The sequence below is a fragment of the Triticum urartu genome, chromosome 5A (assembly GCF_056163025.1).
Source record: "Triticum urartu cultivar PI428250 chromosome 5A, HENAU_Tu73, whole genome shotgun sequence".
Lineage (NCBI taxonomy): Eukaryota > Viridiplantae > Streptophyta > Magnoliopsida > Poales > Poaceae > Triticum > Triticum urartu.
Genome location: NC_141877.1, coordinates 599,613,431 through 599,685,519, shown reverse-complemented (window position 1 = coordinate 599,685,519; position 72,089 = coordinate 599,613,431). Strand labels below are relative to the sequence as shown.

The following is a 72,089-nucleotide window of genomic DNA, read 5'->3' as shown; positions in this document are numbered from 1 at the left end:
ACGAAGGAGCTTGTTGCTTTTGGTGGCATTTCGGATCCGTCTACGGCTGGCAGGCGTGTCAGCAGCCGGATCTAGGGTCAGCCAGATGATGATGACTTGCAGCTAGCGCGCGCCAAGAGGGCGGCCATGCTTCGCGATGTCAAGGCAACTACAGGTATGTCTGTTGATAAGAGTTGTTCTATTATGCATTTTTCCGAACTTGAAATTATTGATAAGGCAAAAGACTTAGGAGTTACTTTGGGTTCAACGAAAAAGAGATATCGAAATTTGTCAATGATCTTTTAGATTTAGAAGCCAAGCAGGCTTCTGAAATAATTCAAAATCTTGCATCAGTTAAGCCTTTGAATGATGATGACATTGCTACCTCTTGAGCACTGCGTTGGTTTTCCCTTGAAGAGGAAAGGGTGATGCAGTAAAGCAGCGTAAGTATTTCCCTCAGTTTTTGAGAACCAAGGTATCAATCCAGTAGGAGACCACGCGCGAGTCACCTCGTACCTACACAAACAAATAAGAACCTCACAACCAACGCGATAAAGGGGTTGTCAATCCCTTCACGGCCACTTGCAAGAGTGAGATCTGATAGAGATGATAATAATAAGATAAATATTTTTGGTATTTTTATGATATAGATTGGAAGTAAAGATTGCAAAATAAAGTAGATCAGAAACTTGTATGATGGAAAATAGACCCGAGGGCCATAGGTTTCACTAGTGGCTTCTCTCAAGATATCATAAGTATTACGGTGGGTGAACAAATTACTGTCGAGCAATTGATAGAAAAGCGAATAATTATGAGAATATCTAGGTATGATCATGTATATAGGCATCACGTCCATGACAAGTAGACCAAAACGATTCTTCATCTACTACTATTACTCCACACATCGACCGCTATCCAGCATGCATCTAGAGTATTAAGTTCATAAGAACAGAGTAACGCCTTAAGCAAGATGACATAATGTAGAGGGATAAACTCATGCAATATGATATAAACCCCATCTTTTTATCCTTGATGGCAACAATACAATACGTGTTGGTTCCCTTTCTGTCACTGGGATCGAGCACCGCAAGATTGAACCCAAAGCTAAGCACTTCTCCCATTGCAAGAAAGATCAATCTAGTAGGCCAAACCAAACTGATAATTCGAAGAGACTTGCAAAGATAAGCCAATCATACATAAAAGAATTCGGAGAAGATTCAAATATTGTTTATAGATAATCTGGATCATAAACACACAATTCATCACATCTTGACAAACACACCGCAAAAAGAAGAGTTACATCGACTAGATCTCCAAGAGAATTGAGAAGAACTTTGTATTGTGATCCAAAGAGAGATAAGAAGCCATCTAGCTACTAGCTATGGACCCGAAGGTCTGAGGTAAACTACTCACACATCATCGGAGAGGCCATGGAGTTGATGTAGAGGCCCTCCGTGATCAATGCCCCCTCTGGCGGAGCTCCGGAAAAGGCCCCAAGATGGGATCTCTTGGGTACAGAAGGTTGCGGCGGTGGAAATAGGGTTTCGTGGTGCCCTTGGATGTTTGTGGGGTATATGGATATATATAGGAGGAAGAAGTAGGTCGGTGGAGCAACGAGGTGGCGCGCCCAGGGGGGTAGGCGCGCCCCCTGCCTCGTGGCCGCCTCGTTGATTTCTTGACGTCCACTCCAAGTCCTTTGGTTCACGTTTGTTCCAAAAATCACGCTCCCGAAGGTTTCATTCCGTTTGGACTCCGTTTGATATTCCTTTTCTACGAAACACTGAAATAGGCAAAAAACAGCAATTTGGGTTAGGCCTCCGGTTAATAGGTTAGTCCCAAAAATAATATAAATGTGTAAAATAAATCCCATTAACATCCAAAACAGATAATATAATAGCATGTAACAATAAAAAATTATAGATACGTTGGAGACGTATCAAGCATCCCAAGCTTAATTCCTGCTCGTCCTCGAGTAGGTAAATGATAAAACAGAATTTTTGATGTGGAATGCTTCCTAACATATTTCTCAATTTTCTTTATTGTGGCATGAATGTTCAAATCCGAAATATTCAAGATAAAAGTTTAATATTGACATAAAAATAATAATACTTCAAGCGTACTAACTAAGCAATCATGTCTTCTCAAAATAACATGGCCAAAGAAAGTTTATCCCTACAAAATTATATAGTTTGGTCATGCTCCATTTTCGTCACACAAGAATGCTCTCATCATGCACAACCTCGATGACAAGCCAAGAAATTGTTTCATACTTTAGTAATCTAAAAAAAATTCAACCTTCACGCAATACATGAGCGTGAGCCATGGATATAGCACTATGGGTGGAATAGAATATAATGAAGGGGGTTATGTGGAGAAGACAAAAAAGGAGAAAGTCTCACATCGACGCGGCTAATCAATGGTCTAGGGAGATGCCCATCAATTGATGTCAATGCAAGGAGTAGGGATTTCCATGCAACGGATGCACTAGAGCTATAAATGTATGAAAGCTCAACAAAAGAAACTAAGTGGGTGTGCATCCAACTTGCTTGCTCACGAAGACCTAGGGCACTTGAGGAGGCCCATTGTTGGAATATACAATCCAAGTTCTATAATGAATTCCCACTAGTATATAAAAATGAGAAAACTAGAGACTCTCTATCATAAAGATCATGGTGCTACTTTGAAGCACAAGTGTGGAAAAAGGATAGTAGCATTGCCCCTTTTTTTTGGGCCTTCCTTTTTTGACCTTTCTCTTTTTTGGGGGACAATGCTCTATTAATGATGATCATCACACTTCTATTTATTTACAACTCAATGATTACAACTCGATACTAGAACAAGATATGACTCTATATGAATGCCTCTGGCGGTGTACCGGGATGTGCAATGACTCATGAGTGACATGTATGAAAGAATTATGAATGGTGGCTTTGCCACAAATGCGATGTCAACTACATGATCATGCAAGGCAATACGACAATGATGATGCGTGTCATAATAAACAGAACGGTGGAAAGTTGCATGGCAATATATCTCAGAATGGCTATGGAAATGCCATAATAGGTAGGTATGGTGGCTGTTTTGAGGAAGATATAAGGAGGTTTATGTGTGATAGAGCGTATCGTATCATGGGGTTTGGATGCACCGACGAAGTTTGCACCAACTCTCAAGGTGAGAAAGGGCAATGCACAGTACCGAAGAGGCTAGCAATGATGGAAGGGTGAGAGTGCGTATAATCCACGGACTCAACATTAGTCATAAAGAACTCACATACTTATTGCAAAAATCTACAAGTCATCAAAAACCAAGTATTACGCGCATGCTCCTAGGGGGATAGATTGGTAGGAAAAGACCATCGCTCGTCCCCGACCGCCACTCATAAGGAAGACAATCAAATAACACCTCATGTTTCAAATTTGTTACACAACATTTACCATACGTGCATGGTATGGAACTTGCAAACTTCAATACATGTATTTTTCAAATTCACAACTACTCAACTAGCACAACTTTGATATCACTATCTCCATATCTCAAAACAATCATCAAGTATCAAACTTCTCTTAGTATTCAATGCACTTATATGAAAGATTCTATTATGCCTAAAAGCAAATTGCCATGTTGTTCTAAAGGACTCTCAAAATAATATAAGTGAAGCATGAGAGATCAATTATTTCTATAAAATAAAACCACCATGCTCTAAAAGATATAAGTGAAGCACTAGAGCAAAAACTATATAGCTCAAAAGATATAAGTGAAGCACATAGAGTATTCTAATAAATTCCAATTCATGTGTGTCTCTCTCAAAAGGTGTGTACAGCAAGGATGATTGTGGTAAACTAAAAGTCAAAGACTCTAATCATACAAGACTCTCCAAGCAAAACACATATCATGTGGTGAATAAAAATATAGCTCCAAGTAAGGTTACCGATGAACGAAGACGAAAGAGGGGATGCCTTCCAGGGCATCCCCAAGCTTAGGCTTTTTGGTGTACTTGTATTTTACCTTGGTGTGCCTTGGGCATCCCCAATCTTAGGATCTTTCCACTCCTGTTTGCATAATCCATCAAATCTTTACCCAAAATTTGAAAACTTCACAACACAAAACTTAAAAGAAAATCTTCGTGAGCTCCGTTAGTAAAAGAAAACAAACCAACACTTCAAGGTATTGTAATGAACTCATTATTTATTTATATTGGTGTTAAACCTACTGTATTCCAACTTCTCTATGGTTTATAAACTCTATTACTAGCCATAGATTCATCAAAATAAGCAAACAACACACGAAAAAACAGAATCTGTCAAAAACAGAACAGTCTGTAGTAATCTGTAGGTTTAGAATACTTCTGGAACCCCAAAAATTATAAAATAATTTGCTGGACGTGAGGAATTTATCTATTAATCATCTTCACAAATAATGAACTAAATATCACTCTCCAATAAAAAATGGCAACAATTCTCGTGAGGGCTAAAGTTTCTGTTTTTTACAGCAAGATCAACAAGACTTTCCCCAAGTCTTCCCAACGGTTCTACTTGGCACAAACACTAATTAAACACAAAAAACACAACCAAAACAGAGGCTAAATAAATTATTTATTACTAAACAGGAGCAAAAGGCAAGGAATAAAAATAAAATTGGGTTGCCTACCAACAAGCGCTATCGTTTAACGCCCCTAGCTAGGCATAAAAGCAAGGATAGATCTAGGTATTGCCATCTTTGGTAGGCAATCCATAAGTGGCTCTCATAATAGATTCATAGGGTAATTTAATTTTCTTTCTAGGGAAGTGTTCCATGCCTTTCCTTAACGGAAATTGGAATCTAATATTCCCTTCCTTCATATTAATAATTGCACCAATCGTTCTAAGGAAAGGTCTACCAAGAATAATAGGACATGTAGGATTGCATTCTATATCAAGAACAATGAAATCTACGGGCACATAATTCCTATTTGCAACAATAAGAACATCATTAATGTTTCCCATAGGTTTATTAATAGTGGAATCCGCAAGGTGCAAGTTTAAAGAACAATCATCAAATTCACGGAAACCTAGCAAATCACACAAAGTTTTTGGAATCGTGGAAACATTAGCACCCAAATCACACAAAGCATAGCATTCATGATCTTTAATTTTAATTTTAATAGTAGTTTCCCACTCATCATAAAGTTTTTTAGGGATAGAAACTTCCAACTCAAGTTTTTCTTCATAAGATTGCATCAAAGCATCAACGATATGTTTAGTAAAAGCTTTATTTTGACTATAAGCATGAGGAGAATTTAACACGGATTGCAACAAGGAAGTACAATGTATCAAAGATCTATTATCATAATTAAATTCCTTGAAATCCAAGATAGTGGGTTCATTGCTATTTAAAGTTTTAACCTCTTCAATCCCACTTTTAACAATTTTTGCATCAAGATCTAAAGACTCCGAATTTTTGGGACACCTTCTAACCAAAGTTGACTCATCCCTAGTCCCATCATTATCAAGATTCATATTGCAAAACAAGGATTTAATAGGGGACACATCAATTACTTTTAGATCTTCATCTTTATTGTCATGAAAACTAGAAGAACACGCTTTCACAAAGCAATCTTTCTTAGCACGCATCCTAGCGGTTCTTTCTTTGCACTCATCAATGGAAATTCTCATGGCTTTGAGAGACTCATTGATATCATGCTTAGGTGGAATAGATCTAAGTTTCAAAGAATCAACATCAAGAGAAATTCTATCCACGTTCCTAGCCAACTCATCAATCTTGAGTAATTTTTCTTCACTCAAAGCATTGAAACTCTTTTGCGAAGTAATAAATTCTTTAATACTAGATTCAAAATCACAGGGCATCTTATTATAATTTCCATAAGAATTGTTGTAGGAATTACCATAATTATTAGAGGAATTACTAGGAAACGGCCTAGAATTAAAATTACCTCTATACGCATTATTACCAAAATTGGTCCTACCAACAAAATTCACATCCATAGATTCATTATTATTCTCAATCAAAGTAGACAAAGTGAAAGATCGTGGATGTCGCCTAGAGGGGGGGGGTGAATAGGCGCTTTAAAATAATTACGTTTAGGCTTGAACAAATGCGGAATAAACCTGGTGGTTAATTTGTCAAACACAAAACCTACAACAACTAGGCTCACCTATGTGCACCAACAACTTATACTAAGCAAGATAAACAACTATGTGATAGCAAGATATATGACAAGAAACAATATGGCTATCACAAAGTAAAGTGCATAAGTAAAGGGCTCGGGTAAGAGATAACCGAGGTACGCGGAGACGACGATGTATCCCGAAGTTCACACCCTTGCGGATGCTAATCTCCGTTTGGAGCGGTGTGGAGGCACAATGCTCCCCAAGAAGCCACTAGGGCCACCGTAATCTCCTCACACCCTCGCACAATGCAAGATGCCGTGATTCCACTAAGGGACCCTTGAGGGAGGTCACCAAACCCGTACAAATGGCAACCCTTGGGGGCGGTCACCGAACCCGTACACTTTGGCAACCCTTGGGGGCGGTCACCGGTACCCGTCAAATTGCTCGGGGCGATCTCCACAACCTAATTGGAGATCCCGACGCTTGCCCGGAGCTTTACACCACAATGATTGAGCTTCGAACACCACCAACCATCTAGGGCGCCCAAGCACCCGAGAGGAACAAGCTCAAAGGTACCAAGCACCCAAGAGTAATAAGCTTCTCAACTTGTAACTTCCACGTATCACGTGGAGAACTCAAACCGATGCACCAAATGCAATGGCAAGGGCACACGGAGTGCCCAAGTCCTTCTCTCTCAAATCCCACCGAAGCAACTAATGCTAGGGAGGAAAATGAGAGGAAGAACAATAAGGAGAACACCAAGAACTCCAAGATCTAGATCCAAGGGGTTCCCCTCACCTAGAGGAGAAAGTGATTGGTGGAAATGTGGATCTAGATCTCCTCTCTATTTTCCCTCAAAAACTAGCAAGAATCCATGGAGGGATTGAGAGTTAGCAAGCTCGAAGAAGGTCAACAATGGGGGAAGAACACTAGCTCAAAGGATAAGGTTCACTTGGGAAGAAGACCCCCTTTTATAGGGCCTCCCGAATCCAACCGTTACGTGCTCAGCCTGCACACGAGCGGTACTACCGCTCCACGAGCGGTACTACCGCTTAGCACGGTCAAAACAACCCAACGAGAGAGAAAAACGCGAGCTGAAAATCTGCCAGAGAGGTAGTAACGCTCTAGGGAGAGTAGTACCGCTTACTGCTTATAAGAGGTACTACCGCTCGGGTGGAGAGGTAGTACTGCTTACCGCTTATAAGAGGTACTACCGCTCTACTACCGTGAAACTCGACACGAAAGAGAAAAACACGAGCTGAAAATCTGCCAGAGAGGTAGTACCACTCTAGGGAGAGGTAGTACCGCTTACTGCTTATAAGAGGTACTACCGCTCGGGTGGAGAGGTAGTACCGCTTACCGCATAAGAGGTACTAGCGCTCGGGTGGAGAGGTAGTACCGCTTACCGCTTATAAGAGGTACTACCGCTCGGGTGGAGAGGTAGTACCGCTTGCCGCATATAAGAGGTACTACCGCTCGGGTGGAGAGGTAGTACTGCTTACCGCTTATAAGAGGTACTACCGCTCTACTACCGCAAAACTCAACACGAAAAAGGCGCATGCCCAGAAGAAGCGGTACTACACGCGGCATAGGGCCGCGGTACTGCTGCTTACAAGCGGTACTACCGCTCTAGAGAGCAGTACTACCGCTTGAGGCTTTCAAGAACACAACAGAGAAAACAAAGGAAGCAAAAGAGCCTAAACTGCCACAACTTCTGCATATGAGCTCTGAATTGAGCAAACTCAAGCTTGTTGGAAACAAGACGACGAGGAGCATCAAAACAGAGACTGGTTAGGAAGAAGAGGCAAGGGAGGTATGCCTAACAAATGGAGGAGTGAAACCTCAAACAGAGAAGAACGGGCATAACCTCCAACATCGAAAACATCGTAGAAGATGCGAGTGAGCTTTGTTTTTGATGAACTCGAGCTTGTCATCAAGATGACCATAAGCTCTAAGACTCACAAAGAGAACCAAACAAGAACCAAGAAATATGATGCAAGGATGCAATGGTTTGAGCTCTCTACGAATGATACAGTCAAGCTACTCATCGAGAGCCCTCCTTGATAGTACGGCAATCGATCCTATAACCCGGTCTCCCAACTACCATCATGAGACCGGTAAAATAGAAAACCTATCAAGGGCAAACCTTTGCCTTGCACATGGTCCACTTGAGCTAGATGATGACGATCTTGACTCCCTCAAGTTGGACCACCTTTCTTGATTGCGTTGGCTCGATGAAGACTAGTTGACTGCTCCCCCATACTCCACTATGGGTGAGCCACTCTTCCGCACATCTTCACAAGTCCATTGTCACCACAATGGATGGCAAGCTTCAAGCATTTGATCTCTTTGTGATGCTTCACTTGAATTTGCACACCGCAACCATGGGATCGCTTGATCCCTCTCGGTACATCTTCTACGCTTTGTGGGTTGATCAACTTGATTCACTCTTTGACTTAGTCTTGATCAACCTCTCACAAGACCAACCTTTAGGTAATTCCTTGAATAGCACCTTGGTCGACACAAACTCTCCTTGAAACCAACACATGTACTCCAAGAAAAGCCTATGGACAAAACCTTCAAATATAACTCAAGGCAACCATTACTCCATAGAGATTGTCATCAATTACCAAAACCAAACATGGGGGCACCGCATGTTCTTACAATCTCCCCCATTTTGGTAATTGATGACAATCACTTTCAAGAGAGTTTATACAAGGAATTATGCATCACCATGCAATGCAACAACCAATAATGCATGCGTATGGGATGAAATTGCTTAGGAACAAAACCAAGCAAGGAGAAAACACTGAAGACTTCTCCACAAAACTCTCTGAAACTTCTCCCCCATTGGCATCGATTGCCAAAATGGGTGAAAAGCTAAGAAGACCAATATCAAAGGTGTTCCTCCAAAAGTTGTGTATTTCTGAACAAGAGAGAGGAATGCCATACACATATCCAAAGGTAATACTTGGAGGAAGACCAACTATATTGAGGCACCAAGATTGCTAAAGGAATGATATGCCACAATGACATAACAAAGAGAGACACAAGCAATCAAGCAATCAAAAGATACCAATTGAAGCAAGCAATCAACAGATATCAATTGAACCAACTACACCAGATATCCTAAGAGCCACAAGAATAAAGGATATTATGAAATGAGCATAGGAGTGTTCTAGAGAAACTAGAGAAGCTCCCCATGATTTGTCCATGCATAAGAATATTTGTATTTGGATACAAGGTGCACAAAATAGGATCATAGCTCCCCCAAAATCAATAGAAACTAACAAGTGCAAGTGAGCATATAGGAAACAAAGCCTAGTAGTTGCAACAAACACATGGTTGAGCAACAAGTAAAAGAGGCAACTTAAGAATGGGATCAACCAAAATGATGTGTGTGAGTCAGGGCAATGCACTTAAGAAGACTAATTTATGGATGAGCATTAAGCATCAATAAAGTCTTGAAAGAATGAGGCACACGGTGCAAGGACTATCATTCCCACACACAACTAGCAAATGGGTTCACAAGCTTACTAATAAGCATATAAAGAACTTGTGCTTGTGACAACCCATGGTGAAGATAGAAGATGAAAGCCTCATCAAGACGGGGGATACCAATTAAGATGGAAAAAGCCTTATAAAGATAAGCATGAGGAAAATAATCTTCACCACACAAGAGTGCATCAAGATGCAACGATAAAAGGCATGCACTCAAGGCAAAAGCTTTCACGGAGCCACCAAAGAAAAAACATAAGAAAGACAAGGTGGACGAGAAAGAAAGGATATCATCTAGATATGCAACTTCTCTCAAGTGTATAAGATTCTAGGTAGATGAAATCATGATGATATATATATCTACAAAGAAGGATGTACACCCGAAATAGTCACAACACGAAGGAACAAGATATCCAAAAGGAAGTCATACATATACCAATAAGATATTTGCTTGAGAGCATAGCACATGGCTAGATATGGTCTTATTGTATATAAATGAATTCCAACCACACGAACATCAAAGACATCACAACTAGCAACAAGACATCATTGTTTGGATGCTTTGAGAAAGGAAACAAGTATCACAAGAAAGAATGGATAACATGCCATGATACAACCTACACAAGGTTGATGCAAGAAATGTGTGCATGAAGTATATGAAGATACTTGTTACCGAGATAACATTGGAAGGATGTAGTAGATACCAATTAAAGGTACAAAGTAGTTCATTGATCATCCTAGCTTGACTCCAATAAGCACATGGTGACAACACCTTCCTTGTGAGTGAGCCGAGCATCCAATGCATCTCCACTTGTTCCTAGCACAACAACACAAACAAAATGGTGCCCAAACTCATTGGGACCAAAGAGTTAGAGAACCAACAACACATAGGACAAACTCCACATAAATATGTGCATATAGATATACGAAAATGAATTTCATGCACATCTCATCCAATTTGAGACTTGGTGGAGTTTCCCCTATATATTGGGTCAAACAAAGAAAGCATGCCAAAGATACTACACGAAGTTAAAATGCATGCTCAAGACTTTCAAGAACCGATACCAAAGGACAAAGAAATACCAAGAGAAGAAAAGATACCAAATGAATAAATCATCACTTGGAGGATATCAATAAAAGATACATCAAGGAATGAGATATCCATTGATACCCACTAAATAAAGGATATCAAACCACCAAAAGAGAGGATGGTTCCAAACAAACCAAGCTCTCTACAAAGTTTCATGATGGCACAAAGTACCCAAAAGAAACGACTTGCCTTCCACCGACACACACTTGATAAGGATCACAAGATGAGTGTTTTATAGAAAACAGGATAGCTCCCCGAAGACTAGTGCATTATAGAGAAATTGCATTTGAATACAAAATGCACAAGGTGGGATCACCACTTTCACTATATCTAGAAAACACTAGACAAGATCAAGAAATAAACAAGATCCACAAGTGGTATGGAAGACAAAGGGAGTTGATACAATCCTTGGCAAGAGAAAAGGCAAATAAAAAGCAAAAGCCAATGTAAAGATGATCAAAAATTTCTACCACACATAAGTGAGTACCAATTGTCAAAAGTGTTGGGGAACGTAGTAATTTCAAAAAAATTCCTAAGCACACGCAAGATCATGGTGATGTATAGCAACGAGAGGGGAGAGTGTGATCTACGTACCCTTGTAGACCGACAGCGGAAGCGTTACCACAACGCGGTTGATGTATTCGTACGTCTTCACGGCCCGACCGATCAAGCACCGAAACTACGGCACCTCCGAGTTTTAGCACACGTTCAGCTCGATGACGATCCCCGGACTCTGATCCAGCAAAGTGTCGGGGAAGAGTTCCGTCAGCACGACGGTGTGGTGACGATCTTGATGTACCACCGTAGCAGGGCTTCGCCTAAGCACCGCTACAATATTATCGAGGATTATGGTGGAAGGGGGCACCGCACACGGCTAAGAATATGATCACGTGGATCAACTTGTGTGTCTAGGGGTGCCCCCTGCCCCCGTATATAAAGGATCAAAGGGAGGAGGCCGGCCGGTTCCTATGGCGCGCCAAGGAGGAGTCCTCCTCCTAGTAGGAGTAGGACTCCTACTAGGAGGGGGAAAGAAGTGGGGAGGGAGAAGGAAAGGGGGGCGCCGCCCCCCCTCTCCTAGTCCAATTCGGACCAGGGGGGAGGAGGCGCGCGACCCACCTTTGGCTGCCCCTCTCTCTCTCGACTAAGGCCCATATGGCCCATTGCTTCTCCCGGGGGGGTTCCGGTAATCCTCCGGCTCTCCGGTTTTCTCCGAAATCACCCGGAACACTTCTGGTGTCCGAATATAGCCGTCCAATATATCAATCTTTATGTCTCGACCATTTCGAGACTCCTCGTCATGTCCGTGATCACATCTGGGACTCCAAACTAACTTCGGTACATCAAAACTCATAAACTCATAATATAACTGTCATCGAAACCTTAAGCGTGCGGACCCTACGGGTTCGAGAACAATGTAGACATGATCGAGACACGTCTCTGGTCAATAACCAATAGCGGAACCTGGATGCTCATATTGGCTCCTACATATTCTACGAAGATCTTTATCGGTCAGACCGCATAACAACATACGGTGTTCCCTTTGTCATCGGTATGTTACTTGCCCGAGATTCGATCGTCGGTATCTTAATACCTAGTTCAATATCGTTACCGGCAAGTCTCTTTACTCGTTCCGTAATACATCATCTCACAACTAACTCATTAGTTGCAATGCTTGCAAGGCTTATGTGATGTGCATTACCAAGAGGTTCCAGAGATACCTCTCCGACAATCGGAGTGACAAATCCTAATCTCGAAATACGCCAACCCAACATTCACCTTTGGAGACACCTGTAGAGCTCCTTTATAATCACCCAGTTACGTTGTGACGTTTGGTAGCACACAAAGTGTTCCTCCGGTAAACGGGAGTTGCATAATCTCATAGTCATAGGAACATGTATAAGTCATGAAGAAAGCAATAGCAACATACTAAACAATCGGGTGCTAAGCTAATGGAATGGGTCATGTCAATCACATTATTCTCCTAATAATGCGATCCCGTTAATCAAATAACAACTCTTTTGTTCATGGTTAGGAAACATAACCATCTTCGATTAACGAGCTAGTCAAGTAGAGGCATACTAGTGACACTCTGTTTGTCTATGTATTCACACATGTATTATGTTTCCGGTTAATACAATTCTAGCATGAATAATAAACATTTATCATGATATAAGGAAATAAATAATAACTTTATTATTGCCTCTAGGGCATATTTCCTTCAGTCTCCCACTTGCACTAGAGTCAATAATCTAGATTACACAGTGATGATTCTAACACCCATGGAGCTTTGGTGCTGATCATTTTTTGCTCGTGGAAGAGGCTTAGTCAACGAGTCTGCAACATTCAGATCCGTATGTATCTTGCAAATCTCTATGTCTCCCACCTGGACTAGATCCCTGATGGAGTTGAAGCGTCTCTTGATGTGTTTGGTTCTCTTGTGAAATCTGGATTCCTTTGCCAAGGCAATTGCACCAGTATTATCACAAAAGATTTTCATTGGACCCGATGCACTAGGTATGACACCTAGATCGGATATGAACTCCTTCATCCAGACTCCTTCGTTTGCTGCTTTCGAAGCAGCTATGTACTCCGCTTCACATGTAGATCCCGCCACAACTCTTTGTTTAGAACTGCACCAACTGACAGCTCCACCGTTTAATGTAAACACATATCCGGTTTGCGATTTAGAATCGTCCGAATCAGTGTCAAAGCTTGCATCAACGTAACCATTTACGATGAGCTCTTTGTCACCTCCATATATGAGAAACATATCCTTAGTCCTTTTCAGGTATTTCAGGATGTTCTTGACCGCTGTCCAGTGATCCACTCCTGGATTACTTTGGTACCTCCCTGCTAGACTTATAGCAAGACACACATCAGGTCTGGTACACAACATTGCATACATGATAGAGCCTATGGCTGAAGCATAGGGAACATCTTTCATTTTCTCTCTATCTTCTGCATTGGTCGGACTTTGAGTCTTACTCAATTTCACACCTTGTAACACAGGCAAGAATCCTTTCTTTGCTTGATCCATTTTGAACTTTTTTAAAACTTTGTCAAGGTATGTGCTTTGTGACAGTCCAATTAAGCGTCTTGATCTGTCTCTATAGATCTTGATGCCCAATATGTAGGCAGCTTCACCGAGGTCTTTCATCGAAAAACTTTTATTCAAGTATCCCTTCATGCTATCCAGAAATTCTATATCATTTCTGATTAGTAATATGTCATCTACATATAATATCAGAAATGCTATAGAGCTCCCACTCACTTTCTTGTAAATACAGGCTTCTCCAAAAGTCTGTATAAAACCAAATTCTTTGATCACACTATCAAAGCGTTTATTCCAACTCCGAGAGGCTTGCAACAGTCCATAAATGGATCGCTGGAGCTTGCACACTTTGTTAGCTCCCTTTGGATCGACAAAACCTTCCGGCTGCATCATATACAACTCTTCTTACAGAAATCCATTCAGGAATGCAGTTTTGACATCCATTTGCCAAATTTCATAATCATAAAATGCGGCAATTGCTAACATGATTCAGACAGACTTAAGCATCGCTACGGGTGAGAAGGTCTCATCATAGTCAATCCCTTGAACTTGCCGAAAACCTTTTGCGACAAGTCGAGCTTTGTAGACAGTAACATTATCGTCAGCATCAATCTTCTTCTTGAAGATCCATTTATTCTCAATTGCTTGCCGATCATTGGGCAAGTCAACCAAAGTCCATACTTTGTTCTCATACATGGATCCCATCTCAGATTTCATGGCTTCAAGCCATTTTGCGGAATCTGGGCTCACCGTCGCTTCTTCATAGTTCGTAGGTTCATCATGATCTAGTAGCATGACTTCTAGAACAGGATTACCGTACCACTCTGGCGCGGATCTTACTCTGGTTGATCTACGAGGTTCAGTAGTATCTTGTTCTGAAGTTTCATGATCATTATCGTTAGCTTCCTCACTAATTGGTGTAGGTGTCACAGAAACTGGTTTCTGTGATGTACTACTTTCCAATAAGGGAGCAGGTACAGTTACCTCGTCAAGTTCTACTTTCCTCCCACTTACTTCTTTCGAGAGAAACTCCTTCTCTAGAAAGTTTCCGAATTTAGCAACAAAATTTTTGCCTTCGGATCTGTGATAGAAGGTGTATCCAATAGTTTCCTTTGGATATCCTATGAAGACACATTTCTCCGATTTGGGTTCGAGCTTATCAGGTTGAAGCTTTTTCACATAAGCATCACAACCCCAAACTTTCAGAAACGACAACTTTGGTTTCTTGCCAAACCATAGTTCATAAGGCGTTGTCTCAACGGATTTTGATGGTGCCCTATTTAACATGAATGCGGCCGTCTCTAGAGCATATCCCCAAAATGATAGCGGTAAATCAGTAAGAGACATCATAGATCGCACCATATCTAGTAAAGTACGATTACGACGTTCGGACACACCATTACGCTGTGGTGTTCCGGGTGGCGTGAGTTGCGAAACTATTCCACATTGTTTCAAATGTACACCAAACTCGTAACTCAAATATTCTCCTCCACGATCAGATCGTAGGAATTTTATTTTCTTGTTACGATGATTTTCAACTTCACTCTGAAATTCTTTGAACTTTTCAAACATTTCAGACTTATGTTTCATTAAGTAGATATACCCATATCTGCTCAAGTCATTTGTGAAGGTGAGAAAATAACGATATCCGCCACGAGCCTCAACATTCATCGGACCACATACATCTGTATGTATGATTTCCAACAAATCTGTTGCTCTCTCCATAGTACCGGAGAACGGTGTTTTTGTCATCTTACCCATAAGGCATGGTTCGCAAGTACCAAGTGATTCATAATCAAGTGGTTCCAAAAGCCCATCAGTATGGAGTTTCTTCATGCGCTTTACACTGATATGACCCAAATGGCAGTGCCACAAATAAGTTGCACTATCATTATCAACTCTGCATCTTTTGGTTTCAACATTATGAATATGTGTGTCACTACTATCGAGATTTAATAAGAATATACCACTCTTTAAGGGTGCATGACCATAAAAGATATTACTCATATAAATAGAACAACCATTATTCTCTGATTTAAATGAATAACCGTCTTGCATCAAACAAGATCCAGATATAATGTTCATGCTTAACGCTGGCACCAAATAACAATTATTTAGGTCTAATACTAATCCCGAAGGTAGATGTAGAGGTAGCGTGCCGACTGCGATCACATCGACTTTGGAACCATTTCCCACGCGCATCGTCACCTCGTCCTTAGCCAATCTTCGCTTAATCCGTAGTCCCTGTTTCGAGTTGTAAATGTTAGCAACTGAACCAGTATCAAATACCCAGGTGCTACTGCGAGCATTAGTAAGGTACACATCAATAACATGTATATCACATATACCTTTGTTCACCTTGCCATCCTTCTTATCCGCCAAATACTTGGGGCAGTTCCGCTTCCAGTGACCAGTCTGCTTGCAGTAGAAGCACTCAGTTTCAGGCTTAGGTCCAGATTTGGGTTTCTTCTCTTGAGCAGCAACTTGCTTGCTGTTCTTTTTGAAGTTCCCCTTCTTCTTCCCTTTGCCCTTTTTCTTGAAACTAGTGGTCTTGCTGACCATCAACACTTGATGCTCCTTTTTGATATCTACCTCTACAGCTTTCAGCATTGCAAAGAGGTCGGGAATAGTCTTATTCATCCCTTGCATATTATGGTTCATCACGAAGCTCTTGTAGCTAGGTGGCAGTGATTGGAGAATTCTATCAATGACGCAATCATCTGGAAGATTAACTCCCAATTGAATCAAGTGATTATTATACCCAGACATTTTGAGTATATGCTCACTGACAGAACTGTTCTCCTCCATCTTGCAGCTATAGAACTTATTGGAGACTTCATATCTCTCAATCCGGGCATTTGCTTGAAATATTAACTTCAACTCCTGGAACATCTCATATGCTCCATGACGTTCAAAACGTCGTTGAAGTCCCGATTCTAAGCCGTAAAGCATGGCACACTGAACTATCGAGTAGTCATCAGCTTTGCTCTGCCAGACGTTCATAACATCTGGTGTTGCTCCAGCAGCAGGCCTGGCACCCAGCGGTGCTTCTTGGACGTAATTCTTCTGTGCAGCAATGAGGATAATCCTTAAGTTACGGACCCAGTCCGTGTAATTGCTACCATCATCTTTCAACTTTGCTTTCTCAAGGAACGCATTAAAATTCAATCGGAACAACAGCACGGGCCATCTATCTACAATCAAGCATAAACAAGCAAGATACTATCAGGTACTAAGTTCATGATAAATTTAGGTTCAATTAATCATATTACTAAAGAACTCCCACTTAGATAGACATCCCTCTAATCCTCTAAGTGATTACGTGATCCAAATCAACTTAAACCATGTCCGATCATCACGTGAGATGGAGTAGTTTCATTGGTGAACATCGCTATGTTGATCATATCTACTATATGATTCACGCTCGACCTTTCGGTCTCTGTGTTCCGAGGCCATATCTGTATATGCTTGGCTCGTCAAGTATAACCTGAGTATTCTGCGTGTGCAACTATTTTGCACCCGTTGTATTTGAACGTAGAGCCTATCACACCCGATCATCACGTGGTGTCTCAGCACGAAGAACTTTCGCAACGGTGCATACTCAGGGAGAACACTTCTTGATAATTAATGAGAGATCATCTTAAAATGCTACCATCAATCAAAGCAAGATAAGATGCATAAAAGATAAACATCACATGCAATCAATATAAGTGATATGATATGGCCATCATCATCTTGTGCTTGTGATCTCCATCTTTGAAGCACCGTCGTGATCACCATCGTCACCGGCGCGACACCTTGATCGCCATCGTAGCATCGTTGTCGTCTCGCCAATCTTATGCTTCCATGACTATCGCTACCGCTTAGTGATAAAGTAAAGCATTACAGCGCAATTGCATTGCATACAATAAAGCGACAACCATATGGCTCCTGCCAGTTGCCGATAACTTGGTTACAAAACATGATCATCTCATACAATAAAATTTAGCATCATGTCTTGACCATATCACATCACAACATGCCCTGCAAAAACAAGTTAGACGTCCTCTACTTTGTTGTTGCAAGTTTTACGTGGCTGCTACAGGCTTAAGCAAAAACCAATCTTACCTACGCATCAAAACCACAACGATAGTTTGTCAAGTTGGTGTTGTTTTAACCTTCGCAAGGACCGGGCGTAGCCACACTCGATTCAACTAAAGTTGGAGAAACTTTCACCCGCTAGCCACCTTTGTGGAAAGCACGTCGAGAGAACCGGTCTCGCGTAAGCGTACGCGTAATGTCGGTCCGGGCCGCTTCGTCCAACAATACCGCCGAACCAAAGTATGACATGCTGGTAAGCAGTATGACTTATATCGCCCACAACTCACTTGTGTTCTACTCGTGCATATAACATCAACACATAAAACCTAGGCTCTGATACCACTGTTGGGGAACGTATTAATTTCAAAAAAATTCCTACGCACACGCAAGATCATGGTGATGTATAGCAACGAGAGGGGAGAGTGTGATCTACGTACCCTTGTAGACCGACAGCGGAAGCGTTAGCACAACGCGGTTGATGTAGTCGTACGTCTTCACGGCCCGACCGATCAAGCACCGAAACTATGGCACCTTCGAGTTTTAGCACACGTTCAGCTCGATGACGATCCCCGGACTCCGATCCAGCAAAGTGTCGGGGAAGAGTTCCGTCAGCACGACGGTGTGGTGACGATCTTGATGTACTACCGTAGCAGGGCTTCGCCTAAGCACCGCTACAATATTATCGAGGATTATGGTGGAAGGGGGCACCGCACACGGCTAAGAATATGATCACGTGGATCAACTTGTGTGTCTAGGGGTGCCCCCTGCCCCCGTATATAAAGGATCAAGGGGAGGAGGCCGGCCGGCTCCTATGGCGTGCCAAGGAGGAGTCCTCCTCCTAGTAGGAGTAGGACTCCTACTAGGAGGGGGAAAGAAGTGGGGAGGGAGAAGGAAAGGGGGGCGCCGCCCCCCCCCCTCTCCTAGTCCAATTCGGACCAGGGGGGAGGAGGCGCGCGGCCCACCTTTGGCTGCCCCCCTCTCTCTCCACTAAGGCCCATATGGCCCATTGCTTCTCCCGGGGGGGTTCCGGTAACCCTCTGGCTCTCCGGTTTTCTCCGAAATCACCCGGAACACTTCCGGTGTCCGAATATAGTCGTCCAATATATCAATCTTTATGTCTCGACCATTTCGAGACTCCTCGTCATGTCCGTGATCACATCCGGGACTCCGAACTAACTTCGGTACATCAAAACTCATAAACTCATAATATAACTGTCATCGAAACCTTAAGCGTGCGGACCCTACGGGTTCGAGAACAATGTAGACATGACCGAGACACGTCTCTGGTCAATAACCAATAGCGGAACATGGATGCTCATATTGGCTCCTACATATTCTACGAAGATCTTTATCGGTCAGACCGCATAACAACATACGGTGTTCCCTTTGTCATCGGTATGTTACTTGCCCGAGATTCGATCGTTGGTATCTTAATACCTAGTTCAATCTCGTTACCGGCAAGTCTCTTTACTCGTTCCGTAATACATCATCTCACAACTAACTCATTAGTTGCAATGCTTGCAAGGCTTATGTGATGTGCATTACCGAGAGGGCCCAGAGATACCTCTCCGACAATCGGAGTGACAAATCCTAATCTCGAAATACGCCAACCCAACATTCACCTTTCGAGAAACCTGTAGAGCTCCTTTATAATCACCCAGTTACGTTGTGACGTTTGGTAGCACACAAAGTGTTCCTCCGGTAAACGGGAGTTGCATAATCTCATAGTCATAGGAACATGTATAAGTCATGAAGAAAGCAATAGCAACATACTAAACGATCGGGTGTTAAGCTAATGTAATGGGTCATGTCAATCACATTATTCTCCTAATAATGTGATCCTGTTAATCAAATAACAACTCTTTTGTTCATGGTTAGGAAACATAACCATCTTCGATTAACGAGCTAGTCAAGTAGAGGCATACTAGTGACACTCTGTTTGTCTATGTATTCACACATGTATTATGTTTCCGGTTAATACAATTCTAGCATGAATAATAAACATTTATCATGATATAAGGAAATAAATAATAACTTTATTATTGCCTCTAGGACATATTTCCTTCAAAAAGACAAGAAGTATTTTTGGAAATAATTCCCGGTGGTAGATAGCAAGGATATCCGACATCATCTTCACACCAAACAAAAAGCAAATTGCAACTTGTAGAGCTAACATGCCACCTAGGAATAAGATAATTTACAATATCAACTCTAGATGACAATATCTCAAATGTACACATTTTCTAGGCTAGTAATATACACATAGCATATCACTCCCCCATAATGTGATACCAATTAAAGATAGACAAGAGGCAATTAAAGGATCCAACAAGAGATAATTAATGGACTATTTAGAATTTGAATTTCTCATGAGAAGACATACCACATAGCGACTAGATAATCTTGTAATATCAATACTAGATGGTATTACTCATGTACACACATTTATAGGATTGTGAGGTGCACAAAGCACATCACTCCCCCACAATGGGATATTCCATTAATCTCTCACAAGAGCCAACTAAGATAAGACCAAGATGCACAAAGGCTCAACGAATGACACACATGTACATGATGTGCAAACCAACACACACATACTTGATTGCTCAATATAATCAAGTTGGAAGCACAACATATACAAACACATGCAAGGAACGAAACCAAACATGCAAAGGGGCAAGTAACTATCAATGTAGACACTTTAAGCACGACTTACCGCAAGGAGGAACATTGGATACAAGATAGAAACTTGATCATCCGAATGACTTGGCTTGAGACAATAAGAATGATGAAGTCCCCTTAATTCTTCATAATGTAGCCAAGTCTCCAATGACCTCCTATATCACCTATTGATCAAGTTTGAGCTTGTTGGTCCCCAAACAAGTTGGGTCCTAAGAGGTTAGTCACAATAGGCTTGGCTACCCAAATGGTTCTTTTCTCGACACCACTTTGAGCACCAACAAATTTGGCAAACACATTGCCAACATTATCCTTCCCAAGAGAATAGATATCATCAATAATAATTAGGTTGGATAAGTTACCACTAGTGCATGAAGAGGCGAGGTGACCTTTCTCGCGACATAGGTAGCAGCGTCTACTCTTCACTTTCTTCTCACTTGATTTCTCAACTTGAGAAGCATAAGCTTGAGTCTTCTTGGGAAGAGGCTTTTATTCAACTTGAGGTTGAGCATGAGAATGAACTTGTGGCCGCTTCCCTTGTTGCTTGTCACTAATGGGTTTCTTCTTCAATGGGCAAGATCTAACATGATTCCCTTCAATCTTGCACTTGAAGCAAATAATCTTGGCCGAATTCTTGACTTGTTCTTGGCCCTTCTTCTTGATCATCTTGGACTTCTTCTTCTTATTGGAGTTGAATCCAAGTCCACCTTTGTCATTGGGGGATTTTTGCACACTCAAGATATTGTTGAGTGTGGATTTCCCTTCATGACTCTTTTCCAAGTCTTTCTTCAAAGAAGTGACTTGGGCCTTGAGCTCTTTGATTTCCTCTACATGGTTAGTCTCAACACAAGTACTAGAGGAAGTATAAGCTTCATCGTTAGAGCAACAAGGCAAGGAAAGCAATTCATCACAAGATGTACCAACATTGTGAGTAGATGAATTACAAGGACTAGCACATGGCAATATAGCATTTTGACTAGAAGTAGTGCTAGTATCCACATGAGGCTCACTAGATGTTACCTTAGCAATCATGGCTGAGGGAGTCCTGGATTAGGGGGTGTTCGGGTAGCCGGACTCCAGGACTATGAAGATACAAGATTGAAGACTTCGTCCCGTGTCCGGATGGGACTTTCCTTGGCGTGGAAGGCAAGCTTGGCGATGCGGATATTCAAGATCTCCTACCATTGTAACCGACTTTGTGTAACCCTAACCCTCTCCGGTGTCTATATAAACCAGAGGGTTTTAGTCCGTAGGACAACATACACATCAACAATCATACCATAGGCTAGCTTCTAGGGTTTAGCCTCCTTGATCTCGTGGTAGATCTACTCTTGTACTACCCATATCATCAATATTAATCAAGCAGGACGTAGGGTTTTACCTCCATCAAGAGGGCCCGAACCTGGGTAAAACATCGTGTTCCTTGCCTCCTGTTACCATCCGGCCTAGACGCACAGTTCGGGACCCCCTACCCGAGATCCGCCGGTTTTGACACCGACATTGGTGCTTCGATGAGAGTTCCTCTGTGTCGTCGCTTTTAGGCCCGATGGCTCCTTCGATCATCAACAACGATGCAGTCCAGGGTGAGACTTTTCTCCCCGGACATATCTTCGTCTTCGGCGGCTTCGCACTGCGGGCCAATTCGCTTGGCCACCTTGAGAAGATCGAAAGCTACGCCCCTGGCCATCAGGTCAGGTTTGGAGGCCTAAACTACACGGCTGACATCCGTGGGGACTTGATCTTCGACGGATTCGAGCCACAGCCAAGCGCGCCGCACTGTCTCGATGGGCATGATATAGCTCTACCGCCGAACAGCGCCTTGGAGGCTGCACACGCATCGGTTCCGACCATTGATTCGGAGCCTACTACACCGATCGAGGATCAACGGTTGAACGCTGCCTCAGGGGCTGCGATCTCAGAGGCGATCGAGCCGAACTCCAGCCCCGCACTCCGCATGGCCCGTGACTCCAAGGAGCCGGATTCCTCTCCGAACTCCGAGCCCCCCGCGCCCCTGCCGATCGAATCCGATTGGGCACCGATAATGGAGTTCACCGCCGCGGACATCTTTCAGCACTCACCCTCCGGCGACATCCTGAATTCTCTAAAGTCTCTCTCTTTATCAGGAGAGCCCTGGCCGGACTACGGTCAGCAAGGTTGGGATACGGACGATGAAGAAATTCAAAACCCACCCACCACCCACTTGGTAGCCACTGTCGACGACTTAACCGGCATGCTTGACTTTGACTCCAAAGACATCGACGGCATGGACGACGATGCAGGAGACGAACAAGAACCAGCACCTGTAGGGCGCTGGAAGGCCACCTCGTCATATGACATATATATGGTGGACACTCCAAAGGATGGAGATGGCGATGGAACAGCGGGGGACGATACCTCTAAGAAACAGCCCAAGCGCCGGCGTCAGCGGCACCGCTCTAAATCCCGCCAAAGAAAAAATGGTGATTCCGGCACGGGAGATAATACTGCTCCGGATAGCGCCGAAGAACACCCCCTCTAGCAAGATTCAGCACAGGAGGACAGAGAAGCCAGCCCTCACGAGAGGGCGGCGGACTAAGAGGTTGAGGACGATAATCATACGCCTCCCTCCGAAGACGAGGCAAGCCTCGACGACGACGAGTTCATCGTGCCAGAGGATCTCGCCGAACAAGAGCGTTTTAAACGCAGGCTTATGGCCACGACAAGCAGCCTCAAGAAAAAGCAGCAACAGCTTAGAGCTAATCAGGATTTGCTAGCTGACAGATGGACTGAAGTCCTTGCGGCCGAAGAGTATGAACTCGAACGCCCCTCCAAGAGTTACCCAAAGCGCAGGCTGCTACCCCGACTAGAGGAGGAAGCACCTACATCACCAGCGCATGACATGGCCGACCGGCCACCTCGTGGCCGCGACAGAGAGGCCTCTTGGCCCTCCACTCAAGCCATGCCCCGACGCTACGTCAAGCATACTAAGGCACGGGAAAATGCGCCTGACCTGCGCGACATACTGGAGGACAAGGCAAGGCAAACAAGATCGATCTACGGATCACGCAGGCGCCCCACGGCACGTGACGGTGATCGTCACTCCGGATGCAATAAATCCGGCCGGGCCGAACTCAACAGACAAAGCTCCTTCGAGTTGCGTCATGATATAGCCCAATACAGAGGCGCCGCACACCCACTATGCTTCACAGATGAAGTAATGGATCATAAAATCCCTGAGGGCTTCAAACCCGTAAACATCGAATCGTACGATGGCACAACAGATCCTGTGGTATGGATCAAGGATTATCTCCTTCATATCCACATGGCCCGCGATGATGATCTACACGCCATCAAATACCTCCCACTCAAACTTAAGGGACCGGCCCGGCATTGGCTTAACAGCTTGCCAGCAGACTCAATCGGTTCTTGGGAGGACCTGGAAGCCGCATTCCTTGACAACTTCCAGGACACTTATGTGCGACCACCGGACGCCGATGACCTAAGCCACATAATTTAGCAGCCAGAGGAATCGGCCAGGCAATTCTGGACATGGTTCCTAACAAAGAAAAACCAGATAGTCGACTGTCCAGACGCAGAGGCCTTAGCGGCCTTCAAGCATAATATCCGTGATGAGTGGCTTGCCCGGCACCTGGGGCAGGAAAAGCCGAAATCTATGGCAGCCCTCACGACACTCATGACCCGCTTTTGCGCGGGAGAAGACAGCTGGCTAGCTCGCAGCAACAATTTAACCAAGAAACCTGGTAATTCGAATACCAAGGACAAAAGCGACAGGTCGCGTCGGAACAAACAAAAGGGCCGCGTTAACAGCGACAGCAACAAGGATACGGCAGTTAATGCCGGATTCCAAGGCTACAAATCCGGTCAACGGAAAAAGCCATTCAAAAGAAATACTCAGGGCCCGTCCAGTTTGGACCAAATACTCGACCGCTTGTGCCAGATACATGGCACCCCCGAAAAGCCAGCCAATCATACCAACAGGGATTGTTGGGTGTTCAAGCAGGCAGGCAAGTTAAGAGCCGAAAACAAAGACAAGGGGCTGTATAGCGACAACGAGGAGGAGCCCAGGCCGCCGAACAACGGTGGACAGAAGGGATTTCCCCCGCAAGTGCGGACGGTGAACATGATATACGCAACCCACATCCCCAAGAGGGAGCGGAAGCATGCGTTACGGGACGTATATGCGATGGAGCCAGTCGCCCCAAAGTTCAACCCATGGTCCTCCTACCCGATCACCTTTGATCGAAGGGACCACCCCACTAGCATCCGTCACGGCGGTTTCGCCGCATTGGTTCTAGACCCAATCATTGACGGATTTCATCTCACAAGAGTCCTCATGGACGGCGGCAGCAGCCTGAACCTGCTTTACCAGGATATAGTGCGAAAAATGGGCATAGATCCCTCGAGGATCAAGCCCACCAAAACGACCTTTAAAGGCGTCATACTAGGTGTAGAAGCCAACTGTACAGGCTCAGTCACACTGGAAGTGGTCTTCGGATCTCCGGATAACTTCCGAAGCGAGGAGTTAATCTTCGACATAGTCCCGTTCCGTATTCGCAAACCGCATTCGCAAAATTCAACGCGGTACCGCACTATGCATACCTCAAGCTCAAGATGCCAGGCCCTAGAGGAGTAATCACGGTGAATGGGAACACCGAACGCTCCCTCCGAAGGGAGGAGCACACGCAGCGCTCGCAGCAGAAGTACAAAGCAGCCTCTCCAGGCAGTTCTCTAGTTCGGCCTTCAAAAAGCCGGACACTGTCAAGAGCGCCCGGAGTACCCTACAACAAGACCGCCTGGCACGTTCTGAGCTAGCATAGCAATGCGGCCCCAACCCTAGCCCTCGCGATATAGCGAAACCAGTGCTTCGCGTACATAACTACGCTCTTGAAATACCATGGGCACAGGGGAAGGGGCACTATCACGGCATGCCCGAAATATGGCTTAAACCGCACCAGGGGCTGCCAGATTCCTTTTTTTCTTTTTTTCTCTTACTCTCAGGACTCCATACTTCGGATGACCCGTTCGGCAATTCAACTGCCACACAAACGATGCAAGATCCAGGAAAGCAGACAAGCCACGCCGCATTATGGAACTCCCAGGTGGTCTCTATTGCGAGCAGTATACCTGTTTTTTAATACAATTCCGTGGCCTGCCCCTGGCCAGGACATGTTAAATAGTCCAATTTCTTTTGCTTATCGCACTATTTGTATCGTTCCGCTTTCATAGCAGCCTTTCTATAAACAATGCATAGCTTTTTGTCTATTTTTTGCATTATCCTCTTTTGATATATATGTTTATCAATAACATGTTGCATCCGTACACTGTGGTACGGCAAAAATACGCCAGGGGCTTCAGTACCCATCAATATGGCGTGAGAAGTCCGTACACTTTCACAAGTGCGGCACCCCGAACTTATAGCACTATATGCATCGGCTCCGAATCATGATTTGGGTCAATAGTTGGGTTTTCCCAGCTCCTATGTTTTGGTGCCTTACGTTCCGCTATATCGGCTAAGGTAGCACTAGGAGAACTACTGCGATTGTGCCCCAGTTGAGCTGGGCTGAGCACCTCAGTAGAGAAAGCTAAAACTGACTGTCATGATGAGGCGAGAGACCGGTCGCTGTTCGAGAGGTTTTTCGAGTCCTTAAAGACTTATGTCGCTTCGAGCGAGGAACCGGCTTTGTCCGGCCAAGGCGTGGATAGCGCCCCGAACTCGGTCTTCCGAATACTAGGGGCTTCGCCAAAATTTAAAATTATAGAGTTCTATGGCTAAGTGAGAGTGTTCAAGCATTATAGTCCGATTGCCTTGTTCGTTGTGCTGAGCGCCTCCCTCGACGGGCCCAATCATGGGAAAAAGAGCGCTCAGATTTATCCCGAACACCCCAGCACTAGTGGCATGGGGGCAGAAGCCGACGACTGGCCATCTCTCAATTTTTTGATAAACGGCCGCACAGAAAGTAATATTTTAAATTCAAGCATTGCTTAGCGCATATGAACAAGTTTTCAGCGCACAGGATAACACGAGCGAGTTCATTCAAAAATTACATCCTTGGTGCATTCATCCGCCATAAGGCGGGCACCGGCCAGAACATCCTTGTAATAGTTCTCGGGCTTGCGATGATCCTTCCCCGGCGGCGGCCCGTTCCTCACAAGCTTCTCACCGTCCAGCTTACCCCAGTGCACCTTTGCACGGGCAAGGGTCCTACGGGCACCTTCGATGTAGATGGAGCGCTTGATGACCTCGAGCCTTGGACAAGCCTCCACTAGCCGCCGCACCAGTCCGAAGTAGCTCCCAGGCAGGGCCTCTCTAGGCCACAGCCGAACTATGAAGCCCTTCAGGGCCTGTTCGGCCACCTTGTGGAGCTCGACCAGCTACTTCAGCTGGTCGCTCAAGGGCACAGGGTGTCCGGCCTCAGCGTACTGAGACCAGAACACCTTCTCCGTCGATCTGCCTTCCTCGGCTCGGTAGAATGCAGCGGCATCAGATACGCTGTGGGGAAGATCTGCGAATGCCCCTGGAGAGCTCCGGATTCGGGTAAGTAACAAGTAGTTTACTTTTATATGTCTGCTTTGCATAAAGAATGCCTTACCGGCCGCTATCTTTTTCACCGCATCCAATTCCTGGAGGGCCTTCTAGGCTTCGGCCTTGGCAGACTTGGCAGTTTTAAGGGCCGCAGCAAGCTCGGACGCTCGCGTCTTCGAGTCAAGCTCCAAACTCTCATGTTTTTTCATGAGAGCCTGAAGCTCTTGCTGCACCTCGCCGACCTACGCCTCAAATTTCTCCCGCTCAGTGCGCTTCGTGGCCGCTTTCTTCTTGGCCTTGGATAGCGCCTGCTTGAGGGTTGCCACCTCAGTTGTGGCCCCTACAAATAAGCAGTATACTCCTGTCATTTTTTGCAATTGCGTCTTCTTATAGGCATTTTTTCTATAAGGTATCTCTTACTTTCTTTCTCCTCAAGCTGCCGTTTGGCAAGGCCGAGCTCTTGCTCGGTCCGCTCGAGGCCCTGCTTCAGGGCACCCACCTCCGCAGTCAGTGCGGCGGTGGCCAGCAGCGAAGCCTGCACACGTATATTGACTCCTTTTTAGTTAGACTCCTGCGATATTTAATAGATCCTCTATTCGGCTTTTCTTTCCGAACGCCAAACAGAGCATTAGGGGCTACTGTCTATGCGGTAATATTTTTACATATTTCTACTTACCTCGAAGCCTGTTAGAAGGCTAGTACAAGCTTCAGTAAGTCCGCTTTGGGCGGACCGAACCTTCTGGACCACCGTACTCATGATGGCACGGTGCTCCTCGTCGATGGAGGCGCCCTTAAGCACCTCCAGCAGATTGTCCGGCGCCTCCGGTTGGACGGAGGACGCCGGCTCAATAGGCTTGCTCCTCTTGGCAGGAGTTCGCCTGCCGCGGTCTGGAACCGTTGATGATTTCGGTGCGGTGTCTGGCTTAAAGCTGGACTTGGAGCCCTGGGGGGTCTTGTCCCCTTTACTCCTGGAGTCCGGGAGGTCGCCTCGCGGCTCCTCCTGGACCACCTCCTCTTGCCCCGGAGCTTGTCGCGACGCCACTTCGGCGTCATCCGCAGCACAGGGGGAGGCAGCGGGCGGAACTGAATTCACGTCCGATGAATCCAGGGAGCCGCTCGACGACTCGTCGAGCCCGTCCTTGGGCGGGCTGCATGATTATATTCGACATTAGGGAAAGCTGCACAACAAAAGGAATATCATGAGTTACTCTGGTATCCGAACACTTACGATTTCGCCGGACGCTTGGCCCTGTCCGGCCACTCCTCTTCGTCCTCGTCGGTGTCGGGGGCGTAGTCCGGCGGAGGGGTTTTCCTCTTCTAGGACCCTTCGGCCTCCCCTTCTAGGGCGGCCTTCTTCTTCTTTCCTCCCCCCGCTGGAGGGGGAGAGGTCTCTTCTTCCTCCTCCTCGTCTTCACGGGAGGAGTGCGTCTCGGACTCATCAGACGACGAGTCCGACACCACCATATGCCGGGAACTCTTTCGAGTCCCTGTGGCCTTCTTCTTCTTGGCCTTCTTCTCCGGCACCACATAAGGTGCCGGAACCAGCAGCTTCACTAGGAGAGTAGGGGCTGGGTCTTCGGGCAAGGGAGCCGGATAGTTAATCAGTCCGGACTTCGCCTGCCAATCCTATCAAAGGTGAGGGAGTTTAGATCCCGCATAGAGTCAAACTATGAAGAAAACTTAAAATCCTGTAAAAGATGAAAATATTTTACCTCGCCAGCAGGACGCTGCGAGCTGAATCCGCGGTCTTCGGAGGCGGATGTGGGAGCCTCGGCGCCTTTGGTTAGCCCCTTCCAGACATCTTCATACGTTGTGTCGAAGAGCCTGCTCAGAGTTCGGTGCTGCGCCGGGTTGAACTCCCACAAATTGAAGTCCCGTTCTTGACACGGAAGGATTCGGCGGACGAGCATGACCTGGACTACATTGACAAGCTTGAGCTGCTTGTTCACCAGGGACTGGATGCATTTTTGCAGTCCGGTCACCTCTTCTTCGTCGCCCCACGACAAGCCCGTCTCCTTCCAGGACGTGAGCCACGTAGGGGGTCCGGATCGGAATTCAGGGGCTGCGATCCACTTCGGATCGCGTGGCTCGGTGATGTAAAACCACCCTGACTGCCATCCCTTCAAGGTCTCCACAAAGGAGCCCTCGAGCCATAGGACGTTGGCTATTTTGCCCGCCATGGCACCTCCGCACTCCGCCTGGTTGCCGCGCACCACCTTTGGCTTGACGTTGAAAGTCTTGAGCCAGAGGCCGAAATGGGGGCGGATGCAGAGGAAAGCCTCGCACACGACGATAAACGCCGAGATATTGAGGATGAAGTTCGGGGCCAGATCGTGGAAATCTAGGCCATAGTAGAACATGAGCCCGCGGACAAATGAGTGGAGAGGAAAACCCAGTCCGCGGAGGAAGTGGGGAAGAAATACTACCCTCTCATGGGGCCTCGGGGTGGGGAGAAGCTGCCCCTCCTCAGGAAGCCGGTGCGCGATGTCTTTGGACAGGTATCCGGCCTTCCTTAGCCTTTTGACATGGCCCTCCGTGACGGAGGAGACCATCCACTTGCCTCCCGCTCCGGACATTGTTGGAGAAGGTTGAGGTAGGAAGTGCGGGCTTGGGCGCTGGAGCTCGGGTGCGCAGAAGATGGATAGGAAAGGAGGAAGAAGGCGTAGGTAAAAAGGTGGATCCTTATCCCCTTATATGAGCAGATGCGACTATGCGTCCCCATCAGCCTAGTAAAACTCGCTTGCCTCCCAAGCGTCGTGATAAATGGCACGGTTGGGTTACCCATGTCCGTATTGATGAGAATCCCGTAAATAGGGGACACGATCTCTGCTTTGACAAGACGTGCCAAGGAAACCGCCTCGCAAAACATGCTGAGGTGGAAAAGTGAAAACGATTCGAATAAAGGCTTGGTCATAGTGTGATGTCGCGCTGCGGAATACGTCAGTAGATTAGATTTGTGTTAATATTATTCTCTCTGTGGCAATACGTGGAAACTTATTTTGCAGAGCCGGACACTACTCTTGGTGTTTACATACTTTTATGAAGAATTTGGAGGAGGAACCCACCTTGCAATGTCGAAGATAATCTACGCGCCGGACTCGTCGTCATTGAAGCCTGGTTCAGGGGCTACTGAGGGAGTCCTGGATTAGGGGATGTTCGGGTAGCCGGACTATACCTTCAGCCGGACTCCAGGACTATGAAGATACAATATTGAAGACTTCGTCCCGTGTCCGGATGGGACTTTCCTTGGCGTGGAAGGCAAGCTTGGCGATGCGGATATTCAATATCTCCTACCATTGTAACCGACTTTGTGTAACCCTAACCCTCTCCGGTGTCTATATAAACCGGAGGGTTTTAGTCCGTAGGACAACATACACATCAACAATCATACCATAGGCTAGCTTCTAGGGTTTAGCCTCCTTGATCTCGTGGTAGATCTACTCTTGTACTACCCATATCATCAATATTAATCAAGCAGGACGTAGGGTTTTACCTCCATCAAGAGGGCCCGAACCTGGGTAAAACATCGTGTTCCTTGCCTCCTGTTACCATCCGGCCTAGACGCACAGTTCGGGACCCCCTACCCGAGATCCGCCGGTTTTGACACCGACAATGGCCTCATGAGCTATCTTTAGCACATTATGGGATACTAGAAGATCATCATGAGAGCTTGAGAGCTTTTCATGACTTTCTTCCAATTTCCCATAATTGCTAGATAGCAACTCAAGTTGAGCCCGTAGCTCAACATTCTCCTTCAAAATGGATGCTTCACAAGTAATAGAGTTAGTAGCACAAGCATCATCATTAACAACAAGAGGAGAGGACAACTTGGAAAGCTCTTTTAAATAAGAAGCTTCAAGTTGAGCATGAGACTCGGTGAGTTTGATGAGCTCACCCTTAATGACCCTTGAGCCATTTTTGAGGTGCTCAAAATCCTCAAGGAGTCTAGCATGAGAAACTTCAAGATTAGCATTTTTAGTTTCAAAATCATTGGCCACCACAAGAGCTCTATCACGAGATTCCCTCACTCTAGATAATTCTAGAGCAAAAGTCTCCTCAAGAGATTCCTTGGTGGTTTGTTCAAGTTCAAGAGCTTGAGAGAGGTCCGCAATCTCATTAGCATAATCACGCTCATGACCTTCCATTTTATCAATGGTGACCTCATGCTCCTCAAGACGAGATTCCAACTCATCAATATATTTCTTGCCCTCAGTAGCAATAGACATGATTTCCATGAAGTTGGAACGAGCACTTTTATTCTTAAGAAGAGCTTTAAAAATCATTTCCCCCTTAATTTTTAAGGAGGCAACATCATCATTCTCTTCATTATAATCAACATCATCATCACTCTTGCCATCATCAATATCATCACAAGATATATTGGGATTCAAAGTGGGAGATACCTTTCAAGCCTTGGCCATAAGGCAAAATGCAATAGATGATGATTTAGGATCCCTTGAAGCACCATCCAAGACCACATCTTGTTCCATGGAGTGTTGGGTTTCCTCTACATTGTTAGCACAACAACTCGAGGAAATACATGCATTTTCATCATGGCAACAAGATATAGCAAGCATATCATCATGAGATTTAGTCAAGCAATTTCTACATGATATGCAAGGACTATCAACACAAGCATGTGAAACATTTGGAGTGCTCGAAGTGCTAAAGTCCAAAGATGAAGCATTGCAATAAGAAAGTGATGAAGGATTATCAACAATGAGCCCACTATCATCATTGCAATGAACACCACTACTCACCATGTCATTACCTTGTGGCAAACCACACGTAGGTGAAGTAGAAGAAGTTGAGAACACAACACGGCCGGAGGTGGAGGGAGAACAATCATCCCCACAAAACTTGGACACACCATATTTGTCTTGAAGCTTTGTCCACAACTCAGGACCATCCCAGAATGGCATGAGTTGAAATATAACTACATTGCTCAAAGCATCGAAAAGCACATTAGAAGCTTGAGCATTGAGATAAGAGTTTTTCTCATCCTCTAAAGATAATCTTAGGGGATCCTTTGGAGGAGAAAAACCCATATCTACAATTCGCTCAAAATTTGGGTCCATGACCCTCAAGAGATTAAGCATGCGAATTACCCAAACATCAAAATTTGTGCCATCGAAACTAAGAGTGTCAGAGAATCCTAATCCCCTAGTCGACATCTTTACTCTCTAGGTGGTTAAGCCTAACAAAGAGAGATGAGGCTCTGATACCAACTGAAAGATCATGGATGTGGCCTAGAGGGGGGTGAATAGGCGCTTTAAAATAATTACGTTTAGGCTTGAACAAATGCGGAATAAACCTAGCGGTTAATTTGTCAAACACAAAAGCTACAACAACTAGGCTCACCTATGTGCACCAACAACTTATACTAGCAAGATAAACAACTATGTGATAGCAAGATATATGACAAGAAACAATATGGCTATCACAAAGTAAAGTGCATAAGTAAAGGGCTCGGGTAAGAGATAACCGAGGCACGCGGAGATGACGATGTATCCCGAAGTTCACACCCTTGCGGATGCTAATCTCCATTTGGAGCGGTGTGGAGGCACAATGCTCCCCAAGAAGCCACTAGGGCCACCATAATCTCCTCACGCCATCGCACAATGCAAGATGTCGTGATTCCACTAAGGGACCCTTGAGGGCGGTCACCGAACCCGTACAAATGGAAACCCTTGGGGGCGGTCGCCGAACCCGTACACTTTGGCAACCCTTGGGGGCGGTCACCGGTACCCGTCAAATTGCTCGGGGCGATCTCCACAACCTAATTGGAGATCTCGACGCTTACCCGGAGCTTTACACCACAATGATTAAGCTCCAAACACCACCAACCATCTAGGGCGCCCAAGCACCCAAGAGGAACAAGCTCAAAGGTACCAAGCACCCAAGAGTAATAAGCTTCTCAACTTGTAACTTCCACATATCACGTGGAGAACTCAAACCGATGCACCAAAAGCAATGGCAAGGGCACACGGAGTGCCCAAGTCCTTCTCTCTCAAATCCCACCGAAGCAACTAATGCTAGGGAGGAAAATGAGAGGAAGAACAAGAAGGAGAACACCAAGAACTCCAAGATCTAGATCCAAGGGGTTCCCCTCACCTAGAGGAGAAAGTGATTGGTGGAAACGTGGATCTAGATCTCCTCTCTCTTTTCCCTAAAAAACTAGCAAGAATCCATGGAGGGATTGAGAGTTAGCAAGCTCGAAGAAGGTCAACAATGGGGGAAGAACACGAGCTCAAAGGATAAGGTTCATTGGGGAAGAAGACCCCCTTTTATAGGGCCTCCCGAATCCAACCGTTACGTGCTCAGCCCGCACATGAGCGGTACTACCGCTTGGCACGGTCAAAACACCCCAACGAGAGAGAAAAACACGAGCTGAAAATCTGCCAGAGAGGTAGTACCGTTTACTTCTTATAAGAGGTACTACCGCTCGGGTGGAGAGGTAGTACCGCTTACCGCATATAAGAGGTACTACCCGCTCGGGTGGAGAGGTAGTACCGCTTACCGCTTATAAGAGGTACTACCGCTATACTACTGCGAAACTTGACACGAAAGAGAAAAACACGAGTTGAAAATCTGCCAGAGAGGTAGTACCACTCTAGGGAGAGGTAGTGCCGCTTACCGCTTATAAGAGGTACTACCGCTCGGGTGGAGAGGTAGTACCGCTTACCGCATATAAGAGGTACTACCGCTCGGGTGGAGAGGTAGTACCGCTTACCGCTTATAAGAGGTACTACCGCTCGGGTGGAGAGGTAGTACCGCTTGCCGCATATAAGAGGTACTACCGCTCGGGTGGAGAGGTAGTACCGCTTACCGCTTATAAGAGGTACTACCACGAAACTCGACACGAAAAAGGTGCATCCCCAGAAGAAGCGGTACTACGTGCGGCATAGGGCCGCGGTACTGCTGCTTACAAGCGGTACTACCGCTCTAGAGAGCAGAACTACCTCTTGAGGCTTTCAAGAACACAACAGAGAAAACAGAGGAAGCAAAAGAGCCTAAACTGCCACAACTTCTGCATATGAGATCTGAATTGAGCAAACTCAAGCTTTTTGGAAACAAGACGACGAGGAGCATCAAAACAGTGACTGGTTAGAAAGAAGAGGCAAGGGAGGTATGCCTAACAAATGGAGGAGTGAAACCTCCAACAGAGAAGAACGGGCATAAGCTCCAACATCGAAAACATCATAGAAGATGCGAGTGAGCTCCGTTTTCGATGAACTCGAGCTTGTCATCAAGATGACCATAAGCTCTAAGACTCACAAAGAGAACCAAACAAGAACCAAGAAATATGATGCAAGGATGCAATGGTTTGAGCTCTCTACGAATGATACGGTCAAGCTACTCATCGAGAGCCCTCCTTGATAGTACGGCAATCGATCCTATAACCCGGTGTCCCAACTACCATCATGAGACCGGTAAAATAGAAAACCTATCAAGGGCAGACCTTTGCCTTGCACATGGTCCACTTGAGCTAGATGATGACGATCTTGACTCCCTCAAGTTGGACCACCTTTCTTGATTGCGTTGGCTCGATGAAGACTAGTTGATTGCTCCCCCATACTCCACTATGGGTGAGCCACTCTTCCGCACATCTTCACAAGTCCATTGTCACCACAATGGATGGAAAGCTTCAAGCATTTGATCTCTTTGTGATGCTTCACTTGAATTTGCACACCGCAACCATGGGATCGCTTGATCCCTCTCGGTACATCTTCTACGCTTTGTGGGTTGATCAACTTGATTCACTCTTTGACTTAGTCTTGATCAACCTCTCACAAGACCAACCTTTAGGTAATTCCTTGAATAGCACCTTGGTCGACACAAACTCTCCTTGAAACCAACACATGTACTCCAAGAAAAGCCTATGGACAAAACCTTCAAATATAACTCAAGGCAACCATTAGTCCATAGAGATTGTCATCAATTACCAAAACCAAACATGGGGGCACCGCATGTTCTTACACAAAGGCATATCATTAGGATTAGTAGGAGAACTCTTATTAGCAAACAATTTCATAAGTTCATCCATCTTTTCACTCAAAACATTAATCTCTTCAATTGCATGCACCTTTTTACTAGTAGATCTTTCAGTGTGCCATTGAGAATAATTAACCATAATATTATCTAGGAGTTTGGTAGCTTCTCCTAAAGTGATTTCAATAAAAGTGCCTCCCGCGGCCGAATGTAAAATATTTCTAGAAGCAAAATTCAATCCGGCATAATTTTTTTGTATAATCATCCATAAATTCAGTCCATGTGTAGGGCAATTACGTATCATTAATTTCATCATATCCCAAGATTGTGCAACATGTTCATGATCAAGTTGCTTAAAATTCGTAATATCGTTTCTAAGAGAGATGATCTTAGCGGGAGGAAAATACTTAGAGATAAAAGCATCTTTGCACTTATTCCATGAATCAATACTATTTTTAGGCAAAGACGAAAACCAAGCTTTAGCACGATCTCTAAGTGAAAACGGAAATAGCTTAAGTTTAACAATATCATTATCCACATCTTTCTTCTTTTGCATACCACACAAATCAACAAAGTTGCTTAGATGGGAAGCGGCATCTTCACTAGGAAGGCCAGAAAACGGATCTTTCATGACAAGATTCAGCAAAGCAGTATTAATTTCACAAGATTCAGCATCAGTAAGAGGAGCAATCGGAGTGCTAATAAAATCATTATTGTTGGTATTGGCAAAGTCACACAATTTAGTATTATCTTGAGCCATCGTGACAAGCAAGCAATCCAACACACAAGCAAACAAGAAACAGGCAAAAGAGGCAAACGAAAAAGAGGCGAACGGAAAAGAGAGGGCAAATAAAACGGCAAGGGTGAAGTGGGGGAGAGGAAAACGAGAGGCAAATGGCAAATAATGTAATGCGAAGGATAAGAGTTGTGATGGGTACTTGGTATGTCTTGACTTGGCGTAGATCTCCCCGGCAACGGCGCCAGAAATCCTTCTTGCTACCTCTTGAGTACTGTGTAGGTTTTCCCTTGAAGAGGAAAGGGTGATGCAGTAAAGCAGCGCAAGTATTTCCCTCAGTTTTTGAGAACCAAGGTATCAATCCAGTATGAGACCACGCACGAGTCACCTCGTACCTACACAAACAAATAAGAACCTCGCAACCAACGCAATAAAGGGGTTGTCAATCCCTTCACGACCACTTGCAAGAGTGAGATCTGATAGAGATGATAATAATAAGATAAATATTTTTGGTATTTTTATGATATAGATTGAAAGTAAAGATTGCAAAATAAAGTAGATCGGAAACTTGTATGATGGAAAATAGATCCGGGGGCCATAGGTTTCACTAGTGGCTTCTCTCAAGATAGCATAAGTATTACGGTGGGTGAACAAATTACTGTCGAGCAATTGATAGAAAAGCGAATAATTATGAGAATATCTAGTTATGATCATGTATATAGGCATCACGTCCGTGACAAGTAGACCAAAACGATTCTGCATCTACTACTATTACTCAATACATCGACCGCTATCCAGCATGCATCTAGAGTATTAAGTTCATAAGAACAGAGTAACGCCTTAAGCAAGATGACATGATGTAGAGGGATAAACTCATGCAATATGATATAAACCCCATCATTTTATCCTCGATGGCAACAATACAATACGTGTCGGTTCCCTTTCTGTCACTGGGATCGAGCACCGCAAGATTGAACCCAAAGCTAAGCACTTCTCCCATTGCAAGAAAGATCAATCTAGTAGGCCAAACCAAACTGATAGATCGAAGAGACTTGCAAAGATAAACCAATCATACATGAAAGAATTCAGAGAAGATTCAAATATTGTTCATAGATAATCTGGATCATAAAACCACAATTCATCGGATCTCGACAAACACACTGCAAAAAGAAGAGTTACATCGAATAGATCTCCAAGAGAATCGAGGAGAACTTTGTATTGAGATCGAAAGAGAGAGAAGAAGCCATCTAGCTACTAGCTATGGACCCGAAGGTCTGAGATAAACTACTCACACATCATCGAAGAGGCCATGGAGTTGATGTAGAGGCCCTCCGTGATCAATGCCCCCTCCGACGGAGCTCCCGAAAAGGCCCCAAGATGGGACTCTTGGGTACAGAAGGTTGCGGCGGTGAAAATAGGGTTTCGTGGTGCTCCTGGATGTTTGTGGGGTATATGGATATATATGTTGGGGAACGTAGCAATAATTCAAAATTTTCCTATGTGTCACCAAGATCAATCTAGGAGATGCTAGCAACGAGAGATAAGGAGTGCATCTTCATACCCTTGAAGATCGCTAAGCGGAAGCGTTACAAGAACGTGGTTGATGGAGTCGTACTCGCGGCGATTCAAATCGCGGAAGATCTGATCTAGCGCCGAACGGACGACGCCTCCGCGTTCAACACACGTACAGCCCGGGGACGTCTCCTCCTTCTTGATCCAGCAAGGGGAGAGGAGAAGTTGAGGGAGAACTCCGGCAGCACGACTGCGTGGTGGTGGAGCTCGTGGTGTTCCTGCAGGGCTTCGCCAAGCTCTACGGAGGAGAAGGAAGAGTTGGAGGAGGGAGGGGCTGCGCCAGGGAAGGGGTGCGACTGCCCTCTATCTACCTCACTATATATAGGGGGAAGGGGGTGGAGGAGGCGCCCTAGGGTTCCCTAGGGGAGGGGCGGCGGCCACAGGGGAAACCCTGGATGGGTTTGGGCGCCCCCAACCCCTAGGAAACTTGCCCCCCAAGCCGGGAGGGTGGCTGCCCTAGGGGAGGCGCCCCCACCTCTCCACTTTACGTGAGAGGGGTTGGGAGGGGCGCACAGCCCCTTAGTGGGCTGGTGTGCCCCCTCGGCCCATAAGGCCCCCCAACGCTTGCCAGGGCCTCCGAAACACCTTTCGGTCACACTGGTCGTCACCTGGTACTCCCAGAACAATTCCGGAATCCAATACCCTTCGTCCAATACATCGATCTTCACCTCCGGACCATTCCGGAGTTCCTCGTCATGTCCGGGATCTCATCCGGGACTCCGAACAAACTTCGGTAACCACATACTATTTCCCATAACAACTCTAGCGTCACCGAACCTTAAGTGTGTAGACCCTACGGGTTCGGGAACCATGTAGACATGACCGAGATGTTCTCCGGCCAATAACCAACAGCGGGATATAGATACCCATGTTGGCTCCCACATGTTCCACGATGATCTCATCGGATGAACCACGATGTCGGGGATTCAATCAATCCCGTATACAATTCCCTTTGTCCACCGGTATGTTACTTGCCCGAGATTCGATCGTCGGTATCCCAATACCTCGTTCAATATCGTTACCGGCAAGTCTCTTTACTCGTTCCGTAACGCATGATCCCGTGGCTAACTCATTAGTCACATCGAGCTCATTATGATGATGCATTACCGAGTGGGCCCAGAGATACCTCTCCATCATATGGAGTGACAAATCCCAGTCTCGATTCGTGCCAACCCAACAGACACTTTCGGAGATACCTGTAGTGCACCTTTATAGCCACCCAGTTACTTTGTGACGTTTGGTACACCCAAAGCATTCTTACGGTATCTGGGAGTTGCACAATCTCATGGTCTAAGGAAATGATACTTGACATTAGAAAAGCTCTTAGCAAACGAACTACACGATCTTGTGATATGCTTAGGATTGGGTCTTGTCCATCACATCATTCTCCTAATGATGTGATCCCGTTATCAATGACATCCAATGTCCATGGTCAGGAAACCATAACCATCTATTGATCAATGCGCTAGTCAACTAGAGGCTTACTAGGGACATGCTGTGTTCTATGTATTCACACATGTATTACGGTTTCCAGTTAATACAATTATAGCATGGACAATAGACAATTATCATGAACAAGGAAATACAATAATAACCATTTTATTATTGCCTCTAGGGCACATTTCCAACAGTCTCCCACTTGCACTAGAGTCAATAATCTAGTTCACATCACTATGTGATTGTAATGAATCCAACACCCATGGGTTTTGTTCATATCTCGCTTGTGAGAGAGGTTTATTAGTCAATGGGTCTGAACCTTTCAGATCCATGTGTGCTTTACAAATCTCTATGTCATCTTGTAGATGCAGCTACCACGCGCTACTTTGAGCTATTACAAATAACTTCTCTACTATACGAATCCGGTTTACTACTCAGAGTCATCCGGATTAGTGTCAAAGTTTGCATCGACGCAACCCTTTACGACGAACTCTTTTACCACCTCCATAATCGAGAAAATTCCTTAGTCCACTAGTTACTAAGGATAAGTTCGACCGCTGTCATGTGATCCATTCCTGGATCACTCTTGTACCCCTTGACTGACTCATGGCAAGGCACACTTCAGGTGCGGTACACAACATAGCATATTGTACAGCCTATGTCTAAAGCATAGGGGACGACCTTCGTCCTTTCTCTCTCTTCTACCATGGTCAGGTCTTGAGTCTTACTCAATACTCACACCTTGTAACATAGCCAAGAACTCCTTCTTTGCTGATCTATTTTGAACTCCTTCAAAATCTTGTCACGGTATGTATTCATTTGAAAGTACTATTAAGCATTTTTTGATCTATCCTTATAGATCTTGATGCTCAATGTTCAAGTAGCTTAATCCAGTTTTTCCATTGAAAAACACTTTTCAAATAACCCTGCATGCTTTCCAGAAATTCTACATCATTTGTGATCAACAATATGTTAACAACATATACTCATCAAAAATTCTATAGTGCTCCCACTCACTTCTTAGGAAATACAAGTTTCTCATAAACTTTGTATAAACCCAAAATCTTTGATCATCTCATCAAAGCGTACATTCCAGCTCTGAGATGCTTACTCCAGTCCTTAGAAGGATTGCCGGAGCTTTGCATACTTGTTAGCATCTTTCAGGATCGACAAAACCTTCTGGTTGTATCACATACAACCTTTCCTCAAGAAAATCGTCGAGGAAACAATGTTTTGACATCCTATCTGCAAGATTTCATAAATAATGCAGTAACTCCTAACATAATCCCAGCAGACTCTTAGCATCGCTACGAGTGAGAAAGTCTCATCGTAGTCAAATCATTGAACTTGTCGGAAAACATCTTAACGACAAGTCGAGCTTTCTTAATGGTGACACTTACCATCACTGTCCGTCTTCCTTTTAAAATCCATCTACACCCAACAGCCTTACGACCATCAAGTAGTTCTTCCAAAGTCTATACTTTGTTTTATACATGGATCCTCTCTCGGATTTTATGGCCTCGAGCCATTCGTCAGAATCCGGGCCCACCATCGCTTCTCCATAGCTCGTAGGTTCATTGTTGTCTAGCAACATGACTTCCAAGATAGGATTACGTACCACTCTGAAGTAGTACGCATCCTTGTCGACCTACGAGGTTTGGTAGTGACTTGATCCGAAGTTTCATGATCACTATCATAAGCTTCCACTTCAATTGGTGTAGGTGCCACAGGAACAACTTCATGTGCCCTGCTACACACTAGTTGAAGTGACGGTTCAATAACCTCATCAAGTCTCCACCATCCTCCCACTCAATTCTTTCGAGAGAAACTTTTCCTCGAGAAAGGACATGTTTCTAGAAACAATCACTTTTGCTTCCGGATCTGAAATAGGAGGTATACCCAACTATTTTGGGTATTCTATGAAGATGCATTTATCTGCTTTGGGTTCGATCTTATCAGCCTGAAACTTTTTCACATAAGTGTCGCAACCCCAAACTTTTAAGAAACGACAGCTTAGGTTTTTCTAAACCATAGTTCATACGGTGTCGTCTCAACGGAATTGTGTGGTGCCCTATTTAAAGTGAATGCGGTTGTCTCTAATGCCTAACCCATAAACGATAGTGGTAATTTGATAAGAGACATCATGGTATGCACCATATCCAATAGGGCGCAGTTATGATGTTCGGACACACCATCACACTATGGTGTTCCAGGCGGTATTAGTTGTGAAACAATTTCCACAGTGTCTTAATTGTGTGCCAAACTCGTAACTCAGATATTCATCTCTATGATCATATAATAGACATTTTATCCTCTTGTCACGACGATCTTCAACTTCACTCTGAAATTACTTAAACCTTTCAATAATTCATACTTGTGTTTCATCAAGTAAATATACTCAGCATCTACTCAAATCATCTATGAAGTAAGAACATAACGATATCCACTGCGTGCCTCAGCACTCATTGGACTGCACACATCAAAATGTATTACTTCCAACAAGTTGTTTTCTTGTTCCATCTTACTGAAAACGAGGTCTTTCAGTCATCTTGCCCATGTGGTATGAATTGCATGTCTCAAGTGATTCAAAATCAAGTGAGTCCAAACGATCCATCTGTGTGGAGTTTCTTCATGCATGTCTACCAATAGACATGGTTCGCATGTCTCAATCTTTTCAAAAACGAGTGAGTCCAAAGATCCATCAACATGGAGCTTCTTCATGCGTTTTATACCAACATAACTCAAATGGCAGTGCCACAAGTATGTGGTACTATCATTACTATCTTATATCTTTTGGTATGAACATGTGTATCACTACGATCGAGATTCAATAAACCATTCATTTTAGGTGCAAGACCATTGAAGGTATTATTCAAATAAACAGAGTAACCATTATTCTCCTTAAATGAATAACCGGATGGCGATAAACATAATCCAATCATGTCTATGCTCAATGCAAACACCAAATAACAATTATTTCGGTTTAACACCAATCCCGATGGTGGAGGGAGCGTGCGATGTTTGATCACATCAACCTTGGAAACACTTCCAACACATATCGTCATCTCACCTTTAGCTAGTCTCCGCAGCCTTTTATTTCGAGTTACTAACACTTAGCAACCGAACCGGTATTTATTACCCTTGTGCTACTAGGAGTACTAGTAAAGTACACAATACTATAATGTATATTCAAAATACTTCTGTCGACCTTGCCAGCCTTCTCATCTACCAAGTATCTAGGGTAGTTCTGCTTCAGTGACCGTTCCCCTCATTACAGAAGCACTTAGTCTCGGGTTTGGGTTCAACCTTGGGTTTCTTCACTAGAGCAGCAACTGATTTGCCGTTTTGTGAAGTATCCCTTCTTTCCCTTGCCCTTCTTTAAACTTGTGGTTTAACCATCAACAATTGATGCTCCTACTTGATTTCTACTTTCGCGGTGTCAAACATCACGAGTTGCTCAAGGATCATCATGTCTATCCCTGATATGTTATAGTTCATCACGAAGCTCCAATAGCTTGGTGGCAGTGACAATGGAGAACCATCACTATCTCATCTGGAAGATTAACTCCCACTCGATTCAAGCGATTGTAGTACTCAGACAATCTGAGCACATACTCAACGATTGAGCTTTTCTCCCTTAGTTTGCGGGCTTAAGAAACTTGTCAGAGGTCTCATACCTCTTGACGTGGGCACTAGTCTGAAATCCCAATTTCAGTCTTTGGATCATCTCATATGTTCTGCGACGTTTCAAAAAACGTCTTTGGTGCCACAATTCTAAACCATTAGCATTACGCATTGAACTATCATGTAGTCATCAAAACGTGTATGTCAGTGTTGGGGAACGTAGCAATTTCAAAAAAATTCCTATGCACACGCAAGATCATGGTGATGCATAGCAACGAGAGGGGAGAGTGTTGTCCACGTACCCTCGTAGACCGAAAGCAGAAGCGTTAGCACAACGCGGTTGATATAGTCGTACATCTTCACTATCCGACCGATCAAGTACCGAAAGCACGGCACCTCCGAGTTCTGCACACGTTCAACTTGATGACGTCCCTCGAACTCCGATCCAGCCGAGTGTTGAGGGAGAGTTTCGTCAGCACGACGGAGTGGTGGTGATGATGATGATGATGTTCTACCGACGCAGGGCTTCGCCTAAGCACCGCTACGATATGACCGAGGTGGATTATGGTGGAGGGGGGCACCACACACGGCTAAGAGATCAAGAGATCAATTGTTGTGTCTTTGGGGTGCCCCCTGCCCCCGTATATAAAGGATTGGAGGAGGGGGAGGGCCGGCCCTCTCTATGGCGCGCCCTAGGGGAGTCCTACTCCCACCGGGAGTAGGATTCCCCCTTTCCTAGTAGAACTAGGAGTCCTTCCAAGTAGTAGGAGTAGGAGGGAAGGAAAGGGAAGGGAAAAGGAGAAGGAAGGAAGGGGGCGCCCCCCCTCCCTAGTCCAATTCGGACCAGCCCATGGGGAGGGGTGCGGCCACCCTTTGAGGCCTTTCTCTCCTTTCCCGTATGGCCCATTAAGGCCCAATACGAATTCCCGTAACTCCCCGGTACTCCCGAAAATACCTGAATCACTCGGAACCTTTCCGATGTCCGAATATAGTCGTCCAATATATCGATCTTTATGTCTCGACCATTTCGAGACTCCTCGTCATGTCCCCGATCTCATCCAGGACTCCGAACTCCTTCGGTACATCAAAACACATAAACTCATAATATAACCGTCATCGAACTTTAAGCGTGCGGACCCTACGGGTTCGAGAACTATGTAGACATGACCGAGACACGTCTCCGGTCAATAACCAATAGCGGAACCTGGATGCTCATATTGGCTCCTACATATTCTACGAAGATCTTTATCGGTCAAACCGCATAACAACATACGTTGTTCCCTTTGTCATCGGTATGTTACTTGCCCGAGATTCGATCGTCGGTATCTCAATACCTAGTTCAATCTCGTTACCGGAAAGTCTCTTTACTCGTTCTGTAACACATCATCCCGCAACTAACTCATTAGTTGCAATGCTTGCAAGGCTTATAGTGATGTGCATTACCGAGTGGGCCCAGAGATACCTCTCCGACAATCGGAGTGACAAATCCTAATCTCGAAATATGCCAACCCAACAAGTACCTTTGGAGACACCTGTAGAGCACCTTTATAATCACCCAGTTACGTTGTGATGTTCGGTAGCACACAAAGTGTTCCTCCGGTAAACGGGAGTTGCATAATCTCATAGTCATAGGAACATGTATAAGTCATGAAGAAAGCAATAGCAACAAACTAAACGATCAAGTGCTATGCTAACGGAATGGGTCAAGTCAATCACATCATTGTCTAATGATGTGATCCCGTTAATCAAATGACAACTCATGTCTATGGCTAGGAAACTTAACCATCTTTGATTTAACGAGCTAGTCAAGTAGAGGCATACTAGTGACATACTGTTTGTCTATGTATTCACACATGTATTATGTTTCCGGTTAATACAATTCTAGCATGAATAATAAACATTTATCATGATATAAGGAAATAAATAATAACTTTATTATTGCCTCTAGGGCATATTTCCTTCAGTCAGATGTTTCCCAACATCTATAGACGACGCTCGAGGTTCAGCACACTGAGCGGTGCATTAAGGACATAATCCTTCTGTGCAGCAATGAGGACAATCCTCAGTTTACAGACCCAGTCCGCATAATTGCTACTGTCAACTCTCAACTAAATTTTCTCTAGGAACATATCTAAAATATAGAACCAAAGCGTGAGCTACGACATAATTTGCAAAGACCTATTGACTATGTTCATAATAATTAAGTTCATATAATCAAATTATTCAATGAACTCCCACTTAGATAGACACCCCTCTAGTCATCTAAGTGATACATGATCCGAGTCAACTAGGCCGTGTCCGATCATCACGTGAGACGGACTAGTCATCATCGGTGAACATCTTCATGTTGATCGTATCTTCTATACGACTCATGTTCGACCTTTCGGTCTTCCGTGTTCCGAGGCCATGTATGTACATGCTAGGCTCGTCAAGTCAACCTAAGTGTGTTACGTGTGTAAATCTGGCTTACACCCGTTGTATGCAAACGTTAGAATCTATCACACCCGATCATCATGTGATGCTTCGAAACAACGAACCTTCGCAACGCTGCACAGTTAGGGGGGACACTTTCTTGAAATTTTAGTGAGGGATCATCTTATTTATGCTACCGTCGATCTAAGCAAATAAGATGTAAACATGACAAACATCACATGCAAATCATAAAGTGACATGATATGGCCAATATCATCTTGCGCCTTTGATCTCCATCTTCGAGGCGCGGCATGAACACCATCATCACCGGCATGACACCATGATCTCCATCATCGTGTCTTCATGAAGTTGCCCCGCCAACTATTACTTCTACTACTATGGCTAACGGTTAGCAATAAAGTAAAGTAATTACATGGCGTTTCATTGACACGCGGGTCATAAATAAATTAAGACAACTCCTATCGCTCTTGCCGGTTGTCATACTCATCGACATGCAAGTCGTGATTCCTATTACAAGAACATGATCAATCTCATACATCACATATATCATTCATCACATCCTTTTGGCCATATCACATCACATAGCAAACCCTGCAAAAACAAGTTAGACGTCCTCTAATTGTTGTTGCATGTTTTACGTGGCTGTTATGGGTTTCTAGCAAGAACGTTTCTTACCTACGCAAAACTACAATGGTGATATGCCAATTGCTATTTACCCTTCATAAGGACAATTTCATCGAATCCGATCCGACTAAAGTGGGAGAGACAGACACCCGCCAGCCACCTTATGCATCAAGTGCATGTCAGTCGGTGGAACCAGTCTCACGTAAGCGTACGTGTAAGGTCGGTCCGGGCCGCTTCATCCCACAATGCCGCCGGATCAAGATAAGACTAGTAACGGTAAGCAAATTGAACAAATCATCGCCCACAACTGCTTTGTGTTCTACTCGTGCATGGAATCTACGCATAGACCTAGCTCGTGATGCCACTGTTGGGGAACGTAGCAATAATTCAAAGTTTTCCTACGTGTCACCAAGATCAATCTAGGAGATGCTAGCAACGAGCGAGAAGGAGTGCATCTTCATACCCTTGAAGATCGCTAAGCGGAAGCGTTACAAGAACGTGGTTGATGGAGTCATACTCGCGGCGATTCAAATAGCGGAAGATCTGATCTAGCGCCGAACGGACGGTACCTCCGTGTTCAACACACGTACAGCCCGGGGACGTCTCCTCCTTCTTGATCCAGCAAGGGGAGAGGAGAAGTTGAGGGAGAACTCCGGCAGCACGACGGCGTGGTGGTGGACCTCCTGGTGTTCCTGCAGGGCTTCGCCAAGCTCTACGGAGGAGAAGGAAGAGTTGGAGGAGGGAGGGGCTGCGCCAGGGAAGGGGTGCGGCTGCCCTCAATCTACCTCACTATATATAGGGGGAAGGGGGTGGAGGAGGCGCCCTAGGGTTCCCTAGGGGAGGGGCGGCGGCCATAGGGGAAACCCTAGATGGGTTTGGGCGCCCCCAACCCCTAGGAAACTTGCCCCCCAAGCCGGGAGGATGGCTGCCCTATGGGAGGTGCCCCCACCTCTCCACTTTACGTGAGAGGGGTTGGGAGGGGCGCACAGCCCCTTAGTGGGCTGGTGTGCCCCCTCCCCTTGGCCCATAAGGCCCCCCAACGCTTGCCGGGGCCTCCGAAACACCTTTCGGTCACGCTGGTCGTCACCCGGTACTCCGAGAACAATTCCGGAATCCAATACCCTTCGCCCAATATATCGATCTTCACCTCCGGACCATTCTGGAGTTCCTCGTCATGCCCGGGATCTCATCCGGGACTCCGAACAACCTTCGGTAACCACATACTATTTACCATAACAACTCTAGCGTCACCGAACCTTAAGTGTGTAGACCCTACGGGCTCGGGAACCATGTAGACATGACCGAGACGTTCTCCGGCCAATAACCAACAGCGGGATCTGGATACCCATGTTGGCTCCCACATGTTCCACGATGATCTCATCGGATGAACCACGATGTCGGGGATTCAATCAATCCCGTATACAATTTCCTTTGTCCACTGGTATGTTACTTGCGCGAGATTCGATCGTCGGTATCCCAATACCTCGTTCAATCTCATTACCGGCAAGTCTCTTTACTCGTTCCGTAACGCATGATCCCGTGGCTAACTCATTAGTCACATTGAGCTCATTATGATGATGCATTACCGAGTGGGCCCAGAGATACCTCTCCGTCATACGGAGTGACAAATCCCAGTCTCGATTCATGCCAACCCAACAGACACTTTCGGAGATACCTGTAGTGCACCTTTATAGCCACCCAGTTATGTTGTGACGTTTGGTACACCCAAAGCATTCCTACGGTATCCGGGAGTTGCACAATCTCATGGTCTAAGGAAATGATACTTGACATTAGAAAAGCTCTTAGCAAACGAACTACACGATCTTGTGCTATGCTTAGGATTGGGTCTTGTCCATCACATCATTCTCCTAATGATGTGATCCCGTTATCAATGACATCCAATGTCCATGGTCAAGAAATCATAACCATCTATTGATCAACGCGCTAGTCAACTAGAAGCTTACTAGGGACATGTTGTGTTCTATGTATTCACACATGTATTACGGTTTCCAGTTAATACAATTATAGCATGAACAATAGAAAATTATCATGAACAAGGAAATACAATAATAACCATTTTATTATTGCCTCTAGGGCATATTTCCAACAATATATAGGAGGACGAAGTAGGTCGGTGGAGCAACGAGGGGCCCACGAGGGGGGAGGGCGCGCCCAGGGGGTAGGCGCGCCCCCTGCCTCGTGGCCGCCTCGTTGATTGCTTGACGTCCACTCCAAGTCATCTGGATCACGTTTGTTCCAAAAATCACGCTCCCGAAGGTTTTATTCCGTTTGGACTCTGTTTGATATTCATTTTCTACGAAACACTAAAATAGGCCAAAAAAATAGCAATTTGGGTTGGGCCTCCGGTTAATAGGTTAGTCCCAAAAATAATATAAAAGTGTAAAATAAAGCCCATTAACATCCAAAACAGATAATATAATAGCATGGAACAATCAAAAATTATAGATACGTTGGAGACGTATCAGACATGAACAATCTAGGTATTGTAGCCCTTGAGAATATATAACCTATTACCTAGTGAGGAGGAGGAGGATGAGGAGGGTTTAGAGATTATGGACACTGTAGAGCCTCTGATAAGGGAGGGCATTGTTCCGTCTCTTACCGATACTACGTTTCCGAAGGGTGATGAGGAGAAACCCAAGCGACCCTGGAAACGGAAAATTTATCCGACTTCGGCGGTTCGTAGAAGTGCTAGGGTCAAACATAAGAAAAAAATCATGATGACCTATGAAAGGAATCTTCTGGAATAGCAGAGGTCTAGCTGACTTGGCTAAACGTAGGTTCCTGGCTGAGACAACAGTAGAACAACATCTAGATTTTATTGCACTTATGGAAACAAGACGAGATAATTTTACCTCACAATTCCTTGGAACCCTTTCTGGTGGAATTGATTTTGATTGGCACATCTTACCTCCTAGAGGAAGATCCGGTGGGATTTTGCTAGGGGTCAGATGTGAAACACTTGAGGTGTTGAATGTGGTTCGGGGAGATTTTACGGTCAAGTTTCGGGTGAGATCAAAATTGGATGGTTTCCGATGGTCTCTTGTGGCTGTATATGGAGCGGCACAACCTGAACTTAAACCAGATTTTCTAGCTGACCTAGTACGGATATGTGGAAATGAAACTCTACCGATTTTAGTTGGTGGGGATTTTAATATAATCCGGAGAAGAAATGAAAGAAACAATGATAATTTTTATGGGCGTTGGTCTATGATGTTCAACATGATTATCGAGAGTCTCAATTTGCGAGAAATTGAACTCACTGGTAGACAATTTACTTGGGCCAATTCTCTGCCCACTCCCACTTATGAGAAGTTGGATAGGGTACTCGCCAGTGTAGAATGGGAACAAAAGTACCCTTTGGTGTCGGTTCATGCGATGCAGAGAGCGGTCTCAGACCACATACCCCTTCTTGTAGACTTGGGAGAGGCTACACACGTTGCAAATAAAAATGTCTTTTCTTTCGAACTAAGTTGGTTTGAGAAAGAAAACTTTTTGGAGATCATTGCTCGCGAATGGGCAAAACCTATGACTGGACGCACTAGTATTGAACGATGGAAGAATAAGATCAGACATCTGAGACAGTTTTTGAGGGGTTGGGCTAGAAATGAGAGTGGGATTTACAAACAAGAGAAAGAACGACTCACTCATTTAATTAAGGTGCTAGACTTAAAAGCCGAGACTAATCTCCTTACTATTAGTGATCAAAACTCCAAGTACGAAGCTGAGCAAGGCTTACGGGCTCTTCTTAGAGAAGAGGAGCTCAAGTGGGCACTGCGTGCTAAAGTGCTTAAGGTCGTCCAAGGGGATGACAATACAAAATTCTTCCATTTGATTGCGAATGGTAAACATAGGAAGAAGAAAATTATACAGCTTGAACAGGACGAGGAGACCATTGTGGGGCATGAGAATTTGAAGGCTTATATTACTAATTACTATAAACAAATTTTTGGGCATCCGGAAGCAAGCACGGTGGCCCTTGATGAATCTGTGTTTGGAGATATACCACAACTCCAGGAAGAGGAGAATGGTATTTTATCTGCACCTTTTACTGAGAAGGAGATTTTTAGTGCCATCTCACAAATGAAACTGAATAAAGCACCGGGACCAGATGGGTTTCCAGCTGAATTCTATAAGAAATGTTGGCATATTATTAAGGATGATTTTATGCCTATGTTTCATGACTTTTTTAGTGGTCATCTCGAGCTATTTCACCTAAACTTTGGTTTGATTACGTTGTCACCCAAGAAAGAAGAAGCAGTTCGGATTGAACAATTTAGGCCAATATGTCTTCTTAATGTGAGTTTCAAAATTTTCACAAAGGTTGGTACCAACAGATTGACACAGATTGCTCATTTAGTGGTACAACCGAGTCAAACAGCGTTCATGCCAGGTCGACACATACTTGAAGGGGTAGTCGTTTTGCATGAAACGCTTCACGAAATCCATTCGAAGAAGCTAGATGGGGTTATCTTCAAAGTGGATTTTGAGAAGGCATATGATAAAGTTAAATGGTCTTTCCTTCAGCAGGCAATGCGCATGAAAGGATTTAGTGAGGCTTGGCGGAACCAAGTGGGTTCTCAAGTCCAGAATGGTAGTGTCGGAATTAAGGTCAACGATGATATCGGCCATTACTTTCAGACACATAAGGGTTTGAGACAAGGTGATTTGTATCCTCTCTTGTTTAATGTAGTGGCTGATATGTTGGCCATTCTCATCGGCAGAGTCAAGCAGCATGGTCAAGTGGAGGGCTTAGTTCCTCATTTGGTCGATGGAGGTGTTTCCATCTTGCAATATGCTGATGACATGGTCTTTTTTATGGAACATGACATTGCCAAAGCGCGTAACATGAAACTGATATTATGCCTCTTCGAACAATTGCCTGGCTTAAAGATTAACTTTCACAAGAGTGAGTTGTTTTGCTTTGGGAGGGCCAAAGACGAGGAAGACACTTATAGACAACTTTTCGGGTGTGAATTAGGGTCTTTACCATTTAGTTATTTGGGCATACCAATTCATCACCGTAAGTTGTCTAATAAAGAATGGAAGTGTATCAAAGATCGAATTGAGAAAAAACTGAGTTGCTAGAAGGGCAAGCTTATGTCTTATGCAGGTCGGCTGGTGCTAATTAATCCGGTACTGACCAGTATGCCGATGTTCCTATTATCTTTCTTCGAAATTCCGAAAGGTGTCTGAAAGCGACTTGATTTCTTCAGGTCTCGTTTCTTTTAGCAGTCAGATGAGGCCAAAAGAAAGTACCGACTGGCGCGATGGGACATCATGTGCCCAGGTTACCATGAGACCAACTGACTTGCCATTCTGGAAAGGGCTGATGCGAACGAAGGATTTGTTTTTCCGTAGGATCGAATTCTTGTTGGCAATGGGATGTCAACAAGATTTTGGAAAGACACGTGGTTAGGAGGGACACCTCTGGCCATGCAATATTTTATCCTTTATAACATTGCACAACGTAAGGGGGATTACGTAGGCACAGTGTTACAAACGATTCCTTTAAATATTCAGTTCAGACGTGCGCTAGTTGGTGAGTGATGGTCTGCCTGGTTGCATTTGGTTCGGAGATTGATAAATGTTCAACTTTCCGACCAGCCGGACTCGATCCATTGGACACTAGCTAAAAACGGGGTTTTTACGGTGAAATCTTTCTATATGGACTTGATTAATTCTGGCCCAATCTCAAGATCGTTGTATATTTGGAAGACTAAGGTCCCCTTGCGTATTAAAATCTTTATGTGGTTTGTCCATAAACAATTCATCCTTACCAAGGATAATTTAATCAAAAGGCGGTGGGTAGGGAGTTCACGTTGTTGTTTTTGTGATCATGACGAAACAATACAACACTTATTTCTTGATTGCTCACTCGCCAAATTGCTTTGGAGAACCATTCATATTGCCTTCAACATTAATCCTCCGGTTGATATTGAATCGTTGTTCGGAACGTGGTTAATTGGGGTTGAACATATTACTGCAGCTCGTATTCGGATTGAAATATGTGCGCTTTTGTGGGCTATATGGAACTGTCGAAATGATTTGATCTTTAACAGACAACATAATTTGAATTTGTTACAGGTTATCTTCAGAGCTATCACATGGATCCGTACATGGTCATTACTCACTCCTATGGACTTCAGGTAACCTTTGGTTACTGGATGCACCCACTAGGAGATGGTAGCACGGGTTATATTCAACCGGTTCGGATGACGGTCACATAATAGGATAGAAGTCTAGAGAGCTTATCCTTTATTTCGTCTTATCGGTTGTAATTTTGAGACTATATTTTTTCTTTTTATTTTACTCCTTTTGTGAGCTGTAATTTTGGGACGACTTTGTGACGCTTTTGTGGCTTTTTAATAAGATGGATGCATGCATCATCATGATGCAGATGCCGGGGGTACGCCTCCATTTCCAAAAAAAACATTTTTAAAATATATGTTTTTGATGTATACTTTTATTCAATAAATTTTGCACATTTTTTTGTACATTACGACATTTTTTACACATTTTAAAATTTTAAATACATGATCAACATTTTTTCATATACATTATATATTTTTTATACATGAGAAAAAAATTATACACTGATTTAACATTTTTGAAATGCTGGATTAAAAAATTTAAATACATGATCAGCATTTTTCGTACACATGTTATATTTTTTGTGTACAATTTTTCGTACACATGTTATATTTTTTGTGTACAATTTTCTTAAATCTGCATAGGGCAGATATGGAGATGTCCGGGCACGTCCACCACGTCGAATTGACAGTCTGATCCCTACAAAAAGTCCAAATCCCCCCTCCGACCTACCCCTTTTCACTTGCTTCTCTATACCAGACGTCTACAGCTCCGACACCACCCTTGCGCTGGACTACACCTTGCTGGGTTCGACACATTGTAATTCAAAAAGAGCTATGCAAACATCAATATTCCGTTTGTGAAGGATATAGATTGTGACTATGAATCTTCTATGTGATAAGTAGAGAATATCAATAATGACAGTCTATCTCCTTAACAAATGGTGCAATGATGACTGAAGTTTATTGCTTTTGGACGACCTGGCTATTTAAGCTGGTCGATTCACTCCTCACGCGGCGAGGTGGGACTATACATCCAAAACCCGCGCGCCAACTTAATACGGATGTGAAAATCTTAAGTATAAGCAATTTTTCCGGTGTTTTTAACAACCCCGCCGGCCTAACATGGACTAACATCCAAAATGATCGACCTGTATGTTTTTGCATGTATTAGTTGTTTGAAAGATAGGGTTTGTGATGGCAATACAACCGCAACAGCAACTACTAGACAACGAGTATCCATCCATCGATCATTTTTTTTTCGGGGACCATCAATCATTGAATAAACACTAAAAAGAATCATTGAATAAGAGAGAAAAAATGCATCATCATTTCTACAGTTGTACAAACCACAAGCAGTTCCTCTGTTTTCCCCCGCTGAATCTTGACGCTGTCAATTGCTAGCAGCCGGGGCTGGAGCATCCGTGTTTGCAGGCAGAGCCCCCGCCGCGGGCGAGCCCTAGCGTGGCGCGTTCCCTGCCAGCGCCGCGACCAAGACGGCAGCGGCCGCGCACGTGCCAACGGCCGCCGCGATGCCCACCCTCCCGCGGAACGCGTCCGCCCCGCCGGCGAAGCAGCCGCGCGCGGCGAGCGCCGCGCCGGACGCCGAGAACAGGAGGGCCTGCGCGGCGGCGTCGAGGAGAGACACGGCGATCGAGCCGCCGCCCCCGTGCACGACGAACAGGTAGAGCGCCAGCGCCGAGCAGACGGCCGAGACGACGCTGCCCACCACGAAGTAGCTGCGAGCGCACGACTCGCAAGGGTAAACCACCAATTTTCAAGTCAGGGAGTTGCTCAGTTGACAGGGACAGACATCGTTAACAAAGAATTCATAAATGATGTGCTTATTTCAAGTTGTTCAACGATCGAGCAAGATGATGACCTTGATACTGTTAGTAATAGTGTCGAATCATAGTTCAAGTTTCCCCCTTTGATTGAACAGTTCCATCAAACATACCATCATCTCCATCAGTTAGGACATGCTCACTGTTCTATCTCATTTTCGTCTTATTGATTAATTAAATATCTAACAGAACAGTGAAAGTATATTACATAAATAAAAAGGAACGAAAGGCTAGAGTCAATCCAAGCAGTGAGTTGAGCGCGTTGTGATGTTTTGCTCTTATTCAATAAGTTTGAGGTTTCCCCTGAGATTGGTGCTCCATCCTTGAACGTTTGCGGGTATATTCTTGAAAAGAAATCATTTCTCTGGAGCTAAATATTCAAGCACCCCATGATCAGAACGCCCAGTGATATCTTTTTTCTGGAGCATATCAGAAGCTAACATGATTTCATCAAAAAAGAAGTCCAGCATTGCAAGGCAAATGGGCAGTCCCAAAAAAGATGATGCAGGGTCTCCTTGTCATGTTCTACCACAGAGAGCACAATTGTAGCTGGGCATGCGGAAGGTTCCGTGTGTTTATTCTAGGGACTGTCTATTTTACATCCGTATGAAAACCAATTCGCCTTCAGTCATATTTTTCAGCCAACAAAAGAATGACAAGTGTCCTGTTTCCTGTGTCCTCTGTCCAGTGTTATCTGTCCCACAAATTCACTTTTAAACAGGTCCAGGCCACAAACTTTTGACGGGTCCACACCCGGAACTTTTCAAACACACACAGATATCTACAGTGCCCACTTACAAAAGACTAATTTTACACTAAACAATTACAGTGACAAAACACTAAAAATGCACTGTAAGTCCAGTAAAAATACCACTTGGAAATACAGTGTAAAATCCACTGCAATGCCACTATGATTTACAGTGGAGACTACACTGAAAATACCACTTAAAGAACAGTAAAAAATCCACTAAATAAAGGACTTCAATTTCACTAAGAAAATACAGTGTAAATCCACTTAGATTTACTGTGTAAATTACTGTGTAATCCACTAAGATTTACTATGTAAAAAGAAACTAAAAGTACAGTCAAAATCCACTAAGATTTACTATGTAAAAAGAAACTAAAAGTACAGTCAAAATCCACTAAGATTTACTGTGTAAAACTAAACTATAAGTACAGTAAAAATCCAAAGATTTACTGTGTAGATCCACTAAGATTTACTGTGTAAAACCAATTAAAGTACAGTGTAATTCCACTGGGTAATACAGAGCAAAATCAATAATTACACTGTAAATCATCACGGATTACAGTGAAAAAAATTCAGAATTACAGTGTAACTTATGCACCTTCAATTCCACTAACAATTACACTGTAATTCCACTAAAAGAAAATTCAAATTCCAAAAATAAGCATTACAGAGGAAAATCAACTGATAATTACACTCAAAATTAGTAGGAATTACAGTGTAAATCAAACTTCGAAATTCCATTAGCTATTAATTCCACTGTAATCCATAAAATTCACTGCACTAAAAAATAATTGCACTGAAACTACTTCCTAACACACCAGACATGACCTGAACAGTGCTCTGCCATTCCATGTAGTTTGGCATATCAGGCGTAGGCTCCACATGCTGTTGCTGCACATAATAGAACAATGCTAGTTCATGAGCTAATGCATAATAGAACATGCTTTCTTCATTAGCTGATGCATATGAGATTTATGCAATGCATTTATATCTTCTACATCATTTGCGCATGTAGTAGCTTGGTAAAAGAGTATGCGCTGCTCTGTAATTTGTCAAGAAACTAGTTAGAGAAAGCATATTTGATAATGTTATTTATTTTCAGGAATGTTTTCTGCTATTAAAAAGCCATACGTTAACAAAATCTGCTTCATCGTCATTCAGGTACAATGCATGCCCCTTGATGCTCCCTTCTTTAGCATTTGGTTCGTATGTATGCACCTGCACTCAAATTTCTTCGAGCCAGACAGAAAACCACTACGAATGCCGATATAATTACACTGATAAGAGATACAAATTACAGTGACAAACCACTACGAAATACAGAATTATTTCAAGTAATTCACTAAAAGAAAGCCTCTTGGGTTTGATTTGCAAAGCCATACACAAGAATACAGTGTAAATCCACTAATGTTTACAGCGAAAAAACAGAAAGATTACATAAATCCACTAAGATTACATTATAAACCAACAAACATATACACTAAGATTATTGTAAGATTGCAAAGAATTACAGTGTAATACCGATAAAATTTAAGTAGAAATCCACTAAGAATTACTCCCTCCGTCCGAAAATACTTGTCAAGATTTCCTTGACAAGTATTTTCGGACGGAGGGAGTACAATGTAAAACCCACTAGGAACTATAAACTAAGAACTAAGAACTAGAATTCAAAGCACTGTAATGGTGAAGTGAAACTGAAGATCCACTGTAAATTATAAATTGTTAGCACTGTAAATTACTTCTGAACTGCCCAACTTACGGAAATTGGGACAAAACAATTACTGTGTCTAGCAAACAAAAATGCAGTTATAATTACAGCGCAAAACAAGTCATAATTACACTGCAAAATACTAAGATTAACATTGCAAAAGCACAAACATTTACAGTGCAAATGCACGAAGAAGTACAGTGCAAAGCCAATAAAGATTTACAGTGTAAATCCACTAAAACTGGGGAGAAAAATAATGATAATCATGACAGTAAACCGAAAACTCTAGTTCCTAAAATCTAAAATCCAAACCTTAGAAAATCAAGAGCTACAGCAGGACCAACCTACATCAAGCTATGGACTCGAAGGACACGAAATTCAACGGCAAACTAGCATCAACACTTAAACGCTAAAAAATGGGAATTACACAATGCAAATCCACTAGGAATTACACTCTAAACCCAGTAGGAATTACACCGAAAGCCAAAATGAATTACATTCTAAACCAACTGCAAATCCAATGACAAATACAGTATAAATCCGATGAAATACATTGTAAACCCAGCGAGAGGTACAGTGTAGGTCCACTAGGAATTACACTGCAAAACCAAACAGGAATTACACTGCAAATCCAATAGGAATTACACTGTAAATCCGATGAGAATTACAGAGACAATCCCAAGGCAACCAGGGGACCAACCATACATCCACACAGTGACAACAAAAAACGGCCCAGGGGAAAATTAACACATAGATACACTAACTAACAACACTTGAGAGCAGGGGACTGAACACGATCCACTATGTTCAGATTGCACAATATCGCATACAGATCAACCAAACAACCAGCCGAATTCAAACAAGTAACCACAATGTCATGCCCCATCTCATGATAGATCTCACAAAATACAAGAGGGATTTGGGGAGGATAGGATATGGAGAGGAGAGTTGGGAGAGGTTCAGAGAACAGGAGAGACGGTTCAGACTTAACTCCCGCATGCCCAGCTAATATACAGAGCACACACACCCTGTCACGTGGGCACACCAGTCAGCCCACCACACCTACTCGAGGCTTCACCCTCTGCAACCATGTCTGACTGTTGTGTTCTGCGCCATCGTCTGGATCATCAAGTTCAGGCGACTCGTTGTCCACCGGCGCCGACGCAGGTGAAGGCGTGACACACATACAGATTAATCATAGCCGACGCAGGTGAAGGCGTGACACACATACAGATCAATCAAACTAACAAGTAAACAAAAAGCCTAATCAAATTCGCATGGCAGACGAGTTTCAATCCCAGAAACGACGCAACCTCACACATCTACAGCAGAGGATGTGGGAGATTAACACAAGCAACGGATCTGACCGAGAAAACCCTAAGCACTAACAAGCAGATCTGAGGAACAAACAAAGGGATGGAACATACCAAATCAGACGAACAAAATCGACGAGCGGCGAAATAATGGGGCCTGGAGCGGCGAGGGGCAGCTCCAAATCGCCATGGCGATCTCTCTCACTCGCCTCTGTTCCGGATTACATGTTCGAAATGACAAGGGGGTCGAGCGGCGAGGAAAGAGACAGAAGAAGCTACACGGGGAGAAAAGAAAAAGCACTGGCGCGGGATAGCGAGCGGAGCCGAACGAAGCGGACCCGATAAGAAAAGTCAGCGTCAACAAAGGACGGAAAGAAACACGAATCTCGTGACGGAGATCACGCGGCTCAAAAAACGCATGAAAGCCAAATGTTTTCATCCGTATGAAAAATTAGCAATTCCGTTATTCTATCATGGCCTTGAACCAGTTCAGAAAGCGTGAAGGATGTTCAAACTTCAGCGTCATCAATGGGGATGCTAAGCTGTGGGCGTGGTTCCAGTGGACAGCATTGACCTGAATTTAGTTCAGGTGACACTGACACAATTGCTTATTCAATGCTCTATTTCTTCTTCAGACCTTCACATGCTGATTTTTCTGCATTGGACTGAAGACAATGTCACAAGTCCGCTGCATAGAATATATTCTTTCCATCACAAATATCCACGAATATATCTTGATCATCGTAATAGCCTGATAGCCTCAGAGGATTTGACTAGGAGTATGTAATGCTGTTGAGAAGCCATCGGTGATTAGCCGAAGGAAGGCTATTAATCAATAAGGAACCAACAAAAAGTTGTTGCCATGGTTTAGCAAAACCAGTCAAATACACGATAAAATTTATGAGCTATCTAGTTTAGACTTCATGTGTACCCATAGCCTGTACCACTGTATTGTCTGCCAAAATATATGAAAATGGTCTACTCTTCCTTTCACAAGTGTTGTCATATTGAAATTTCTTCCTTTCCTGATAGGACCACATGTCCACATTTGATTCAATGAACAGTAAGGTTAGAATCCATTAGTAGATCAGTTTATCCATGGTGATGGGATTTGGTTGATGCCTTTACATATTCATCAAAAAAAGAAAGATGGATGTGTCCACTGGAGGCAGTAGCCAGGTAAGCACGTCCTGCCGTTATTAGTGTTTAGCCGTGTCGGGACAGTTTAAAACTGACCACGAAATGTAATTGCAGTTCAGATTTCAGAAAAAGATGATATACTTGCAGTGCATGGACAAGTAATATAAACCTGGTACTCGTAGTACAGTACCTGTACATAACTGCACGAGTAACCGGGTTCAAGCTTCAAACGCCCGTAATCCAAGAATTTTGAGATAGTTATAGGGCCAGTAGTCTTGAGCTTTTAGAAGTTCCTGACGAACTAATGGTGCCTCCCTTTGCTAAATTAGATCGTACTGTACTAACTAACTTGGGAGATGGAAAAGTCATAGACCTTGGTGGGAAGGGTGGCCTGATGCTCCTGCTGATGAACCTTCATTATGCCACTGAGGATGAAAACTATGTAAAACACTGCTTGATGGTGGTCGTCTACTATTCTAGTTCTTGTACCCAATGATGGTAGCCTCCCTTTGTGATGATACAGAGCCTCTTGTCAATGTCACTTCTGAACAATATTGTAGCAGTTTTGTCAATTTTAGCACGAGGGATATAATAACATATTCCTATTCACAATGATACGATGCAAGTGGTCAAGAGAAACATCATATGCAGAGAGAAGAAAACATGGAAAGATGAGTTCAGAAGGCATAATGATTGTACCAAATGCGCAATCCATATGAAGTCTGTACTCCATTATTAATTGTGCGAATCACTAGAGCAAGGCTTGCAGAGTAGAAAAATATATTAACAGATTCAAAATAAGGACTTGCTAATTCTCAGATGAGAATTAACAAAGCCTCATCTAACTCCTACACTACTTGATTAATGAAAAGGAAAAAGTCCCTACGAAGCTCCGCATAAATTCCAACGGTTTAGGAGTTAGATGAGACATCTAGATGAGAGATGGACACACCCTAACATATTCTTCATTCATCAAATTTAATGACGAAATTCAAAGCAAGGCTGAGCATGCATGTATGGCTGAACATTTGAACTAAATTTAAAAACAGTTGTGGCACATGCAGGCAGAATGAGAATTGTACGTAGAATAAAGAGAAAGATGTGTTGCCAGAAGATATCCAAGGACAGCAAGAGGCGAAGCACCTACAATAATTGTAGACATGTGTTAACCAGCATCAGACATGGTCATTTCTATGTTACTCGAAGATAAATGTACATACTGATACACTACGTATCGAACCATTTTATTTCTGTTGACCCGACTTTTAGGGAAAAAAATGTTGTAGGTGCTAATTACGAGATAAAAGGTCAAGAAACAAATGAAAAATCAGAAATACTCTGTTGAGAGCAAGTAGGCCAGGAGAACAATGAACAGAGGAGAAGAAGAAGAACAGAGGAGAGAGGAGAGGAATCGTTCTCGTTGTCCACAACAAACCACGGGCCGTCGACTACAGAGCAGTGCCAGGCGCAGGCGCTGTTAGCAGATAGACAAGGAGTACGGATCTAAGATCAATTAAGCACCATATGTGATTCAACGAATCTGATGAGAAGAAGCTGTTGATGATTCTTGCTTTCAGAGGAACGTGGAAGAAGAGAAGGAGGCGAGCTAGCCTTCTGCTCCTTCACAGACGCGGCGGCCGGGTCCACCCGACCCAACTGCCGGCGCGGAGGTGACTCCCAGGGCGGTGGCGACCGTCGGCCCCGAAGCTGCTCCTGCCGGCGCGGCTACACGTCGCGCGGCGGCCATCGTTCGGCGCCCTCTGACGAGATCTCGCAAGCAGCGGCGGTATCAGGCCCTCCCTCCCCTTCTGAGTTGGCCGGCGACGAACACCCGTGTAGCCGTCGTGATGGAGGAAGAAGTAAACCCGACTGATTATCAGATGGAGCAGATCAGCAGATTGAAAGCAGTTATCAGTAGTTTGTTGCAACAGACCGTTTTTCTTATAGTCCAGCCCATCGAATGATCGAGAAACGAGAAGCTCATCACAAACTCCAGAATGATCTTACTGAACACTTGATTCTTGTGGTTTTATCAAGTTTATTTTGGATTATCACCTCATTTGGACCCTTGGGTGTGTATGGATTCGAAAAATTAAATTTGAAATGTTGTTGAATTGCATGCATTGAAATTATCAAGTTTCTAATTAATACATGTGCAGTGCAGGTATCCAGTTGAAATGGAGTATATAACCAAAAAATGAAAGAATTGGCAAAGACATATTTTACGAAGTTAAAATATAGAGGTTTTTTTATTAGCTCCATGTTTTTTAACTCCTCAAATAGTACCCATTTAGGGAGTGAAAATTTAGGAGTTCCATTAGAGATGCCTAAAGGGGCTGATCGGGTGTTCAATCATCGGCACCCGCGCTATATCCATACGACAATGTGATATAACCAATTTCTAGAGCGAGCCGTCACAGATAGACTTGCCGACACGTTGTCACAATCTCATAACCAATTTCCTTGTCTTCTTCCTTTTGATTATTTGTCTTCTTTTACGATTGTGTGTGATGTGTCTTCTACAATATTCTTAGTCACGTCTGTCAACGATATGTAACGAAGGCGGCTAGAGCCTAGGGAACTGCATGGAGTAGTTAACATTTTTACAAACGAATTCATGACAATCAATGTATGGCACTATCAATCAATCTTCTTCATGACTAACTAAACTTGTACAAACTCGCAAGTTGTGCAATGATATGGAGTGAGGTAAGATATATAGTCCACGTTGACTAGGGCTCAGTGTTGTTTATAAGCCATCAAGTACCACCCCTTGTCTGGAATGATTGATTAGCCTTCCTCGGCCAGCAAAACCTACTTGTTAATTGCAAATGTTATGTCATTGATCATTTGCGTATTGCAACTAACTACACCATAAAATGGCATATTTAAAATCAGCTATGAATAATCAACACGTGTTCTTATCTCAAGGTGAAGAGACCATGAGACTAAGTAATATGTTTTGACGATGAGTCTTGATTGTGAGGAGATTAGGTAGCTAGTTAGGCAGGTATAAACATACAAAATTTGTGTTAGGTCTGCCTGCTCGAATTTTGTAGCGCCCCGATTCCATAATCTTATTGATTGAAGGTATATCATAGTCAAGAAAAGTTAATTGTATATGTTCTGCAATTGGGTCTACATTTCTTTTTTAGGACAAATTGGGCCTACATGTTGTTCCAATCATTTTCCCACTATGCGACCACACCATAGGCAGCAGCTTCCGACTTCTAACATGAGTTAGTTGGGACTTTGGACTAGTCATGAGGCCCTCGACCAGCGCATTACTTGTTCTAATCAACTAATATGGATCCAGCATGCAGGCATGTATGTCCAGCTGAGGTACAAACATCCTACTCAAAATCCAATTATATTGGTATAGCCTCGAACTCCCACCGCAAGGTCTAAGCCTTTGATAAAATCCCAAAAATCTAAAAGCACATATATAGTTGTGATATCTTAGCTGCGACACGCGATGATTGTTAAGTTGAAAAACAAAATTCAAAAATCAGAAGGTAGGTATAATTGCGGCATCTTAGCATACAACGCATGATGATTGCTTTTCTTCCCTAAAAGATGGTCTCTTAGTAGGAAGTATATGGTACTTTTGTTCATTGCACAACATGTGTTTTCTTAGTCACATGTTTATCATTTAATTTTTATCATCTGATAATGATAAAACATGGAAACAATTATATTACCGAAAAGGACTTTCTCCTTGCTTTATATTTAAAGCAAGACAACAGAACTATACAAGGTGATGAAGATACCCTCTTAAAAACCAGATCGAAGGTAAAACAAGAGTAAGGAATAGCAACCCTCACCGAAAAGCAATCGAGACTATCATTGAAACCACGCCTCAATGGAAAATCATCAGGCATCATGCGGTTAAACACACATCAAGAGTTTTTTTTAGAGAAATTTCCAATCTATTCATTTTCAATTATGGCGGTACAAAGAACAACAGAGGTAATAAAGATTACAACCATGTCCGTGGACCGCCTAGCAATGACTACAAGCACTGGAGGGAGCCGAAGGCGCGTCACCGTCACCCCTCCCTCACCAGAGCCGGACAAAACTTATTGTGCTAGATAGTCGGAAAGTCGTCGTGCTAAGCCCCCATAGGACCAGCGCACCAGAGTAGTAACCATCGTCGATGAAGAAAGTCATAGATCGAAAGGATCAAACATGTAAACTCCCAACCGAAGACGAACGAAGACCGGATCCAAACAGATCCACCGAAGACCAGCACCGACCTAATCTTGTGAGATCCGACAGAGACACACCTCCATACGAATCTGCTAGTCTGGCTAAACTCATGTTGCACGATGCATGTAGCCAGCCCATGCACCCTGGTAGTGGTAAGGTCATCAAATGTTCTTTTGTTGTAATGCAGGGTGACATAAAGAAGGCCAACAATATATTATCTTCGAGGTATGACAATTTCAGGTAATGTCACCCTGTTCTTTCAAATGAATTATCTGATTGTGATGCTGCTAATCTTTTGCATATGCATCTCGAGCATATGGACTGAACTTTGGTTTGTTGCGTAGCAATAGAAGCCTGCTCATCTACTTCGGTGGCACTTTTTCGCCTTCTCTTCGCTGGACAAGAGCGCTAATGAACACGCGTGTTGTTGTTTGTACCGGAAAGAAAGATACCACAACTTCGTCTCTTTGTTGGACCGTGGACGTGAACACAATGGTCCATGACCAGGACCAGAAACCATTTCGAATTTAGATCTTGACATGTTGGTTGCTTTTAACCGTAGGCTGGAGTCAACGAGCCTCGTCGTCGGTTTTCATAGGAGAAACATATGCGACAGTTAATATGGAACGGAGAGAGCGATAGTCAATCAAATACTAGAACGGCGGAAATTAATGCAGACAACAGCAGCACAACGAACAAGTTGCTCCCTTCATAACGTAGATACAAAATATAGTAGTGACCAACTAACAGCTGCACAATTGGAATGTGGTAAAAAATCGAAGCAGTCAATTAACATTATTGTACGTAACTAATACTCTGGCTAATGCTTGTGGTGGCACCCATGCTCGCAGCCGGCGTCCGAGTCGCAGTCCGACCCGGAGCTGCAGAAGGACAGCTTCAAGTTCTTCACCAGCTCCGCGGCCGACACGGCGCCGGCGGCGGCCAGCGAGATGTACATGGCCATGTGCACCTGGCTGCAGAAGTTATTTGTGCCCCGGACGGTGCCATCGCAGACGCTGACGCGCCCGCGCCCGCGCGGTGAGCAGTAGGACATGTACTCGGTGGTGGCGAAGGCGGCGCCGGTCGCCGAGTAGAGCAGCGCCGGCGCGGCGACGTCGAGGAGCGGCACGAGCACCTTGGAGCACTTGCCGCTGCCCTTCTTCCACACGCTCAGGAAGATGGCCACCCCCACCATGACCGCCGCAATGGCGTTCGCCACCACCAGGTACCTGCACGCACGAACCCGCCTTGTCAGAGCGCACGCACAAACCAGGCTCGTAAACGGGTATACCTGCATGCACGAATTCCGTCTCTAAAGGAGAAAAGCGTATTAGGCGTACACAAAGGGGCCGAAGTCGCTGTAAGTGACGGTGTGTGCCTCGGCGCCGTTCGGGAGGACGATGGTGCACTGGCTGGCCGTGACCATGAGAGCCGCCGACGCCACGGCGAGCCCCATGGCGACGACGCGGGCGGCGATGTTGACCGCTTTCAGGCGGCCTTTCGACTCGTCGCCATCGCCATCGCAAGGCATGATCGACCGGGGCCGGGAGGGGAAGAGAACTGATTGAAGTCAAGATGGTAAGCTAACTTTTGGTTCTCTGGCTTGGACCAAATTGCTAGTAGCCTCAGTTAGTCCACTACTCAAGAGTCGAGATTAGTGTGTATATATAAGGTTTGTGACAAGGGGATGTTCGTCGTGGATGTAGTCAAACGAGCCTGTGATTGGAGGGAGCACCAACCAACGTTAGGTCGTTAGACAACCACGCTCACGTACCTAGCGTTAGTTGCTTGCTCGCTCACTTCACCTCTCATTACTTATTTTGTTAATTCTCACTCCATTTGTCCTATGATTAGCGGTTACAAGCAATATTCTTTTCTCTATAGCAAGTCCGTTGCGGTTGATCAATGATTGAACACTGGAATGAGCATATTAGGTCTGGGAAACACTAATTTTCCCTCGTTGCTCTTGGTTAGTTGATTGACTTGGCTGTCCGGTTGGCATCTTCCTATCGCACAGGTGTATACTCAAGTGCGTTATTTTTACATTTTACCATGTAGATTCAGCGCTGATTTCCAACTCTCGGCCCCAAATTGCTCTTCTAGTCAATGGAGTCGGAGTTCCAAAGCAAGTTGTAATAATCTTATCTTGATTAACACTCCCGCCGTTCACTATTATGAGATGTTCTAACTTTTTTTCCGGTTCGAATGAATATAGACACATTTTACTGTGTTTATTCATTTATTCCAGTCCGTATGCAGTCCATACTGAAATATTCAAAATTTATTATAATTTGAAACGGAGGGAGTAAAAGTCAAAACTCTCAATTGTTCGGTGGTTATCTACATGGATAGCCTTTTTTTTATAAAGTGTGTTTTTTTATTTGCTCTTAGTATCGCATCAAGAGTGTACTGTGTACAACCACCGTAAGTACACGTCAGGTCTATGTGTGATTAGGATCCACATGGCTAGCATTTTTCTGAACAGGGGAAGGGCCCCCGAAGGACCCAGGCACTGCATTATACTTTTTCTTTGGTGGTACAAGGCAGTTTACTTCAGTGCTCGCATAAAAAGGAAAATAACAAACTAGTCCATGAAACTTGCAAAGGGGACCCCAACCAGGAAAATGGAAACACAATCGGGTTCAACACAGCTCCTACATGGACCCAACCTGGACGATGCCAGGGACGAAACCACTTGGATCGTCAAGAAGAAGCAATAATCTTCGAACAATGGTTGACCTGTCTCCCATTATGCAACAAGGTTGGGAGGTAAAACAACGGTCGTCCTTCGGCCAGAAAAGTCAATGGAGTGGCGATGAAGAATGGTTGCCGACCACTACTATGGGCGCCTTGACTCCTCCGCGATGAACACCACCGGCGATGAGCTCGGACTCTGTCCGCATATTCCATCGTCCTTCTCTTATTCTCCTTACCCACCACCATGGTGGCAACCGAGAAGTAAGAGGTCCTCCACCAACAAGCTCTGGCCGACAATCCCCAATCTGCATCTCTCATCTCCCCTTCCACTTCCATGCTGCCTTGAAAGAGGAGTGAGATGCAAAGGGGGAAGACCCACAACAGAGCACAACGACGCCGATGGACAAACAACACTACGGACCTGTTTCCGTATTCATTTTCGGGGTTTCTGTATTCGTTTCTGCATCTACAAAAATATATGAAAACAAATGTGGCAGCACCCAGTTTCGTCCGTTTCCGCTCGGTTTTCATCCCTAATCGGGAGGAAGCGACGCATATTCCGAAGCTCAGATCTGGTTTACTTTGGAGAGAAAGCAAACTAGTGTACACATAGAACAATTGCCAAACCACTCCCCCGCTCATCGCCGACCATTGTGGCTGCCAGCGGCGAGGAGGGGGGAGGAGAGAGAGGCTGGAGCAGAGGATCGAGGGGGAGGTCAGGGAGGGGAACACCACAAGGGCGGCCTCTCACTAGAGTAGTGGGTACAACCATTTGAATGTGCCATAGGGCACCACTTAGTTGCATAATTTGGACGTAGACTATGGAATTTTCTCTCACATATATTGAATAGTGGGAGTACAAGCCCAAGCTCATGTGCTTTCTCTATGAATAGTAAATCAAATAAGAAACTAAATTCTTTTACACCCGAAGATGCTTGATTGTGCTAGGTGCATCTAAAATGGACAATGCCATCAGGGGAGCTCTAGAAAAATGGATATCCAAAAGAATTTGAAAAAAATATACATTTGGCACCACAAGAACATCATAGTGGGTGTCTTCCAAAGTTATATTTATTATCAAGGTAAGATCCCACACAAAAATATAAGGTTGTGAGAGTAAGACCCCATACCCATGCTTGTTTTAATACCAGTGTTTACACCCAAAAGGTTGTTAAAGGTCCGGCTAAAAAACTAGAATTTAATTTGATAACAGTAACTTGTTGGAGCCTTTGTCGTAGTGCACATCCTCTTCTGGATTCGATAACACAGCGTCACATCATGGGGAAAAGGCACGAGAACCTTCTGCTATCCAGACTAGATATCAAAGCGCATCAGGTCACGTGATTATGGGTCAACGATTTATTGAGTTCTACATGAGTTAGGAGCGTGAGAGAAATTCATCAAGAATGTTTTGGGAATATCAAAAGTGTTTCGAATAGAGAACTGGCGGTGTTTTATAGAAAACCAGAAGCATTTCGGTGAACCGGAAAAGTTTCAGGGACCTGGAAATACCAACGAAGGGTGCAGGAAGGTTTCAGAATTTTCCAGAGCCTCCTAGAGTGGAAATGTCTACCCATATGCTCCAGCAGGGCTCCAACTGAGGGGAAGCTACTATAGCTCGCTTATAGCAAGAAGGAACGTCCCTACTGGGTCAACCCACTAGAAGGGTTGTATATTTCTTCACTCTGTTTCATTTTTATCTTGTTTATCTTGTTTTTCTTTTTTCTTCTTTTGCTTATACTTAAAAATAAAATAAAAAATAAATATATTCCACAAACAATTACTTAAGTTTTATAAAATGTTTGTGTAGTGTTAAAAAATATTGCACAACTCAAGAAAATCTTGATAGCATTTTTTGAAATTAGTGTTTCAAAACGTACTTGAAAAATATTTAACATGTCTTCAAAACAAATGTTAAAGATCGTATCTGGAAAAAAATTTAAACACTTATTTGAAAAATATAAATAAATGTTACCAGATGTATATCAAAAAGTACAACGTGTATAAAAAAGTAGACATGAAAACATGTACTTAAAAGCCGTTAATCATTGTTTCTGAAATATATTAAATGGGTATTATTATTTTCCTTGTCGATAAGGAAAATGTACAATCTGTATGAAAAAATAGACATAAACATATATTTTTTAAAATATTAATCATGTATTTGAAGAAATTAAAAGTGCACAAAAATAATGTTTTACTATATGTATATGGAAAATGTACAATGTGTATGAAAAACATAGACATAAAAATATATATTTAAAAGAATGTTATTCACATATTTTAGAATTCTTAAACATGTATAAAAAAATGACCTTGATGTATATGAAACATGTAGCCACCAAAAACATATAATTGAAAAAAAGATGAACATGTATAAAAAGTGTTCTTTATGTATATGAAAAATGTACATTGTATGAAAAAAAGTAGAATGTGTTGAGCAAAAGAAATAAAAAAGGAGAAGGAAAAGGAAAAGGAAAAACTGTAAGTAAACTTAACAAGAACTGTGAAATAAAGTGAAAACCAAGAAATAAAAAAACCAAGAAGAAAAATAAAAACAAGAAAGGAATATCAAAATCGAAGAAAACCCCAAGAGTCTAATGTAAAACTGCATAAGACCGTCAAACCAAAGCTATAGTACCGTGTTAGCCCAATAGTGTCACCCTAGATGCGAGACCAAATACGTCTAGGTATGGACGACATATAACTCCCAGACGGTTGAGGGTCATTTCCTGAAAAATGGCAGGGCCGGCTTTCGAGCATGCGCCTCCCAAGAACCAGTCGCGAAATCACCAATTAGAGTGTATGTCTTGCAAAGGCCACTCCCCACGTCCTCTCGCATTGACAAGTGATGCACCGCATGTGCGCACTCATCGCACATGGGAATTATGTACTTTTTTCCTTGGTTCATTTTTAAAAACATTTTATTTTTTGAATCATGTGTACAAATCATGAATCGTTTTACCATTGTGTTTTCCGCATCAGATCTTCCAAACTAGATCTCATGTTAATAGATTTGATGACCTTTTTTCGAAAACAAAACCCAAGAAAAACCAGAACTAAAAAGCAAAAATTTAAAAAATAATAGAATCCAAAAAAAATGAATATAAAAAAACAGAAGCACAACTGTGTTTTTCAAAAAAAAATCGGAAGCACAATTGTGCTTTTGCATTTTTCAGAGAAGCACAGATGTGTTTCATCGTGAAGTCACCGTGAATCACACCTCTGTTTTCATTTTTCTAGAAGCACAATTGTGCTTCACGCGAAAGCACTAATGTACTTTTCACTTTTCAGAAAGCACAACAGAGCTTTGCACTTTTGGGGAAGCACCGATGTGTGTGTTTCACTATGAAGCATAAATGCGCTTTTTTCACACGGCGTGCCTTGCTCGACAAAACAAATAAAATTCGAGAGAACCTAAGAAAAACCAAGAAAAAATCTAAAAACCAGGAAAAAAAAGGAAACACACAGGCAAAAAAAATGTGTCCCGCAGGTGCCAACCGCACGACATGTGGTGGCAGTCAATAGGCGCACCACTCAGCGCATCTCCGCATGCACCCATGTCCGTTGCGAGCTCCTTGAAAGGGGTACCCGTTGGATAGGGAGCTCCTAAACCCTAAACCCTAAACCTTATGCAGGGGAAAGCTATCAAACTCACACCCCGTGCACGAGTTTTGGCCAGGCCCATTTGCAAGGCGCCCTTTCTTTTCTTTCAGTTTATTGATTTTTACTATTTTGTTTTTATTCTAAAAAATAGAGATCTAAAAACATAAATTTTTAAAAAGTTCATAAATTTAAAAAATATTTTGAATTTAGAAAATATTTTAATATAAATTTAAAAAATGTTCATGAATTTAAAAACTTCCTGTATTTCAAAAAATGGCCATTAATTCGAAAAATTATAAAAATATTAACGTGAAAATATAGTCACGAATTTATAAATCTTTTTGGATTTTTAAAATACCTTTTTTCAAAAGATATCCCCGTATTTCAAAAAATGTTCCAAAAACTTAAATATTGTATCATAATGAAAAAAAGCAGAAAAGAAGAAGAAAAGAAAAGGAAACAGAAAAACCAATCAAGGATTCCCAAAACTGGTGGAAGTAATATGAACCAGTTCATATACTGCTCGAGCGCACCACTTGGGGGTATGTACCCGCCAGAGCTATAAATCATTTTTTAGTCGAAAAAAGTGATATCACTTAGTGCGGCCCTCTGTACCGTCTCGCCTGAAAGTTTCTCGGCTTTGAGCGTTACTAGCCTGCCCATTATGGTTTTGTTTTGTGCGTTTGGTCGATCGGTCTGGTCGATGTGTTCGTTTGGTTGCTGCAGCATTCTTCTTTGTTTTTCTTAAATTTTTCCTTCTTTCTTTGTTTTTTCCTTTTCTTTCTTTTTTGTTTTTCTTTGATTTTCTTGGTTTTTCAATTTTTTTTCCTCAGTTTTCACTGTTTTCATTCTATTCCATTGATTTTCTTTGGTCCTTTTCCCTCTTTTCTTGGTTTTCTTTGGTTTCATTATTTTTCTTTCGTGATTTTCACTATTTTGAAATCTTTTACACTGGTTTCCTTTTTCTTTTTTTGTTTTGGTTTTATTTCATTGGTTTCAGTTTTTATTTGTTTTTCACTGATTTCTTTGTTCCTCTCTGGATTTTCACTCGTTCTTTGCTTTTTCTTTCTTTCTTTCTTTGTTTTTCTTCATTTTTTCTTAGTTTCTTAGTTTCTCTTTTTCAGTTTAATTTTTTTTCTTCGCTTTTCTTTGTACATTTGCTGTATACATCAGGAACATTTTTTGTAGACACGTTTAGCTTTTTTTTTCAAATACATGATTAACATTTTTGAAAATTTATATTTGTTTACGTCTACTCTTCCATGCACATTGTACATTTTTTGTATACATTAGAAACATTTTTTATATACAGGTTTAGCATTTTGGAGGTAAGCATGCATCATTTTACGATTGAGAGCCTTAGTGATGAAATCCCATTCCAAGCAACTTTAGCGAGGTTGATTTTAACCGTGAAAGCAAGGAGATTCCATTTATTTATTTATTTTGTTTTGAGGTTGCTTACCACATACACCATGTGGTAAGAAGATTCCATTTACTCAACCTAAGGGCGTCAATTATTTCTTGAGCTATGATGATATTATTTCTAAGGCCCCATTTGGTTTACATGAACTTTATAGGAATTATGAGGCCTCCTTTTGTTTACAGGAATTTTATAGGAATGCTAACTAATAGCAATTTTGTAGGGAAAATTTCTTTGGATCCCTTTGATTTGTAAGAATGAATTTCTATTTCTATATAGGATAGGGACCAATCCTACACATTTCAAAATAAAAAATAGTCTAGACTCAATGAAAAAAAAAATCATATTCTATGTGTCAAATGATATTTCTTTTCCTATAGAAATTGAGATATATGTCCTTTCATTTTCTATGATTTTTCCTATTCCTATAATATTCCTATCCTAAGAATCAAAGAAGGACTAAAGGATGGAAATTCTGTAGGAAAAATTCTTTGGTGCCCTTTGGATTCGTATTCCTATGCACGATAGGGACCAATGATTCATAATTCAAAAAAGAAACATTAGTCTAAACTCAATGGAAAAAATTGTTATCATATCTCTTTTTCTATAGCAAATGAGATACATGTTAGCTCAACTTCTATGATTTCTTAATTTTCATGATGTTCTTATATCCTATGAATGAGAGGAGGCCTAATTCTCCGGGCTTCACCAAAGTTTGTTTGGAGGAATGGATGTACTAGTCAGAGCATCTATAACCGGACGACCCAAATCATCCTCATAAGCCTGGGAGAGCAGCCCAGTCACTATTCGGACATGAGAGAGAAGGGAAAAGACACCCAATCGGACACTCCACCTTGTCCGCATATGATCGGACCGTCGGTAAATTCATACCAAATATGAGGAGGATATGAGGATGTCCAGGCAGCACCGCACGTAAGATGTGGCCCACCCCAACCACTTTCTCTTTTTATTTACTCTTTCTTTTCTCTCTCTTCATCGCATCAATCACATGCATTTGACCAAGTAATTTGAGAAATATGTACTAGGAAATATGGTTACATGCATGAACAAATGAGGCTGCTTGTAATGGGTAGTATCATAAGTTACTATCATGCATATGATACTAGTGTATAATACTACTTCCCTAATGCATAATATCATATAGTAGTATCATAGATGACTTTATTTATTGCCATGCATGACACATAGTAGTGTAGCATTTATTATGATACGGTATCATAATATGATACTCAACCTTCTCTTTCTTTATTTAATTATATGCCACATCATCTAAATTGCCTAGTTGGCATGCATGATACTAGTTATATACTCCCATTCAATGTTGGAGATATCGCTTATCGGGAACTTATCGGCCGACCCATGATAAGGGGTAAATCGGCCAGTTTATCGGCATATCGGTTGATTTATCGTCATATCGGTTGATTTATCGGCCGATTTATCTTATCGGCCAGACAACGGTAAGCGATAAATCGGCCGATTTATCGGAATATCGAAAGATATCTTGAACAGTGCTCCCATTACGACCAGCCTGAAGAAGAACGCTTGACATATAGGGACTTGAATTAGCTCATTGTGGTGGAGATGCTCTCAGACAGTAGTTGACAGTCTTGAAAGATTTCACCAATCGACGGCGATCTTCTTTTGAGGTAGCAACCGCATTTATCAATCCATGGCGATCTGGCGTTGAATAGTAGTCCTATATAGTAGTATCTTGAGTCAATTACACTGATGGTGCTTATACTTGGCACAAACAGTTGTTTTGGTGTTAGAACTTGTGGCATACATTAAACTGGTATAAAAACTTGGCTCAGACGTGTAAATACGGTGCTAATCGCATTTGAATA

The 72,089-nt window shown here is 43.5% G+C and overlaps 1 protein-coding gene, 1 long non-coding RNA gene and 1 pseudogene across 2 annotated transcripts; all 3 read right to left on the bottom strand.

The window, feature by feature from the left end:
- Positions 1-52,734: 52,734 nt before the first annotated feature.
- LOC125510952 (CASP-like protein 1U1) lies at positions 52,735-53,316 on the bottom strand (annotated as a pseudogene).
- Positions 53,317-54,643: 1,327 nt separating this feature from the next.
- LOC125510953 (uncharacterized) lies at positions 54,644-57,825 on the bottom strand. Its single transcript, XR_007284835.2, has 2 exons — positions 57,267-57,825; positions 54,644-55,022 (listed from the first exon to the last, which is right to left on the bottom strand). It is a non-coding gene; the product is annotated as an uncharacterized LOC125510953 (long non-coding RNA).
- Positions 57,826-63,189: 5,364 nt separating this feature from the next.
- Positions 63,190-64,155, bottom strand: LOC125506143 (CASP-like protein 1U3). Its single transcript, XM_048671007.2, has 2 exons — positions 63,842-64,155; positions 63,190-63,730 (listed from the first exon to the last, which is right to left on the bottom strand). The coding sequence occupies exons 1-2, from the start codon at positions 64,030-64,032 to the stop codon at positions 63,322-63,324; spliced, it is 600 nt and encodes a 199-aa protein (XP_048526964.1). The 5' UTR covers positions 64,033-64,155; the 3' UTR covers positions 63,190-63,321.
- Between the last annotated feature and the right edge of the window lie 7,934 nt (positions 64,156-72,089).

Coding starts and splice junctions, on each gene's coding strand:
- LOC125506143 (XM_048671007.2), bottom strand. CDS start 64,032: ATGCCTTGCGATGGCGATGGCGACGAGTCGAAAGGCCGCCTGAAAGCG. Junction 63,731..63,841: donor AGCGACTTCGGCCCCTTTGT/GTACGCCTAATA, acceptor TCGTGCGTGCAG/GTACCTGGTGGTGGCGAACG.